Raw genomic sequence first — 72089 nt, forward strand, 5'->3', positions numbered from 1 at the left:
AATGGGACATATAGTGTTATGATTGTATTTATGTGAAATGTCCAGAATAGGTAAACTCATTGAGACAGAGAGTAGGTTAGTAATTGTTAAGGGATGATGGGAGGGGGGAATAGAGAGAGAACGCTAATGGGTACAGTTTATTTTTAAGGTGACTGAATGTTCCAGAATTAGATAGTGATGATGGTTTTAAAACTTTGTGAATACACTAAAAATCATTGAAGTTTACACCTTGAAGTGATGAATTCTATGGTGTGTGAATTATATATCAAGAACACAATAATAATTCATAGGCACCTGAGTAACACATTCACAGCAAGAAAGATCCCAACAATTTTCTATCACATCTGAGATTCTCACTATTAACTGGAGTTGAAAAAAATGTTAACATTAAACATTATTTGGAATGAGTAATTTTTTTAATTAAATATTTAGTTTTCTGAGATGGATAAACAATTTTGTGATTGGAACAGACTAAAGATCTAGGGCTTGAACAAATGTTCATTATTGGGGCACAAAAGTAAAAAGTTATGGGTCACCTATTATGGATAGCTTGAAAAAGTTGTCATCTTTTGACAGAGGAAGAGAGATTAATTAAAGAATATAGCATTCAGAAAAAAAAATTACTTGATTTTTTAATTTGTTTTAAAGTTTATCCATTTATTTTAAAAAAGAGAGAGAGAGTGGGCAAGGCAGACAGAGAGAGAGAGTGAATCCCAAGCAGTCTCTGCAGTGTCAGACCCTCAAGGGGCTTGAACTCAGAAACCATAAGATCATGACCTGAGCCAAAACCAAGTGTCGGAGGATTAACCGACTGAACCATCCAGGGACTCTCTGAAAAAAATATTTTAAAACGAATGAAAGAGAATACACTAGAAAGTAGTCTTCACCTTCACCAAAATATTGCCCAGACCTAGCACTGCTTAGGAACATTATCCTCACAATGTCATGCCTTATGTTTTAAGAAGTAATGATTTTAGGGGTACCTGTGCAGCTTAGTTGGTTAAGCATCCAACTTTGGCTCAGGTCATGATCTCATGGTTCATGAGTTCGAGCCCCACATCAAGGCTCTGTCCTGACAGCTTTGAACCTGGAGCCTGCTTCACATTCTGTGTCTCCCTCTCTCTCTGCCCCTTCCCCACTTGCACTCTGATCTCTCTGCCTCTCTCAAAAATAAATAAACATTAAAGAAAGGGGTTTTTTTGGTGGGGAGGCACCTGGGTGGCTCAGTCAGTTAAGCATACGACTTTGGCTCAGGTCATGATCTCACAGCTATGGGTTTGAATTTCGTGTCGGGCTCTGTGCTGATAGCTCAGAGCCTGGAGCCTATTTCATATTCTGTGTCTCCTCCTCTCTCTGCCCCTCCCATGCTCATGCTCTATCTCTCTCTGTCTCTCAATAATAAATAAACACTAAAAAACTTTTTTTAATAAAAAATTTTAAAAAAATTTAAAGAAGCAATGATTTAAAAATGTCTTTCTTACTATATTCTCTTTTGCATATTACAAACATCACACATCACATTTTGTTTGAGTCTCTGTAAGTTTATGTCCTCTACCCTTGTCTCAAATTCTGCAAACAGAACCTTAACCTCAGGTGTATTAAGACTGTGGAATAATTACACAGGTATAAAAGCTAAAATAAAGGAAATTTACCATAATGTCCAATTCATAAAAAATTGTTTTATACCTATGAGGCTCAGACTATGTTTATCAGGGAGGCTTGAAGGAAAAATTTCCCTGGGCTGTTCATTCATCACAAATTACACAAAATCATATCATACTTCTGTGACTAATATGCAGTAGTAATATTATATTAGAGTTATACTCTTACAGAGAAATGTCCATTTAGAGAAATAAACTTTTAAGTCATGTCTATATGAACATAAGGAGTGTGAAAAATTGTATCGTATCTGTGGGCTATCTTAATTAACATTCTCCAAGTAGTAATACCAAGTCAGTGTCCTTGGAATACTCACAAAGATGTAACACAGCAAGGAGAAATCACCATTTTTGCTTGTTTGTTTGTTTGTTTTCCCCAATAAGATGTTGTTATAATTATACAGTCACAGCCTAACAGACCAATTCAGTAGAACATTTAGTTATCCCAGAGGAGGATGCTGATTATTACAGGAGGGAGTATTTTACTTGGATTCAAACAAACTTAGTGCCAGTGTTTGTCATTAAAATTTAATATGGCACTATATGTGAGAAAGGCACTAACATATAGAAAGTTTCCACCTTCTTTCCTCCCTTCCTCCTTCTCCCTCCCCCTTTCCTTTTGTCTTTTTTCTATTCGATTACTGTCTAAACCCTCCTCATCATAAGAATACTTTGTTGAAAGTGTCATTGCCATTATCTGTGTCTTAAAGGAGGCATGGGCTACAATCTAAAGATTCAGTACTGGGGTGCCTGGGTGGCTCAGTCAGTGGAGCATCCGACTTTGGATGTGGTCATGATCTCATGGTTCTGGGTTTGAGCCCCACGTCGGGCTCTGTGCTGACAGCTCAGAGCCTGGAGCCTGCTTTGGATTCTGTGTGTGTGTCTCTCTCTCTGCCCCCTCCCTGCTCATTCTCTCTCTCTCTCTCTCTCTCTCTCTCTCTCTCTCTCTCACACACACACACACAAATAAACATTACTTTTTTTAATTTAAAGATTCAGTACTTCTTCAGTGCATCTTCAAGAGTCTAGAATAGAGCCATCTCTCTCTCTCTTTTAAATCACCATCTAACAGAACTTTCTACAATGATAGAAATGTTCTAAATCTACACTTTCTGTGAATTCCACTACTGAGCATCTGAAGTGAGACTAGTACAATTTAGAACTCAAATTTTTAATGTAATTTAATTTACATAAGGCTTCCATATTGGACACTGCTAGTTTGGAATTTTCTTTTAATCTTAATATTGAAATATCTATGGGGAGTGGAGCTAAGATGGCAGAACACCAGCATCTCATATACATGAAATACAGCCAGATCAACACTAAACCATCCTGCACACCTAGACTACTTATTTGAGGATTAACGTAACAATCTGCACAACCTGAACCACAGAACTCAGCAGGCAAAGGTGCCAGCAGACCCCGGAGAACAACCACATTCACTGGTGCTGGAACAAGGTTGTTAAGGGTGAAGCCTGGTGCCAGATGTGTATTGAGATTTTCCATAATCCCTGAAACGTTGTTGCTACATGATCATGTGAACATTTTCTGGGGTGGGCTGGCACCCAGCTGCAGTCTCTGGGCATTGGCAGCAGCACGGTGCCCAGAATATTCCTGGGTGCATCCAGCACCTGGCCATTGCTCGGCAAGACCCTCCTCCAGAAGGTCAGAGCAGGACAAAGCCACAGTCCCTCAGAAGTGAGGCATTGGGAAACACAGCCAAATCTGAGATAAAACTCAGGAGGGAGGTGCTGCCTGGCCACCTGACAGCTTGGTCATGGACAATGTAAAAGCAGAGACTGGATGGAAGCCAGGGAAAAGGGACAGATGCATGATTGCTGACATGGGAGAATAGAGTTCCTATGCTAGAGACTGGGTAGCTAGGTGATGCCATTTTCATCCCATTTTGCTGACATGGGAGAATAGAGTTCCTATGCTAGAGACTGGGTAGCTAGGTGTGCATGCACATACACACCTACAAGTGCCACAACAATCCACCCCAGTAAGTTAAGCAGCACCATCTAGTGGAGAATGGAGCCAATACACTAAGCCCCTCCCAACTGGTCCAACCTCGCTCTTCAGGAAAACCACAAATCTCTCTACCTGCTTAGTTTATGGACTATAAATTGCTTCATAGGTTGACTTCTAGGGGAAAACGATGTAATTTCAACCATATTTCAGTCTGTTTGCTGGTCCATCTATACAATTTTCTTCTCTTTTTCTTGAATACAGAAAGAGAAAAAATTTTTTTTATTTTTAATTTTTATTAAAAATATTTTTTCTTTAATTTTTTGAATATAATTTTTACCTTTTTGTAATTTTTTTCAAATTCTATTTTACTTCCATCATTTCATTTTATTTTACTTCATTGTATTCATTTTTTCAAATTTTCAAACGTTTTCCTGTTTTTTTTTTTTTTTTTTTTTTTGTCTCTTAATCTATCAAGCTCCTTTCAACAACCAGACCAAAACACACCTAGGATCTAGCATCATTTATTTGATTCTTCTGTGTGTGTGTTGTTTTTAATTTTTTAATTTCAATTTTTTTAACTTTATTAATTCCTTTTCTTCCTTCAAAATGATGACAATGAAGGAATTAACCCCCCAGAAAAGAGCAGAAAGAAATGACATCCAGGAACTTAATCAACACAGACACAAGCAATATGTCTGAACCAGAATTTAGAATCATGATAATAAGAATACTAGCTGGGGTCAAGCATAGATTAGAATCTCTCTCTGCGGAGATAAAAGTAGTAAAAGCTAGTCAGGATAAAATGAAACATGCTATAACCGAGCTACAATCCCAAATCGATGCCACACAGGAAGTATGGATGAGGCAGAGCAGTAAATCAGTGACACAGAGGACAAACTTATGGAGAATAATGAAGCAGAAAAAAGAGGGAGACTAAGGCAAAAGAACACAATTTAAGAATTAGAGAAATCAGTGACTCATTAAAATGAGCAACATCAGAATCATAGGTGAAGAGAAAAATGAAGAGAGAAGAGAGAGAAAAAGGGACAGAAGGGTTATGTCAGCAAATCATAGCAGAAAACGTTCATAACTTGGGGAAAGACACAGATATCAAAATCCAGGAAGCACAGAGGACTCCCATTAGATTCAACAAAAACTGACCATCAACAAGGCATATCATAGTCAAATTCATAAAATACTCAGGCAAGGAAATAATCATGAAAGCAGCAAGGGAAAAACAATCCTTAACCTACAAGGGAAGACAGATCAAGTTTGCAGCAAACCTATCCACAGAAACGTGGCAGACCAGAAAGGAGTGGCAGGACATATTCAATGTGCTGAATCAGAAACAATATGGAGCCAAGAATTCTGTATCCAGCAAGGCTGTCATTCAAAATAGAATAAGAGATTAAAATTCCCCAAACAAAAATTAAAGGAGTTTATGACCAAGAAATTTTAAGGGGGGACTCTCTGAGGGGAGAAAAGATGAAAAAAAAAATACCAAAAGCAACAAAGACTAGAAAGGACCAGAGAACACCAGAAACTCCAACTCTACAAGCAACATAATGGCAATAAATTCATATCTTTCAGTTCTCACTCTAAATGTCAATGGACTAAATGCTCCAATCAAAAGACATAAGGAAACAGAATGAATAAGAAAACAAGATCCATCTATATGCTGTTTACAAGAGACCCACTTTAGACCTAAAGACACCTTTAGATTGAAAGTATGTGGATGAAGAACCATCTATCATGCTAATTGTGGACAAAAGAAAGCTGGAGTAGCCATACATATATAGACAATCTAGACTTTAAAATAAAGACTGTAACAAGAGGTGAAGAATAAGGGGTCTATCCACCAAGAAGACCTAACAATTGTAAACATTTATGCTCAAAATGTGAAAGCACCCAAATATAGAAATCAATAACAAACATAAAGAAACTCATTGATAATAACATCATAATAGTAGGGGACTTCAGCACCCCACCTACAGCAATAGACAGATCATCTAAACAGAAAAACAAGAAGGAAACAATGGCTTTGAATGGCACATTGGACCAGATGGACTTAACAGATATATTCAGAACATTTCATCCTAAAGTAGAAGAATATACATTCTTCTCCAGTGCACATGGAACGTTCTCCAGAATAGATCACATACTGGGACACAAATCAGCCCTCAACAAGTACAAAAAGATCGAGATCATACTGTGCATATTTTCAGACCACAACACTGTGAAACTCAAAATCAACCATAACAAAAAATTTGGAAAGATAACAAATACTTGGAGACAAAAGAACATCCTACTAAAGAATGAAGGGGACTAACCAAGAAGTTAAAGACGAAATTGAAAAGTACATGTAAACCAATGCAAATGACAACACCACAGTCCAAAACCTCTGGGATGCAGAAAAGGCAGTCATAAGAGGGAAATATAAAACAATCCAGGCCTTCCTAAACAAGGAAGAAAAGTCCCAAATATACAAGCTAACATTACACCTTAAAGAGCGGGAAGAGACAGCAAACAAAACCCTAAACCAGGGTGCCTGGGTGGCTCAATCAGTTGAGCGTCTGACTTCGGCTCAGGTCACGATCTCACAGTTTGTGAGTTTGAGCCCCATGTCGGGCTCTGTGCTGACAGCTCGGAGCCTGGAGCCTGATTCAGACTCTGTGTTTCCCATTCTCTCTCTCTCTCTGCCCCTACCCTCTCATGCTCTTTCTCTGTCTCTCTGTCTCTCTCTCAAAGATAAATAAATATTAAAAAAAAAAAAACCAAACCAGCAGAAGACAGGAGATAATAAAGATTAGAGCAGAAATCAATGCTATCGAAACCAAACAAAAACAAAAACAAAAACAAAAACAAAAACAAAAACAAAACAAAAAACAAACAGTAGAACAGATCAATGAAACCAGAAGCTGGTTCTTTGAAAGAATGAACAAAATTGATAAATCACTAGCCAGTTTGATCAAAAAGAAAAAGGAAAGGACCCCAATAAATAAAATCAAGAAGGAAAGAAGAGACACCACAACCAATGCAGCAGAAATAAAAATAATAAGAGAATACTATGAGCAATTATATGCCAACAAAGTGGGCAATCTGGAAGAAATGGACAAATTCCTAGAAACCCATAAACTACCAAAACTGAAACAGAAAGAAATAGAAAATTTGAACAGACCCATAACCAGTAAAGAATCGAATAAGTAATCAAAAATCTCCTAGAAAACAAGACTCCAGGACCAGATGACTTTCCAGGGGAATTCTACCAAACATTTAAGGAAGAATTAACACCTATTCTCTTGAAGCTGTTATAAAAAATAGAAATGGAAGGAAAATTTCCAAACTCTTTCTATGAAGCCAGCATTACCTTGATTCCAAAACCAGACAAAGACCCCACTAAAAAGGAGAACTATAGACCAATTTCCCTGATGAACATGGACACAAAAATCCTCGACAAGATATTAGCCAACCAGATCCAACGATACATTAAAAAATTATTCACCATGACAACTGGGATTTATACCTGGGATGCAGGTCTGGTTCAATACCTACAAAATAATCATTGTGATTCATCACATCGATAAAAGAAAGGACAAGAACCACATGATCCTCTTAATAGACACAGAGAAAGCATTTGACAAAATACAGCATCCTTTCTTAATAAAAACCCTGAAGAAAGTAGGGATAGAAGGATCATACCTCAAGATCATAAAAGCCATATACGAAAGACCTAATGCTAATATCATCCTCAGTGGAGAAAAAATGAGAGTTTTCCCCCTAACGTCAGGAACAATACAGCAATGTCCACTCTCACTACTGTTATTCAACATAGTATTGGAAGTCTTAGCCTCAGCAATCAGACAACACAAAGAAATAAAAGGAATACAAATAGGCCAGGAGGAGATCAAACTTTCACTCTTTGCAGATGACATGATACTCTATATGGAAAACCCAAAAGATTCCACTAAAAACAACTGCTAGAACTGATCCATGAACTCAGCAAAGCCACAAGATATAAAATCAATGTACGGAAATCAGTTGCATTCCTATACACCAATAATGAAGCAACAGAAAGAGAAATCAAGGAATCGATCCCATTTAAAATCGCACAAAAACCCGTAAAATATCTAGGAATAAATCTAACCAAAGAGGTGAAAAAGATATACACTGAAAACTATAGAAAGCTTATGAAAGAAATTGAAGAAGACACAAAAAAAAATGGGAAAAGATTCCATGCTCCTGGATAGGAAGAACAAATATTGTTAAAATGTCAATACTAACTAAAGCAATCTACATATTCAATGCAATCCCTATCAAAATAACACCAGCATTCTTCACAAAGCTGGAACAAACAGTCCTAAAATTTGTATGGAACCAGAAAAGATACCAATAGCCAAAGCAATCTTGAAAAAGAAAACAAAAGCAGGAGGCAACACAATCCCGGACTTCAAGCTGTATTACAAAGCTGTAATCATCAAGACAGTATGGTACTGGCACAAGAACACTCAGATCAATGAAATAGAATGGAGAACCAAGAAATGGACCCAGAAACATATGGCCAATTGATCTTTGACAAAGCAGGAAAGAATAGCCAATGAAATAGAGTCTCTTCAGCAAGTGGTGCTGGGAATACTGGACAGCGACATGCAGAAAAATGAACCTGCACAACTTTCTTACACCATACACAAAAATAAACTCAAAATGGATGAAAGACCTCAATGTAAGACAGGAAGCCATCAAAATCCTCGAGGAGAAAGCAGGCAAAAACCTCTTTGATCTTGGCCACAGCAACATCTTACTCAACACATTTCCAGAGGCAAGGGAAACAAAAGCAAAAATGAACTACTGGGACCTCATGAAAATAAAAAGCTTCTGCACAGTGAAAAAAACAATCAGCAAAACTAAAAGGCAACCAACAGAATGGGAGAAGATATTTGCAAATGGCATATCAGATAAAGGGTTAGTATCCAAAATCTATAAACCACTTATCAAACTCAACACCCAAAAAAACAAATAATCCAGTGAAGAAATGGGCAAAAGACACGAATAGACACTTCTCCAAAGAAGACATCCAGATGGCTAACAGACACAAGAAAAGATGCTCAGCATCACTCATCATCAGGGAAATACAAATCAAAACCACCATGAGATACCACCTGACACCTGTCAGAATGGCTAACATTAACAACTCAGGCAACAACAGATGTCGACGAGGATGCGGAGAAAGAGGATCTCTTTTGCACTGCTGGTGGGAATGCACACTGGTGCAGCCACTCTGAAAAACAGTATGGAGTTTCCTCAAAAAATTAAAACTAGAACTACCCTACGACCCAGAAATTGCACTGCTAGGTATTTATCCAAGGGATACAGGTATGCTGTTTCAAAGGGACACACATACCCCAATGTTTATAGCAGCACTCTCAACAATAGCCAAAGTATGGAAAGAGCTCAAATATCTATCGATGGATGAATGGATAAAGAAGATGTGTTATATATATACAATGAAGTATTACTCGGCAATCAAAAAAAAATGAAATCTTTCCATTTGCAACTATCTGGATGGAGCTAGATGGTATTTTGCTAAGCAAAATTAGTCAGAGAAAGGTAAATATCATATGACTTCACTCATATGAGGACTTTAAGATACTAAACAGATGAACATAAGGGAAGGGAAGCAAAAATAATATAAAAACAGGGAGGGGGACCAAACATAACAGAGTCTTTAAATATGGAGAACAAACAGAGGATTACTGGAGGGGTTGTGGGAGGGGGGATGGGCTAAATGGGTAAGAGGCATTAATCTACTCCTGAAATCACTGTTGAAGTATATGCTAACTAACTTGGATGTAAATTAAAAAATACATTAAATGAAAGAATATTTAAATATCTGAATATATATCTATGAATACATATATATTTTATATATATTATAAATAAGTACATATGACATGTGATATATACTTAATATATTCAACACATATAAACACATATTTAATATGCGTTGTCATTCTTGGGACATGTAGACATGATACAAAAAGAACAGAGGTGTAATTATTTAGAATATAAAAGAAGGGGCGCTTGGGTGGCTCAGTCAGTTGAGCATCAGACTCTTGATTTTGGCTCAGGTCATGATCCTGGGGTGTGGGATTGAGCCCTGAGTTTGGTTCTGTGCTGAGTGTGGAGCCTGCTTAAGATTCTCTCCTCTCTCTCTCTCTCTCTCTCTCTCTCTCTCTCTCTCTCTCTCTCTTTCTTTCTCTCTCTCTCTCTCTCTCTCTCTCTCTCTCTCTCTCTCTCTCTCTCTCTTTCCCTCCCTATCACCTTCCCCCACCCTCACACCCTCCTTCTCTCATGTGCTAAAAAAAAAAAAAAGTGAACCCATGCAGGAGATAGAAGATGTAATTTATTAAGGACAAAATAAACTGCAAAAATTCTGTCTAGACAATTTTTTAGGTTTATTTATTTATTTTGAGAGAGAGAGAGAGAACGTGAACAGGGCAGGAGCAAAGACAGAGAGAAAGATAGTGAATCCCAAGCAGGCTCTGTGCTGACAGCACACAGAGCTGGACACTGGGCTCAAGCTGAGGCACCATAAGATCGTGAACTGTGCCGAGACCGAGAGTCCTATGTTTAACCGACTGAGCCACCTAGGCACCCATTGACTTTTGATTCTCTTTTGGTTTTGTAGTTTAAAAATCTCCAATTTCAGGGATGTTCAGATTATATGAGCTGCAGGTGGTTTTCATATTCTTGGTCCGTTGAAGCTGCAAGTTGAACCAAGTTGTTGGGGATAACCTCAGGAAGTTTGCTATGAAACACGACAGAATACATATAGGACCAATCCCAAAATCAGGGGGACCTAGATTGGGCAGGTTTTCTCGCTTCAGTTTGGCCAAACCTAAATCCTTTGGAGCTTAACTTGTAATGAAAATGCTCAGAATAACTCTAAGAAACTTGCAGATACAAAGATTGAGCAAGTACAGGCTTACCTTTTTTGTTAAGGTGTGCTGCAAAACAAAGGTGAGAACAAATTTAGAGACGTTCTCTAGCAACAGTGAAGAACTACAGGTGAATATCGATTGTCCACAGCAGGCTAAAGATTTTAATTATAAAGCTCCTTAAATCCTTAGACCATATCAGCCATGGACTTGGATAGATTTCAGCTCAGCTCTGAACCTCTCTCCCGCCCTGCTTGCCTTTAATCAAACTACTATGTTTCAAAATGGAACATATCATTTTATTAGTGACTGTTTTCTATCGTTTTGTAATATTCCTCCAAACATATGAAGCTACATTGAGAAAATTTTCTCTCAATCATTGCAATTAATATGAATTTTTCTTCAAAATCCACATAGCACTCCAAATAGCGATTGGTTTAATAAGCAGAATTTGGCACCCCAGAGCACTGTGAAGGCATGACCAATCTTATCTCCCCCCAAAGCATGGTTTCAACATATTCAGAAAATATAAACCTACTGGCTGTTAACATATCCTCTGGAATTAAAAAAAAAATCAATACCATAAATTATTTTACTCAATGTGCAATCATTATAACTGAGATTTTATCAGTCTAAAAGCTTTAGAAAAAGGGGAAATAAAGAAACATTTTCTGACAACTTTCTTGCCATGCCAAAGGCTTTAAATATGTTGCATATTTAATCCTCTCAACAAACTGTTAGGTAGATATTATGAACCCATTTCATGAATGAAAAAAAAAGGCTCAAAACAGTTTTAAAATGTGCTCTAACTCAAGCAGCTGGTTAATGCCTGAGTTAGAATAAGAATGCAAGTAAAGCTCTAGGAATTTATAGCAATTTCAACCAGAAGAGAGCAAATTCAATTGCTGGTGAATTTGTTTTTGGACAAGTATGTCCAAAGCTATCTGATTGGGTTAGTTTCCACACTTTACTTTTTAAGGGTGAATATATTATTATTTATTGCTATGTAACAAATAACTATCAAAACAGAGTGGTTTAGGGGCACCTGGGTGTCTCAGTCGGTTAAGCATCTGACTCTGTTTCAGCTCAGGTCATGATCTCACATTTTTTTGTGAGTTTGAGCCCCACATTGGGCTCTGCATGGACAGTGAGGAGCCTGCTTGGAATTCTCTATTTCTTTCTTTCTCTCAGCCCCTCCCCTGCTCACGCTGTCTCTGTCTTTCTCAAAATAAATAAACTTAAGAAATATAGTGTTTTAAAAAATAATAACCATTTATAATCTCTCAAAATTCTATTGATGAGGATTCTGCACAGTTGGGGGCTATGTCTTTAGGTCTAGTATGAGGCTCTAGTTAGATATTGAGTGTGGATGTAGTTATCAGAGCACTTGACTGGAGCTAGAGTGTCCATTTCCAATGGGGCTTTTTCAAATGTGGCTTGGAAAATTGGTGCTGGCTATTAGATTGGAACTATAGTTCCTGTCTACATGCACCTTTCTACAGGGCTACTTGAATATTCTCATGGCATGCTAGCTGACTGACTTCTCCTGGAGCATGTGGTTCAAGAGACCAAGGCAGAAGTTGTAATGTCATTTAGCTTCAAAATTCATATATCATGACTTCCACTTTATTCTATTGGTTTACCCAGAGCAAACCCTGATTCAACAAGGGAGAACAAGAATTCCAGGAGAAGTGGACCATTAGGCACCATATTGGAGTTACTGCAGTTCTTTTATATGAACCTTTTAATGGCAATCTTTCTAAAATGTGTTACTCATGTTCCTGCAATAGAAAATGGTATACTTCCAAAAAATCATCTTTCTTTTTTACGAGGTCAGGACATCATGAACATCAGTGCAGTACTGTGTTGTAGATCAATGGAAATTTCAGACATAATTAAGGTATGAAGGGACAAGTCGTCCTTCATGGAGCAGTCAAAAGAGATAGCTACTGAATTGACATTCCTTTGTTATATGACCTTAATAACAGAAGGGTATTTAAGTGTGCCCTTTCACTACATGCCCCCAAACTACATTTCTGTTTTTATTAATACGTTTTCTCCTCTTTTCCCCATGGTAATTTATGTACTTCAGTGTCACTTTATATGGCTATCAGTAGTTCCATATCTTGCACTTCAGTTGTTTCTATTTCTGTTTGCACTGTCAGCAATTACTTCTCTGTAGCCTTTATGTTCACTTCTTTCTCTTTTCCTGCCAATTAAACCATTTATTAGCTTTGGAAAATGCAGGAATTAAAATATCAAACTCTAATTCAGGGTTACATTTTCTTACCCGTTCCATCACATGATAGCCTTTATCAATCTTCCAGTCATCTGTTTTTTTCATGTGCATAAAACAATGAAAGTTGGGAATATACTATTAAACCATTATGTTGAAGAAGCATAACCTTCAAAGTTCAATAAGGAAACAGCTTAATTCTCCCACCTCCCTCCTCACTGACAGTACCTATTCAAATCTACTTTGTGGATTCAGTTTGTTACCATCCTTACATGAGTCATGGGCATGACTTGTCTGATCACTCACAGATCATCTTCGTCGTCATCATCATCATCATCATCATCAATAACATTCTCTGGTAATTCTGACTCATTAACTATAATGTTCATTTCACAATAATGATCGACTTTGAATTTATTCAAAGTAAAAGCCTCCCTTTTCCCTCAACTCAACATGGCTTTAGGTGGGAATTTTAATATAGGACAATAGGAGAAAATGATTCGTTCTTCCCTGTTTCCCTAGCCTGTATTTCTACCTTCCTTTCTAGCTTGTCATCAGAAATTTCTTATCCTTGGGGTCATGGAAAGAGAAATAGGGGCAGGAAGAGGCAGAAAATGTCTTCTTTGATTTTTACTCTTTTGAGCTGGTACCAATATTCTCTTAGCCTGGCGCTGTTTAAAGTTGATTCTTCCTCTTGTGGTACTTGGTGGGTTCTTGAGCTACCTTCCTTCCCTGGTAAGGCACACAGAAGAATAGCACCCCTCCCCCGAAGATATCCATGTCCTGATCCCCAAAACCTGTGAATATGTTGTTCTACATGGTAAAAGGGACTTTGAAGATGTGATTAAATTAATGATCTTGAGATAGGGAGATAATCCTGGATTATTCACATGAGTCCCATGTCATCATAAGGGTCCTTATAGGAGGAGGAGACAGTAGGGTCCAACCCAGAAGGCAATATGCCAATGGAAGAAACGGGACAGAGAGAGAGAGAGATTTGGCCTTGGAAATGAAGGAAGGAGCCACAACTCCACTCAGGTGGCCTCTAGGAGCTAAAAAAGGCAAAGAAACAGATTATTCTCTGGAAGTCTCCAGAAGGAATAGTTTGATCACACCTTGATTTTAGACTTCTGACCTGTATAACTGTAAGAGAATAACTTGGTATTGTTTTAAGATGCTAAATCTGTGGTAATTTGTTACAGCGACAATAAAAAAAGTAACATAGTTGAGGATCCCTGAACACCACTGCTCTGATGCAGATGAATGAATCTTCTCCAGAAGATTGTTTTAAGACTCCTACCTCAGCCTTGGAGCAGTTATTAATATGGCTATTAATCAGGCTATTTCTGCTGAGGCCTACTTACCTCTCTAGGTAGCCTTCTTGGCTGAGACACAGGACAATCCCAAGGTGCCTCTCCAGCATTATACCCCTCTGAAATACACCTTTATCCCATAGATGGAAGTACAGTGATTTCTTAGCTGTAATTTTCCACTTTATTTGTATAGCCTGATTGAGCCACCTTCTTGTCTTTCACCGTTTTCCAGTGTGACTCCCCAATACTCTATGGGCCTGTATCAGAACACCTCTACCAGATCTAAAATAGAAATAAAGAAATTCTTTCCCTCTTCACTGACAACTTCCATTGAAGAAAATTCTCTCTTCAAATTATAACTTCTCCCTCAGTCTCTTCAGTTTAAAAGAAAAGTTACAAAATGTGTTTTTAACATATGTAACCTAGCCCCTTACTATGGAATATCAAATTCCTTGCCACCTATGTTGTTGGTTATATAACTGAGACTGAGATGTAAAGAGCCTTATCTTAACATCCTGTTATGATGATTACATCGTCAATCTGGATCAGCCAATAAGAAAAGCAACACACAGACAGAACTCCCTCAAATTAAAAGGCAATCCTTGATCTCTAACTTTATCCAGAGATAATTATTCTTTCACAATTCTAAAACAAGCCAATGATTTAATTTCCCCAAAACATATTATATCAAAGATAGCAAGCTATAGTATATCTCTGGCCATCAGAGATAAATAAAAGGATAAACCTGGGAAGTAACAGCGGACAGTTAAACTGCAGAGAGGGAGCCATTTTTATTTTTTTTATTGTTTCCAATTTTAATGAGAGATAATTGACAGTAACATTGTATAAGCATAAGGTATACACACAATGACTTGATATATGTACATAATGCAAAATGGTTACCACCACAAAGTTATGTAACACATCCATCACCTCACATACCTTGTGTGTGTGTGTGTGTGTGTGTGTGTGTGTGTGTGTGTGTTGAGAACTTTTAAGATGTACTCTCGGGGCACCTGGGTGGCTCAGTCAGTTAAGCTTCCAACTTCAGCTCAGGTTTTGATCTCATGGTTCGTGAGTTCAAGCCCATGTTGGGCTCTGTGCTGACAGCTCAGCATGGAGCCTGCTTCAGATTCGATCTCCCTCTCTCTCTGCCCCTCTCCCACTTGTGCTCTCTCTGTATCTCTCTCTCTCTCAAAAATGAACAAATATTAAAAAAAAATAAAATGTACTTTCTTAGCAACTTACAAATAAACAATATAATATTGTTAACTAGTGTCACCATGCTGTACATTATACCCCCCAAACTTATTCATGTTATAAGTGGAAGTTTGTACCCTTTGACTACTTTCATCCATTTCCCCCACCTAACCTCTTGCCCCTGGCAACCACCAGTCTGTTCTTGATTTTATAAGTTTTTTTTTTAGGTTCTACATATAAATGAGATCATACAGTATTTGTTTATCTATCTCCAACTTATTTCACTTAACATAATGCCCTCAAGTTTAATCTATATTGTTGCAAATAGCAGGATTTCCTTCTTTTTTAAGGGCGAATAATATTCTATTGTATGTATTGAATACAATGTATCCAATGCATTGTATGCACATTTTCTTTATCTCATCCATCAGTGGACACTTAGGATCATACAAGGCTACTATGAACAACACATTAGACAACCTAGAAGTTGATAAATTCCTAGGAACATATAAACTATCAAAAATGAATCACTGGGGCACATGGGTGGCTCAGTTGGTTAAATGTCTGACTTCGACTCAGGTCATGATCTCATGGTTCGTGAGTTTGAGCCCCACATGGGGCTTTCTGCTGTCAGTGCAGAGTCTGCTTCTGATCTTCTGTCTCCCTCTCTCTCTGCCCCTCCCCTGCTCTTGTGTGTTCTCTCTCTCTCTCAAAAATAAATAAACATTTAAAAAAATAATCATGAATAAATATAAAATCTAAAAGACAAATTACAAAAAAGAACTGTGAATCAGCAATCAAAAATCTGCCAAAAAAACAAGTCTAAGAGAAATGGCTTTACTGATGAGTTCTACCAAACATTTAAAGATCTTTCTCAAACTTCAAAAAAATTGAAGAGGACAGTACACTTCTAAACTCATTTTATGAAGCCAGCATTACCCTGATACCAAAGCCAGATAAGGACACCACAAGAAAAGAAAACTACAGGCCAATATCTCTAATAAATATAGACTCAAAAATTCTGAACAAAATACTAGCAAACTGAATTCAACAGCACATTAAAAGGATCACATGCCATAATCAAATGGGATTCATCTCTGAGATGAAAGGATGGTTTAAGATATGCAAATAAATAAGTATGATACATCACATTAATAGAATAAAACATAAACATTATGTGATCATCTCAACTGATGCATAAAAACATTTGACAGAATTCAACATCCATTCAAGCTAAAAACTTTCCTAAAACTGGGTATAGAAGGAATGTAACTCAACATAAAGGCAATATATGACAAACCTACAGCTAATATCACACTCAATGGCAAAAGGTTGAAAGCTTTTCTTCTACAATGAGGAATGAGATAAGGATGCCCACTCTCTCCATTTCTGTTCAACATAGTACTAGAGGTCCTAGCCAGAACAACCAGGCAAAAAAGGAAATAAAAGACATCCAAGTCAGAAATAATATATTCAGTAATACATAATCAACATACAAATATTGGTTACATTTCTATACCTTAAAAATGAATTATCTGAAAATGAGAGGGGGAAAAATCCCATTTACAATAGCATCAAAAAAATAAAATTCTCAAGAATAAATTTACTCAAGGAGGAAAAAGATATGTATGCTGAAAACTATATACATTGATTAAAAAAATTGAAGAAGACACAAACAAATGGAAGACATCTTGTGTGCATGAATTGAAAGAATTATTACTGTTAAAATGCCCATCCTACTCAAAATAATCTACAGATTCAATGCAATTTTATCTAGACTCCAATGGCATTTTTTTTTACAAAAATAGAAAAAAAACCCTTAAAATTGATGTGGAATCACAAAATACCCCAAAAAACCAACTCAATCCTGATAAAGAACAGCAAAGCTGTAGGCATCACCTTCCTGATTTCAAACTATATTACAAAGCTAAAGTAATAAAAAATAGTATGAAACTGGCATAAAAACAGATACATAGACCAATGGAACAGAATAAAGAGTCCAGTAATACACCCACACATATATGGTCAACTTATATTTAACAAGGGAGCTAAAAATACTCAGTGTAGAAAAGATAGTCTCTTTAACAAATGGTGTTGGGAAAACTGGATGTTCAAATGCAAAAGAATGAAAATAGACCCTTATCTTATACCACACACACACACATACACACACACACACACTGAACTCAAAATGGACCGAAGACTTAAATGTAAGACCTGAAACCATAAAACTCCAGTAGGAAATATAGGGAAAAAGCTCCTTGACATTGGTTTTGGCAATGATTTTATGGATATGACACCCAAAGCACAAACAACAAAAGTAAAAATAAATTGCATTGAACCAAAAAGCTTCTCAACAAAATGAAAAGGCAACTTACAGAAGGGGAGAAAATATTTGCAAACCACATATCTGATAAGGGGTTAATATCCAAAATACATAAGGAACTCATAAATCTCAAAAAAAAAAATAACCCTAAGCAATCCAATTTAAAAATGGGCAAAGGTCTTGAACAAACAGACATTTTCCCAAAGAAGATATTTAAGTGACCAACAAGTACATGAAGAGGTACTCAACATTACTGATCATCAGAGAAATTCAAATCAAAACCACAATGAAATATCACCTCATACATGTTAGAATGTCTATTACCAAACAGACAAGAGATAACAAGTGTTGATGTGTAGAAAAGGGAAACCTTGTACACTGTTGGCAGGAATGCAAATTGGTGCAGCCACTATATAAAATAGTATAAACATTTCCCCAAAATTTGAAAATAGAATTACTATATGATCCAGAAATTCCATTTCTGGGTATTTATTGAAAGGAAATGAAATCACTATTTTGAAAATATATCTGCACCTCTCTGTTCATTTTCATATTAATTTTTAAAAATTCATCTCAGAGATGGGAAGTAGTTTGTCCAAGACCCTCAGCTAATACTTGACTAAGCAGGTTTTGGCTAACTCCAAGGTAATATATTTTTAATTATAGATAGATAGATGATAGATAGATGATGATGATGATGATGATGATGAAAGATATATAGATCGATAGATAGGCCTTGCTAATTTATATGATAAAAAATTGTTTTATTTTTTTCTGCTTATCAGTAAAAATATAATCTTAGTCCTAAAATTTTGATAAATAATTGGTAATTTTATATTTAAATCACCTTCCATGCATGTGCTCAAACCAAAATTCTGGGAATTATTCTTGATTTCTCTCTTAATTCTACCCACACATAAACCGTTAGCAAGTATCTTTAGCTCTGGCTCCCTAACATCTCCTACATCTTTCCATCTCCCACCTCCACCATTTCTAGCCTAGTCTAAAACACAATCACATTTCACCTAGACTATATCAATAGCCTCCTAACTTCTTTTTATATCCCCCTACAGTTTTTCTCTACAGATTTCATGGCTCAAAATAAACAAAAGCTATCACTCCTCAAGGATGGGTATACGTTTTTGTGAAGGATCAGATAGTAAATATTTTAGGCCATGTGGATCATACAGTCTTTGTTGCAAATACCTAACTCGGCCATGTAGCATGAAAGTAGCCACAGATAGGGGCGCCTGTGTGACTCAGTTGGTTGAGCGATGGACTTTGGCTCAGGTCACGATCTTACAGTTTGTGAGTTCGAGCCCCGTGTTGGGCTCTGTGCTGACAGCTCAGAGACTGCAGCCTGCTTCAGATTCTGTGTCTCCCGCTCTCTCTGCCCTCCCCTGCTCACAGTTTGTCTCTCTCTGTCTCTGAATTATAAACGTTAAAATTTTTTTATTTTTTTTATTTTTATTTTTTTTAACGTTTATTTATTTTTGAGACAGAGAGAGACAGAGCATGAACGGGGGAGGGTCAGAGAGAGAGGGAGACACAGAATCGGAAACAGGCTCCAGGCTCTGAGCGGTCAGCACAGAGCCTGACGCGGGGCTTGAACTCCCAGACCGTGAGATCATGACCTGAGCTGAAGTCGGACGCTTAACCGACTGAGCCACCCAGGCGCCCCCGTTAAAATTTAAAAAAAAAAAAATTTAAAAAGTAGCCACAGATAATACACGAAGGTAAACAAAAGTGTGTGGTGGCATTTCAATAAAACTTGTTTACAAAAATTAAGATGCTGCTGAATTTGACCCACCCCTTCCCTAACTGAAGACTAACCAAACGCTTCCCTTTGCCTTAGAATGAAGTACAAGTTCTTTGACCCATGAGACTTTACATGATCTCGCCACTGTCTTATCTTCCCAAACTTTCCCACCATTTGTCCTACTCTGTATTCTGTATACTCATCCTTTCCCTCACAATTGTTTGAACCTGAAAGTTTATTGTCAGCATATAACTTATACATCAACTCTTTATTCTGCCTGCAGTGCTCTTCTCCCAGACTTTTTGCACAGCTGGTGACTGATAATTTGGAACTCTTCTTCAACACAGCACCTTGTAAGGAAAGGCCTTCCCATGCCACAGAATCCAAGTGCTCTGGCTCTATGACAGGCAGTATAAATGACCCTGCTTTATTTCCTTTAAGACATTTGCATTTATCTGAAATGATTCTGTTGGCTTGTTGTCCAGAGTGCATATTCACCTCTATCCTACCTCCCCAAAATAGATTGTAAGCTTCAAGAGTAAGGGCCTATACCTTTCCTATTGCCTGTTCCATCCTCCACCCCTACAATGGTTCTAGGCATATAGCAGGTGCTTGCTAAATTATTCGTAACAGAAAATATGAAAGAAGTGTTTATGAGAGATTTTTATATGTATCTACTGGGTCTTCAGTTGAATGTAGAATAACTCATGAATGCCATAATTCAACACTTCAGCAAAATTCCCATAGATCATCTCCACTGACAATAATCCCAATAAGCATATTTAATTATAAACACAAAACTAGTCTGTTTTATACCCCCCAAAAACGTACATAAGTATGAAATTAAAGTTTAGCAATGTCATCACTCATCTTATAAAATCTTTCAATAGTTCCTAAATATTTTAGCTTAAAAATATTGTGCTCTTGTGATATTATAAACAAGCAAATGATGAGAAATTACATTAAATACACAAATATGATATAACCACTATTCTTGTTTTATTTCTTAAAGGTCGATGCATATGTTAACTTATTTTTACAGTTTAATGTATTCGTTTACACATCACACAGTTGTCCTTTATATTTACATTTAAGCTAATTTCAAAGTAGGGACTTTTCCATTGAAATGGCACTTGCATAATATAAACACATGATTTCCATTCACAGATTTTAATATATAATTATTAAAATAACAAGTAAATATTATCTGTCTGCTCATAAATTCTAACTTCAGAATAAACGAATACTCTTGAATCCATTTTAGTTCTGTGTTTTTACCAATAGGTGGCAATGAACAATCCTCCCTACATTTGCTTTATCATAATTGGAGACAACGTAAGTCCTGTCTCCTAACAATACAGGATTTTACTAAAGAGTAGTTACAGGAAAGAAATGTAATCTAAAAGGCAACCCATTCTTATTATCCACCACCTCCAATTTTTAAACTTTTCTTTAGATGTCGAGCTAAAATTATCAAGCAACATTTCTGTAGTAATCCCCGGTCTGTCTGGTGAGACCATGCGATGTAATTCTCTAACCATTCTATATGACAGTTCTGAAGCTAATAGAAAAATTATCTTTTCTGATGTAGCATTACAAATTTTATCAACCTTTTCTCCTGAGACACAGTATGGCTTCAGATGCTCCATGCTGTTTAACCTTTTTTTTCTTTTTGCTTATTTATTTATTTAGAAAGAGAGAGCAAGTGGGGTGGCGGGTAGGGCAGAGAGAGAGGGGGGAGAGAGAATCCCAAGCAGGCTCTGCACTGTCAGTGTAGAGCCCAAGTGCAGGGCTCGAACTCATAAACTGTGAGATCATGACCTGAGCCAAAATCAAGAGTCAGATGCTTAACTTACTGAGCCACCCAGGCACCCCAACTGCTTAACCTTCTTTGACATCTTCCAATTAGTTTGTGTCCATTTTAAAATACAGCATCCAAGTGGAATCGTAGTGTACAATGTAGGCAATGCAAAATTCAGTGGGACTATTATTCACCTTTCTTACGGATACTATATTTCTATTAATCCACCTCAAAACTTCATTGTCTTCCATCCAGTATGTCACACTAAGATTTTTTTACTAGGATCATATATTTTTAAAAAGATCCTCAGATCTTATTCACATCTTGCATTTTGAAACAAGTTCAAGCTTGTTTCATCTTTGGTGTCTTAATTTTTTATCTCAGCCAGTTGATATCAGTTTGAATATTGATTTGGTCTTCTGTTGTGTTTCACCATCTTTGCCAGACTTAATATCCACAATATAACAAATTTCTCTGTTTCTTTTTACCCAAATTATTGTTTTAATTTTTTAAGAATTCTTAGCTGAGTTAAAAACTTCTGAAGTTCCAGAGTCTCCACCAGACATTTTATTGCTTGATGTTTTTACATTGGAAATTGTGATCCACAACAGAAGACACCCACCTATATACTTAACTATGTGAATGGCATAAATCAAAATTTTGGTAATCAGGGATGTCAGTTCTGACTGAGGCATTTCTGAAATAGAGTGCACCTGAGTTGTATGTTAGGCTTTCATCGTGGACTTGACATATTACATGTAATTCTCACTATATACCACAAATATCATCAAAAGCTACTTTACCATCAACATAATCCTTAGATCATAATTTTGACCATTCTCCCCAGTCACACTCATTCATATCTATATCAACTTCATCGCTAAAATCACATGAGGAGCTAAAACTTTGTGAAAAGTCTTTCAAATGTAACTTTTCAACCATCACTTCAATGGCCCACAAAGAGTCAATATCTGTTTCAATCTTTATTTACTTATTTTAGCTCTACCTCTATTATAGTTCTTCTTCTTATTATTTGTAGCTTAAATCATGAAGGAGATACCTCACAGCAAAACAAACTCCTGTCAGATTTTGTGCCACATGTTTACAAAGGCATCATCGCCTAATTACAGCTGTGTTGGTCCACAAGCCACAGCTCAGAATTATTCAGTATGAGGCAGCAAAGGAGGCTTTGATGTAGAGCCCTTAACACAAGACAATGCAAATGACATTTACTAGGAATTTTTTCCCCCATTAATGAACAGTACTTCAGGGAGTGTAAAGGCAAGAGGCATGTAATTTCTGAACTATTTAAATTGCTAATTAGATCTGTACAAGAGGTGTATTCCTAATGCAGACAATTACAACGGCTCCTAAGTGTTTGCCTTACAGTTGCTAATTACCGCAGAAGCCAATTAATTACCACCTCACTCCCCCACAGCCGCCACGCAGTGGCCCTGCTGCTTGTATACAACTGCCACAGGCAGCCGGAAATCTATATACCAGCCACCGGTGGCCAGCGGGAAGTCCCAGAAGTGGGAGGCTAAGGGGCGGGGCTTTGGGGCCTCGCCCTTTGCCCTTTGCTGTGGTCACTTGCCATGCTGGGCATGCACGCCCCTGTTTGCGCGGTGTTCCAGGGAGGCGTCACAAGGGCCTGGCTCAGTCACTCAGGCTCAGTGCCTGCTTAACTGTCAGAGGAGTCAGAAGCTCAGGAGGCGCTCTCCAGCTTTTTTACTCCCATCTTGCAATCGTTTGGTGCACAACCAGCCCAATATGGGCAACCTGCTTTGTAAGTTTCATTTCCCACCCCGCCACGTCCATTGCCTGGCGGTGTTCGGCCCCTGCCTCCCCCCCCCCCCCCCCCCCCCGCCACTCCCGTGATGCTGTTCCACCACCTTGCCAGGACCACCCCGCTGCTCCTTCACTTGCCCTGGGCGCGGGCTATTCCACTGGGATCGTAGGCCTTTACCAGCTAGTTTATACATCCAGCCAAAGAGGCGGTACCCCATTCGGCAGGCCACATGTACCCCTCTGGGGATCCTTCCCTTGGTGAACTGGACTAACTCTCTGAAAAAACCTGTGCTGTCTGCTCATAATTCCATGATGTTTGGACACTCCAGAGCCAAAAGGATCCCTCCTATGGGGCGCAAATTCACTCTCCCACATTCACTATCTGAGAAGGTAGAGGAGGCTGTGGAGACGGTACCATCCAGGCACCTCCCACTTTCGTGCCCATCTGGGGTGGAGGAGAAGGTCCAGGAAGATCCCAGAAAAAAGATGGAGGATCTTGTAGAGACCAAAGGGCAGAATGGTGGGAACAGGGTCCCCCATAACGTTGGGGACATACCATTTAAATGTCCCCTGGAGACCGGTGGACTTCTCAGTTCCTTGCAGTGCAGCCCTGCACCTTTGGACCTCCATCCTAATCCTCCAGAAGACGGTTTGAGGGAGAACACCCAGAAGTCTCTGATGAACTGCTGCCCTGAAGGCCACATAGTCACTTCCTCACATGGCCCAGCCGGGAGTGTCGTGCCTGATACAGATGCAGCAGTGCTCTCCGACCCAACCCCGTGCTGCCCCTTACTGCAGGAGACATCAACAAAGGAAGTGTTGGGTGAAAACCATCAGCCTGTTGGGGACACATCATACCTATCCAGGAAGGAGATACAGGCTAATGAGCCTTCAGGCATCTCATCAAGGAGCTCTTTTTCCCCTGTATCTGCCAGCAGTAGGCCCTGCAAATGGAAAACATCCATGTCACATTCTTGGCTACTGCCACCGCCCCAGTTGTGGGGCCAGGGCCAGTTGCCCCAACTTCCTAAGTTTCCTTGCATAGCTATTGACAAAAACATGGACACCTTCAAGAATTCAAATGTCAGAGGAATAAGATCTTGGAAGACAAAAGAGAGATCAAAGGAGACTGCTCAGACGCTTAGCCTGCCACTTCTTTATCCCTACTTGCCTCAGAGACTGCTAACTCTCTGCTTTTGGGGAGTCACACTTTGCAAGTCCCTATTCCTACTGATGACTTGGCTGACCAATCTGCCAAGTCCCTGATTCCCTCTGTCCCTCCATCTTTAACACCAAACATTGGTCAGAAGACAGCACAGATAGTTTCTAAATCTTCTCCACAGAGGTTAGAGTGGGGGAGAGCCAAAGCATAAGAGACTCTTAAGAACAGAGAATAAATTGAGGGTTGATGGGGGATGGGAGGGTGAGGAGAGTGGGTGATGGGTATTGAGGAGGGCACCTTTTGGGATGAGCACTGGGTGTTGTATGGAAACCAATTTGACAATAAATTTCATATATTGAAAAAAATAATAAAAATGTTATTACAGCTTAAAAAAAAAAAACTTCTCCAACTGTTCCTGCTGGTTTTGTTCCTCATCTTAGTTCCAATCACATTTGTGGAATTCCTGTGAAGAAAGAAGGCCTGCTTCAGCCAGTCACTGCTGTAACATATCTCATTTCTGACATCACCACACTTCCTAACACCTCAACCCCCTCCTTACAGCCACCATCCTGCAACACAGAATCCCCAGTGCCTATGTGTGTAGATTCCCCCCCTCCTATCCTACCCGCCCCTCTTACAAATCCTTCCACACATAGCCCTGTTTCAATTGTCCAGCCCATCAGTTCTAAGACAGTTGCTTCTACCATAACAGCCAATGCATCTACATCTACCTTCAAGCTTATGTCAGGTCCTGGTGTCGTCAACATGGACACCACTCCCCTTTCAAAGGCTGTTATTTTCAGATTTCCCTAAGAATCTGGAATGGGATCTCCTTCATTTCCCCAGGGCCATTGCAGTTTGAAGCAGAGGTGCCCTGCAAAGTCTCCAGTTTTCACCAGCCCACCTAGAGATCAGAAGACAGCCCTTCTTGCCAGTGTTGCTGTTTCCACTAGCTTGTGCCTTATGGATTCTAGAGTCACCACCACTCCAGTAGGCAAGCCCTCTGCAAACTGCAACTCGGCCTGTAACAGTGAAACCATGGACACTACATCACCATCTCAAGCTTCCATCTTCTGTTCCTCCCCTGAGTCCAGGGACAACCATTTCCCACTTAACATGGTGTTTTCTGGTTCTGATAACACACCACCCTGTGGCAACACTGTGGTGGCCCATGACTCTATCCATTTACCTAAAAAGTCATCCATTGGACAGACCTGAGTTTTCAACCACTCTGACCCAGGAATCATCTCTCAGCCCACAACTGGGCATCATAATGGGCAGCAGCCTGACAATTCTCACCTGTTAGGAACACCAGTAGCCTCAACACCAGCTATGGACCCAACTGCTCTTGTAGCCCAGCTACCCAGAGACAACACAGTGAAGGCAGGTTTGCAGGTTCTGTATCCATTACCACTCTCAGTATCCAGCCGGCCTCTAGTGACAAGCCAGGAATTCCGCCCATTGGTGTATCTACCACAACAGGCTTTGGAGTTGCCACGGGGATGCCCAGCACCAGTGATGGTGGCTCACCATTAGCTGACAGTACTTCAGGCCAACATGTGTGTTCGGAACTGCAGCCCCTATGGGCAGTGGTGTGTACATCCCAGGCCCCATTCATTCACAGGCATCCGGAGCATTCAACCTTGGGGCAGGACTGAACGGGGTACCAAGAACCATTTCTGCTCCAACTTTAGGTCAGACAACCTGGAATCACTGTGGTGATGGCAGGGCTGCTGCTGTAGGAGGAACAAATATCGTCCCAGTATTTGGACAAAATGCTAGTTCCATCTTGAATCCAGGCACTTGGGGCCCACCCGCCAAAACCCAGGGAGTGGAGCAGTGGGGCAGGGTTGCACTGTTCCCACAGGTGGAGACTCCACAGTCCCCACTACCCATAAGTGCCCCGGGGGCTCATCCCGACAGAGAAAACTTTCCTCATGTAGAGGAGATGTCACCATGGAGAAGAGGACTAAGTCAAGAGACCAGGCAGCCTCCCCCTTAATCTGAGCAGCAAGGGGCCAACCATTAAAAACCCAGGTGATGGAGTGGTGGAAAAGGGCTACACCGTTCCCTCGGGTGGATACTCAGCTACTTCTCATACCTGTAAGCACACCCAGTACTCATGTTCACAAAGAACACTTGCCCCACATGACCAACCCACCAACATGGAGAAGAAACATATGTCAGCACACGAGCCAGCCTCCTCCTAAAATCTGATCGTCAGGGGGCCAGCAGTCAAAAACCCAGGTGATGGAGTAGTGGGAGAGGGTCATGCTGTTCACACAGGTGGAGACTCAGCTGCTCCTCCAACCTGTAAGCACACTTGGCACTCAACTACAGAAAGAAAACTTGCCCCACATGACCGAGACACCAGCATGGAGAAGAAACAAGTGTCAGGACACATGCGAGGCTCCCCCTTAAGTCTGAGCAGCAGGGGGCCGCCATCAAAAATCCAGGTGATGGAGTAGTGGGAGAGGGCCGCCCTGTACCCTTACGTGGTTCTCTAGTATTCCTGTTAGCCTCAAGGGCACCCAGAGTCAATCTGCACAAAGAAAATTGACCCATGTGACCGAGCCACCAGAACCAGGAAGGAACGTGGGTCAGGACACGTGCCAGCCTGCTTCTTAAATCTGATCATAAGGGGACCAGCCGTCCAAAACCCAGGTGATGGAGTAGTGGAGGAGGGCCACAGTGTTCCCACAGGTAGAAGCCCTAGTTTTCCTGTTAGCCCCAAGTGCTCCCAGAGCCAATCTGCACAAAGAAAACTTGCACCATGTGACCAAGCCACCAGCACGGAGACGAAATGTAGGTCAGGACACATGCCAGCCTTCTTCTTAAATCTGATGGGCAGGAGGCTAGCTGTCCAAAACCCAGGTGATGGAGTAGAGGGAGAGGGCCACGCTCTTCACTCAGGTAGAATCTCTAGTGTTCCTGTTAGCCGCAAGGGCACCCAGAGCCAATCTGCACAAAGAAAACTTGCCCCACGTGACTGAGCCACCAGCACGGAGACGAAACATGGATCAGGACACGTGCCAACCTGCTCCTTAAATCTGATTGGAGGGGGAGAGCCATCAAAGACACAGGTGATGGACTAGTGGGAGAGGGCCACACTCTTCGTGCAGGTAGAAGCTCTAGTGTTCCTGTTAACCCCAAGGGCACCCAGAGCCATCTGCACGAAGAAAACTTGCCCCACAAGACCGGGCAACCAGCACAGAGATGAAATATGGGTCAGGACACATGCCAGGCTCCCCCTTAAGTCTGAGCAGCAGGGGGCCAGCAATTAAAAATCCAGGTGATGGAGTAGTGGCAGAGGGCCACAGTGTTCCCACAGGTAGAAGCTCTAGTTTCCCTGTTAGCTCCAAGTGCTCCCAGAGACAATCTGCACAGAGAAAACTTGCACCACATGACCGAGCCACCAGCACAGAGATGAAGGTGGGTCAGGACATATGCCAGGCTCCCCCTTAAGTCTGAGGAGCAGGGGACCAGCGATCAAAAATCCAGGTGATGGAGTAGTGGGAGAGGTCCGCCCTGTACCCTCATGTGGAATCTCTAGTATTTCTGTTAGCCTCAAGGGCACCTAGAGCCAATCTGCACAAAGAAAATTGGCCCACGTGACTGAGACACGAGAACCAAGAAGAAACATGAGTCAGGACACATGCCAGCCTGCTGCTTAAATCTGATCAGCAGAGGGCAAGCAGTCCAAAACCCACGTGATTGAGTAGTGGGAGAGGGCCACAGTGTTCCCGCAGGTAGAAGCGCTAGTGTTCCTGTTAGCCCCAAGGGCACCTAGAACTAATCTGCACAAAGAAATCTTGCCTCATGTGACCGAGCCACCAGCACCAAAAAGAAACATGGGTCAGGACAGGTGTCAGCATCCTTCTTAAATCTGATGCGCAGGGGGCTAGCTGTCCAAAACCCAGGTGATGGAGTAGTGTGAGAAGGCCACACTCTTCACCCAGGTAGAAGTTCTAGGTAGCCCCAAGGGCACCCAGAGACAATCTGCATGAAGAAAACTTGTGCAACGTGACTGAGCCACCAGCACGGAGACGAAACGTGGTCAGGATACGAGCCAGACTGATTCTTAAATCTCATCGGCAGAGGGCCATCCGTCCAAAACCCAGGTGATGGAGTAGTGGGAGAGGGCCACAGTGTTCCCGCAGGTAGAAGCTCTAGTATTTCTGTTAGCTGCAAGGGCACCCAGAACCAATCTGCACAAAGAAAACTTTCCCCACGTGACCGAGTCACCAGCACTAAGAAGAAATGTAGGTAAGGACAGGTGTCAGCCTCCTTCTTAAATCTGATCAGCAGGGGGCAAGACGTCCAAAACACAGGTGATGGAGTAGTGAGAGAGAGCCACACTCTTCACGCAGGAGAAGACCTAGTGTTCTTGTTAGCCCCAAGGGCACCCAGAGACAATCTGCATGAAGAAAACTTGCCCAACGTGACCAAGCCACCAGCATGGAGAACAAACCAGTGTCAGGACACATGCCAGGCTCCCCCTTAAGTCTGAGCAGCAGGGGGCCAGCAATCAAAAATCCAGGTAATAGAGTAGTGGGAGAGGGCCACCCTGTTTCTTCAGGTGGAGTCTCCAGTATTCCTGTTTGCCTCAAGGGTACCCACAGCGAAACTGCACAAAGCAAACTTGGCCCACATGACCGAGCTACAAGAACCTAGAAGAAACATGAGTCAGGACACGTGCCAGCCTGCTTCTTAAATTGATTGTCAGGGAACCAGCCGTCCAAAACCCAGGTGATGGAGAAGTGGGAGAGGGCCACAGTGTTCCCGCAGGTAGAAGCTCTAGTTTTCCTGTTAGCCACAAGGGCTACCAGAGCCAATCTGCACAAAGAAAACTTGTCCCACGGGACCGAGCCACAAGCACAGAGATGAAATGTGGGTCAGGACAGGTACCATCCTGTGTCTTAAATCTGATGGGCAGGGGGCTAGCTGTCCAAAACCCAGGTGATGGAGTAGAGGGAGAGGGCCATGCTCTTCACCCAGGTAGAAGCTCTAGTTTCCCTGTTAGCCCCAAGGGCACTCAGAGACAATGTACATGAAGAAAACTTGTCCCATGTGACCGAGCCACAAGCACGGAGACAAAACGTGCGTCAAGACATGTGCCAACCTGCTTCTTAAATCTGATCAGCAGAGGGCCAGCTGACCAAAACCCAGGTAATGGAGTAGAGGGTGAGGGCCACGTTGTTCACACAGGTAGAAGCTCTAGTGTTCCTGTTTGCCGCAAGGGTACCTAGAGAAAATCTGCACAAAGAAAACTTGCCCCACATGACCGGGCCAATGGAACAAAGCAGAACCTTGGGTCAAGACTCAGGCCAGTCTGCTTCTTATATCTGATCGGCAGAGGGCCAGCCGTCCAAAACCCAGGTGATGGAGTAGTGGGAGAGGGCCACCCTCTTCATGCAGGTAGAAACGCTGGTGTTCCTGTTAGCCACAAGGGCACCCAGAACCAATGTGCACAAAGAAAACTTTCCCCAGGTACTGAGTCACCATCACTAAGAAGAAACGTGGGTCAGGACAGGTATCAGCCTCTTTCTTAAATCAGATCACCAGGGGGCGAGCCGTCCAAACCCCAGCTCATGGAGTAGTAGGAGAGGGCCATGCTCTTCATTCAGGGAGAAGCTCTAGTGTTCCTGTAGCCCCAAGTGAACCTAGAGCTAATCTGCACGAAGAAAACTTGCCCCACATGACCGAACCATCAGCATGGAGACGATAGGGGTGTCAGGATACATGCCAGGCTCCCCCTTAAGTCTGAGCAGCAGGGGGCCAGCCATCAAAAATCCAGGTGATGGAGTAGTTAGAGAGGGCTGCCCTGTGCCCTCACGTGGAGTCTTTAGTATTCCTGTTAGCCTCAAGGGCACCCAGAGCCAATCTGGACAAAGAAAACTTGGCCCATGTGACTGAGCCATGAGAACCGAGAAGAAACATGGGTCAGGACACATGCCAGCCTGCTTCTTAAATCTGATGGGCAGGGGGCCAGCTGCCCAAAACCCAGGTGATGGTGTAGAGGGTGAGGGCCATGCTCTTCCCCGCAGGTAGAAGTTCTAATGTTCCTGTTAGCCACAAGGGCACCCAGAGACAATCTGCACAAAGAAAACTTGCCCCACGTGACCGGGCCAACAGCACAAAGAAGAAACTTGGGTCAGGACATGGGCCAGCCTGCTTCTTAAATCTGATGGGCAGGGGGTGAGACTTCCAAAACCCAGGTGATGGAGTAGTGGAAGAGGGCAATGCTCCTGGTGCCGGTAGAAGTTCTAGTGTTCCTGTTAGCCCCAATGGCAACTGGAGACAATCTGCATGAAGAAAACTTGCCCCAGGAGACCAAGCCACCAGAAAGGAGATGAAACATGGGTCAGGACACGTGCCAGCCTGCTTCTTAAATCTGATCGGCAGAGGGCCAGCCTTCCAAAACCCAGGTGATGGAGTAGTGGGAGAGGGCCACGCTCTTTGTTCAAGGAGAAGCTCTAGTGTTCCTGCTAGCCCCAAGGGCACCCACAGCCAATCTGAATGAAGAAAACTTGGCCCACGTTACCGAGCCATCAGCATGGAGAAGATAAGAGTGTCAGGACACATGCCAAGCTCCCCCTTAAGTCTGAGCCACAGGGGGCCAGCCATCAAAAATCCAGGTGATGGAGTAGTGGGAGAGGGTCGCCCTGTGCCCTCACGTGGCATCTCTAGTATTCCTGTTAGACTCAATGGCACCCAGAGCAAATCTGCACAAACAAAATTTGGCCCACGTGACCGAGCCACAAGAACCGAGAAGAAACGTATGTCAGGACACGTACCAGCTTGCTTCTTAAATCTGAATGTCAGGGGAATAGCCCACCAAAACCCAGGTGATGGAGTAGTGGGAGAGGGCCACAGTGTTCCTGCAGGTAGAAGCTCTAGTTTTCCTGTCAGCCCCAAGGGCACCCAGAGACAGTCTGCACAAAGAAAACTTTCCCTACGTGACCGAGCCACCAGCACAAAGAAGAAACTTGGTTCAAAACATGTGCCAGCCTGCTTCTTAAATCTGATGCGCAGGGGGCGAGATGTACAAAACCCAGGTGATGGAGTAGTGGGAGAGAGCCACATTCTTCACGCAGGTAAAACCTCTAGTGTTCTTGTTAGCCCCAAGGGCACCGAGAGCTAATCTGCACAAAGAACACTTGCCACACCTGACCAAAACATCAGCATGGAGAAGAAACAAATGTCAGGACACATGCCAGCCCACCCCCCCAGTCTGAAAAGCAGGGGGCCAGCCATCAAAAATCCAGGTGATGGAGTAGTGGGAGAGGGCCATAGTGTTCCCGCAGGTAGAAGCTCTAGTGTTCCTGTTAGCTACAAGGGCACCCAGAACCAATCTGCACAAAGAAAACTTTCCCCACGTGACCGAGTCACCAGCACTAAGAAGAAATGTAGGTAAGGACAGGTGTCAGCCTCCTTCTTAAATATGATCAGCAGGGAGCAAGACGTCCAAAACACAGGTGATGGAGTAGTGAGAGAGAGCCATGCTCTTCACTAGGTAGAAGCTCTAGTGTTCTTGTTAGCCCCAAGGGCACCCAGAGACAATTTCCATGAAGAAAACTCACCCCATGTGTCCGAGCCACCACCAAGGAGACGAAACATGGGTCAGGACACGTGCCACCCTGCTGCTTAAATCTGATCGTTAGGTGACCAGTCGTCTAAAACCGAGGTGATGGAGTAGTAGGAGAGTGACATGCTCTTCACACAGGTAGAAGCTCTTGTGTTCCTGTTAGCCCCAAGGGCACCCAGAGTCAATCTATACAAAGAAAACTTGGCCAACGTGACCGAGGCACGAGAACCAAGAAGAAACGTGGGTCAGGACACGTGCCAGCCTGCTTCTTAAATCTGAATGTCAGGGGAATAGCCCACCAAAACCCAGGTGATGGAGTAGTGGGAGAGGGCCACAGTGTTCCTGCAGGTAGAAGCTCTAGTTTCCTGTTAGCCCCAAGGGGTCCCAGAGCCAATCTGCACACAGAAAACTTGTCCCATGTGACCGAGCCACCAGCACGGAGACAAAATGTGGGTCAGAACAAGTGCCAGCCTGCTTCTTAAATATGATAGGCAGGGGGCTAGCTGTTAAAAATCCAGGTGATGGAGTAGAGGGAGAGGGCCATGCTCATTGCACAGGTCGAAGCTCTAGTGTTCCTGAGGGCACTAGAGGGCCAGAGGCACCCAGGGCCAATGTATACGAAGAAAACTTATCCCACATGACTGAGCCATCAGCACGGAGACAAAACGTGGGTAAGGACACATGCCAGCCTGCTTCTTAAATCTGACTGGCAGAGGGCCAGCCGTCCAAAACCCAGGTGATGGAGTAGAGGGTGAGGGCCACACTGTTCGCGCAGGTAGAAGCTCTAGTGTTCCTGTTAGCCACAAGGGCACTCAGAGACAATGTACATGAAGAAAACTTGTCCCATGTGATCTGGCCAATAGCACAAAGAAACTTGGGTCAGGACACGGGCCAGCCTGCTTCTTAAATCTGATTGGCAGAGGGCCAGCCATCCAAAACCCAGGTGATGGAGTAGTGGGAGAGGCCACGTTCTTCAAGAAGATAGAAGTGCCAGTGTTCCTGTTAGCCGCAAGGGCACCCAGAACCAATCTGCACAAAGAAAACTTTTCCCACGTGACTGATTCACCAGCATCAAGAAGAAAAGTGGGTCAGGACAGGTGTCAGCCTCCTTCTTAAATCTGATCGGCAGAGGGCGAGCCATCCAAAACCCAGCTGATGGAGTAGTGGGAGAGTGCCATGCTCTTCATTCAGGGAGAAGCTCTAGTGTTCCTGTTAGCCCTAAGGGAACCCAGAGCCAATCTGCAGGAAGAAAACTTGCCCCACATGTCCCAGCCATCAGCATGGAGAAGATAGAAGTGTCAGGACACATGCGAGGCTCCCCCTTAAGTCTGAGCAGCAGGGCGCCAACCATCAAAAGTCCAGGTGATGGAGTAGTGGGAATGGGTCGCCCGATGCCCTTATGTGGAGTCTCTAGTATTCCTGTTAGCCTCGAGGGCACCCAGAGCCAATCTGGACAAAGAAAACTTGGCCCAGGTGACTGAGCCATGAGAACCAAGAAGAAACGTGGGTCAGGACACGGGCCAGCCTGCTTCTTATATCTGATCGGCAGGTGAGCCTTCCAAAACCCAGGTGATGGAACAGTGGGAGAGGACAATGCTCTTCGTGCAGGTAGAAGTTCTAGTATTCCTGTTAGCCCCAAGGGCACCCAGACACAATCTGCAGGAAGAAAACTTGCCCCATGAGACCAAGTCACCAGCACGGAGATGAAACGCGAGTCAGGACACATGCCAGCCTCCTTCTTACATCTGATTGTCAGGGGACCAGCTGTCCAAAACCCAGGTGATGGAGTCAGAGAGGGCCACAGTCTTCCCATTGGTAGAAGCTCTAGTTTTCCTGTTAGCTTCAAGGGCACCCAGAACCAATCTGCACAAAGTAAACTTGCCCCATGTGACCGAGTCACCAGCACCAAGAAGAAACGTGGGTCAGGACAGGTGTCACCCTCCTTCTTAAATCTGATCGGTAGGGGACAAGATGTCCAACACCCTGCTGATAGAGTAGTGGGAGAGTGCCATGCTCTTTGTTCAGGGAGAAGCTCTAGTGTTCCTGTTAGCCCCAAGGGCACCCACAGCCAATCTGCAGGAAGAAAACTTGCCCCACGTGACCGAACCACCAGCATGGAGAAGAAACAAGTGTCAGGACAAATGCCAGGCTCCCCCCTAAGTCTGAGCAGCAGCGGACCAGCCATCAAAAATCCAGGTGATGGAATAGCGGGAGAGGGCCACCCTGTGCCCTCATGTGAAGTCGCTAGTATTCCTGTTAACCTCAAGGGCACCCAGAGCCAAACTGCACAAGGAAAACTTGGCCTACATGACCGAGCCACAAGAACCAAGAAGAAACATGGGTCAGGACACGTGCCACCCTGCTTCTTAAATCTGATGGGCAGGGGGCCAGCTGCCCAAAACCCAGGTGATGGAGTAGAGGGAGAGGGCAATACTTCTCTCGTAGGTAGAAGCTCTAGTGTTCCTGTTAGCCCCAAGGGCACCCAGAGCCAATGTGCACAAAGAAAACTTGCCCCACGTGACTGGGCCAACAGCATGAAGAAGAAACTTGGTTCAGGACACATGCTAGCCTTCTTCTTAAATCTGATGGGCAGGGGGCGAGCCTTCCAAAACCCAGGTGATGGAATAGTGGGAGAGGGCCACGCTCTTCATTTAGGGAGAAGCTCTAGTGTTCCTGCTAGCCCCAAGGGCACCCACAGCTAATCTGCATGAAGAAAACTTGCCGTAGGAGACCGAGCCACCAGCACAGAGACGAAACCTGGGTCAGAACACGTGCCAGCCTCCTTCTTACATCTGATCGGTAGGTGGCTAACTGTCCAAAACCCAGGTGATGGAGTAGTGGGAGAGGGCCACAGTCTTCCCATAGGTAGAAGCTCTAGTTTTCCTGTTAGCTGCAAGGGCACCCAGAACCAATCTGCACAAAGTAAACTTGCCCCATGTAACTGAGCCACCAGTATGGAGAGGAAACGTGGGTCAGGACATGTACCAGCCTGCTTCTTAAATCCAATCATCAGGGCGCTACTTGTCCAAAACCAAGCTGATGAAGTAGAGGGAGAGGGCCACGCTTCTCTCGTAGGTAGAAGCTCTAGTGTTCCTGTTAACCCCAAGGGCACCCACAGCCAATATGCACAAACAAAACTTGCCCCACGTGACCGAGCCATCAGCATGGAGACGATAGGGGTGTCAGGACACGTGCCAGGCTCCCTCTTAAGTCTGAGCAGCTGGAGGCCTGCCATCAAAAATCCAGGTGATGGAGTAGTTAGAGAGGGCCGCCCTGTGCCCTCACGTGGAGTCACTAGTATTCCTGTTAGCTTCAAGTGCACCCAGAGCCAATCTGGACAAAGAAAACTTGGCCCAGGTGACCAAACCACCAGAACCAAGAAGAAACGTGGGTAAGGACACGTGCCAGCCTGCTTCTTAAATCTGATCGTCAGGGGACCAGCCGTCTAAAACCCAGGTGATGGAGTAGTGGGAGAGGGCCACAGTCTTCCTGCAGGTAGAAGCTCTAGTATTCCTGTTAGCCCCAAGGGCACCCAGAGACAATCTGCATGATGAAAACTTGCCCCACATCATGGAGCCACAAGCACCGAGACAAAACCTGGGTCAGGACAGGTGCCAGCCTCCTTCTTAAATTTGATCAGCAGGGGCTCGCTGTCAAAAACCCAGGTGATGGAGTAGTGGGAGAGGGCCACAGTCTTCCCGCAGGTAGAAATTCTAGTGTTCCTGTTAGCCACAAGGGCACCCAGAACCCATCTGCACATAGAAAACTTGCCTCACATGACCGAGCCACAAGCACCAAGAAGAAACGTGGGTCAGCACATGTGTCAGCCTGCTTCTTAAATCTGATCAGCAGGGGGCAAGCCGGCCAAAACCCAGGTGATGGAGTAGTGGGAGAGGGCCACAGTGTTCCCACAGGTGGAAGCCATCTTGTTATTGTTAGACAGAAGTGCACCCGGAAGCCATGTACACAAGAACTAATTGCTTTCCGTGGAAGAGCCACTACCAAGGAGAAGACACGTGTATCAAGAGGCATGCGTGTTTACCCCCTACATACTCCCCTCGGACATGCCTGGCCACACTGCCTCTGCTGCAGTGGCAAGTGGCAGCACCAGCTCTATGCTTGGACTCACTTGTAGTTCCACCGTCCTTCCATGCAAATGCGGTCCTCCCGCCCAGCATACAGATGGTATGCACAGAGGGGACAACGTCATTCCCATGAATGTAGAACCTAGTAGTTCTTCACATCAGAATAATTGCAGCCGAGACAATGTGAACGCAGAAAGTGCCATTGTGGATGCAGACAGTATCACGTCTATGATGGCATGCCTCTATATTGGCACCCCCCATAATAACACTGGGAGCTCACTTACCCCTAACACAGGTGGTGCTCTGGGGAATAGCTCCATGCCTGCTATGACTGGATACACTTATGGTCCCTCAGCCACACAGAGCACATGTGCCCCCCCCCCCACCATAAGCACAGCGCTGGTGTTGCAATGGGGCATAGCACCAGGAAATTTTAAACAGAACTTGGACTTGTCCTAGTCAGGTGGTACTCTGACTTTGGAGGATCAAACACTGTATGTGTCCTGGTCAACTGGGCCTGTGCTCTGGGCATGACTGAAGCACCTTCAAAACATGCCTAGGATCTCACCTACAAATTCCTTTCTTTTGTCATGAATAAGGACCTAATATTCCTCTGCAAATTGGATATAACCAGAAATTGACTTCTTTGCATCAGAAAGGGGCCCAACCCCTTTAAGTGAAAGTTACCCTGATCTCTTCGTACAGAAAGTGTGTACATTGTGTGCATACACGTATTGATGTGTATTTCTCTGCATGTGTATGTATTGGAGGGCAAGGGGCACATGAGCCCCATTTAGAACTACACCAGAAAGACACCAGATTCAAGAAGTTCTAGTGGAGAATGGAAGAAAGCTACATAAATCATCAACCGTGCCATCCCTGGTGTGACTGTGAACTTGGCTGACCCAAGCTCTGGGCCAGTTGGTCTCTGGTCTTGGAACAGGCAGGATACCACTGCTGCCTGTAGGGGCTTCCTTTACCCCTACCTATTTGCCTCGATGGGCTTTTATCCTTTCCACATTGTGTACTAACGTGCATAAAAACTTTGTTATTAATCTGCCTTTGCTCATGTGTCTTTTTGACTCAGCAGTAGAGAAAGAATTAACCTGTGTGAGTGGTGATGGGCTGAGCCAGACTTAACTATGCTGAATTTTCCGCATTGCAGTGACTGGGATGTAGAAGTGGCCACATGCTCTACCTGCACACACTGACTCCTGCAATCTGCATTTTGAATGTAAGGGATGACAATCCAGGAGGAAGTAAGGTCCAAAGGAGGGAGAGATGAGGTGGCTCACCCTTGCTTCTTCCCTCTGTGTTTCACTCTTCTCTCACCCCACTCTGACCTTACTAGACGCTAGATAACCTCTGATGTGTCAAAGGAAACCACTCAATGATTTTTTTTAGAAATGTTTAAATGTTTTCTTGTGTGTCTTCTTATTTAATTTAGACTTAGGCCATTCTTACACATTCCCATATCGCCCAGAGAGGATAGATTTGAGCCTGGAGGAACAAAGGGAGAAAGGGCACATACCCACTCTGTAATTGTTGGAAATTTCAGTTTCTTTGAATGTATTGTGCTGCTTAAATGCAGTAGAAGAAATGCTCTTCAGTAAGTGGCCCAGCTCTGATCTAAATCACTGAAATATCAAATCACACAAGTTACAACTGTGCCCAGTTCTGGCTGACACTAGACTTTTTTGCTGGATCTCCACTAGACTTAAAAAGGCAAAATTCATGACTCTGTGGAGCCTACATTGTAGGTGGATGGGAGCAAAAATACAAACATGGAAATTATCTGGTAGGTTAGCCAGTAACTAATGTTATGGAGTATAAAGTAGCATAGGGAGCATTGAGATTTAGGCAGAATCACAGCTTTCAGTTTAAACAGTGGACAGGATAAGCCTCACAAGGAAGGTGGGATTTGAACAGGCTAGGGAGGTAAGAGAGAAGGACAGAGAAGATGTGGGTTGAATTCCCTGCACCATTTACTGGTTCCACAATGAAAAACGGTAGAGCCATCCTTCAAGTGTCTCAGTGAACTCAATGCTTTTACATGGCCTATTTACCTTGCAAGATTTTTGGAAGGCTAAACTAAAATAAGGTAAGGAAGTAATTTAAATTATTATTGTTGTTTTGTTCTATAAATAAGGATAGATACATGATAGATAGATAGATAGATAGATAGATAGATAGATAGATATGTACACATATAATACATGGATGGAAATGGGAGATATAATATATCTACACTTAATGAGTTCCTTAGGCAATAATGCTTCAGTTGCCTTCACCAGGAAATTCGAACAGGAGATCCCATTTTAACATGAGCATAAAAGTGCCTACTTTTATGAAGTAAACACGTGGAAAAATATGATAACTGAGTCTAAAAATGCACAGCATTGAGCCTACTGCAACATTTATGAGATTAGCCTTGTAAAAACAAAGAACGCCAGCACATAGAGGCTGCTGGATCCCTTCAGGCACTCTCTGCCTGATTCATTTACTCTGAGTTGTTTATTACAGTTCCAGAGGATCAAAGCTCCTTCTTTATGCTCTGTGACTGCAGAGAATCATCTGCCCTTTGTAGAGAACTGACTCTCAGAAGCAGTGTTGAAATCCAGTTTGCTTCTAATAGTCCTGCACCCTCTCTCATCCATGCCTGGTAATATTACCAGGGACAACTTGTAAACATTTATACTTCCCAATTTCTTAAAAGCCTTCAAACTAAAAGTAATATCCTAATAAGACAAACAGCTAATATGTAATAAATGTAAAGATTTTGAATTTTATGTTTTGTTTTTTTAAAATATTTTAGAGAGAGAGCACAAGTTGGGAGGGGCAAAGAGCCAGGGACACAGAGGATCTGAAGCAGGCTCTGAGCTGACAGCTGAGAGCCTGATGCGGAGCTTGAACTCAAACCATGAGATCATGACCTAAGCTGCAGTTGGATGCTCACCCAACTGAACCACCCAGGTGCCACTTGAATTTCATGTTTTGATGCATTTACACAGTAGAAGCAATTTATTTTTTTTAAATCTGTTTTAATGTCTATTTCTGAGAGAGAGAGAGAGAGAGAGAGAGAGAAAGAGAGAGAGAGAGAAGCAGAGAGAGGGGGGACACAGAACCTGAAGCAGGCTCCAGGCTCTGAGCCATCAGCATAGAGCCTGATATGGGTCTCAAACCTACGAACCACAAGATCATGACCTTAGTTGAAGTTGGACGCTTAAGCGACTTAGCCACCCAGGCACCCCATAGTAGCAATTTCTAAATAAACAGAAATATTTTGTTTTTATGAAAATAATACATAAGCACAATAACAACTTGAATCATATTGAAATGCAGCCCTTTTCTCCTGAGTTCCCCTCTCCAGAGATAGGTTTTTGCTACTTTGATGTCATCCCCTTAATTCTAAACATTATGCTTATCTTGCTGTATCATGACATACTCACTTTAGACAATATTTTTACTGCTCTAACATCATGGAGGAAGATAAAACTCCACTATCACTGTTTTCCCTCCCTCTTCCTTTCCAATATGTCATATTCAATTAATTTTCCTGCTTCTCTCTGGTAACTGCATGTAATTTTGCTGGCTTTCTTGGTGAGGAAAGTAGAAGCAGAAGGCTAAAAGCACTGGTTCTGGAGATGGACCCCTGGAGTTAGAATCCTTGTTCTTCAGTTTTTATTAGCTCTGTATCCCTGTGAAATTTACACATCCTACCTGTACCCATTGTTTTCTCATCCATAAACCAGAAAAAAGGATACCTCTCTACCTTATGGGATTGTTTGTGATAATGCAAATAATAATGCATTTGTAGCCTTTAGTGTCTAACACACAGAAGAACTCAACAAACTTTAGCTATTATTCTTTATATCTTGTGTTATTAATTTTCACCCTAACCTCATGATTTTCTCTATGCACGAGGCTGTGCCCTGTAGCCCCTCTACCTTTCCTTTCCCCTTGTACGAATCACCTTTTGTGAATACGTGCTTGCTTTTGTTTGTCTGTATTGTTAGCATTGACATGTTGCCATACAGTTGTAGCAAAGTGCTCTGTGTTTTATCCACAGGTTGGCTCTAAGGGTTGAAAACCAACAAACTGTATTGATGAAGTATTGCTTAGTTCTGGGAAAAGTAGTGTGAGAGGATTGTATTTTCTGCTCTGTCAGTATAGCGCTCTGTCTTGTCTTTAACATCAGTTGTTCAAAATCATGCTACATTTTAGTTTGGTTTATACTTCTCATGTTTTTTAAATTATTTTTCCTAAAATTTGAACTATTTCTCTCTTTTAATCCTTGCACTATTTGCACATTAAAAAATATTTTATTTTCAAACTTGATATTATTTTCTTTACTTGGCTGGGTCCCTTCCTTCTTTTTCTAGAACCCTTGTACCTCCTCTCCTCAGTTTGGAAGCTATAACACCAAAGGATATGATCCCAGAAGAAAGGGGGCCAAAGGGACTACTCCGACTGCCTTAGGCTAGGCCAGAAATGCTCACTAATCACTAATTATGAGAAATGCATCATTCTGGCCCGATCATCTTAATTTTGTAGCTTTGTAGGAGAAACAGCAGTATGGGTTTTAGATAGCGCTCCAGGTAGTCCACATTTCATACTGTACCACACTGGACTAGGCCTTCAGTGAGAGCTCACCAAAGATCCCATATGTTTTACAAGATTAGAAATTTTGTATAGCATTTTGGGCTAAAACTCTTAGTGATAAGCAGGACGTTTTCCCTGCATCTGTTTCTCAAGAACTAAAAGGTAGCTTGTGAAAATTTTCAGTCGTTCAGACTCCTGGATACATGTCTTTCTTGCCCTAAATGCATTCATTTTAGAGACCTTGAAACTACCTGTGATGAGCCTGTTCAGGCCCTTCCTGAGCCAATCACTGCTAGGATCCCGGGGTGATGCGATATAACCAGGCTTCCTGGCAACAGTTCATACTTAAGCTGGAAATGTTCTTTTCAACAGCCCCAAAGACAAAGCATTTCTCTCAGATACCCCTTCCAGGTAGGAGAACTGAGCTCACATAATCAAACAGGGGCTAAGAATCAGAGCCATGACGTGGATCTTTGGATTTTTGTCCGAGGCTGCCGGTGGGAGGAGGGCAACCAAACAAAGCAAGACAAAACAACTCCTGAAAGCTAGTGTCTCTCATGCAAATAGTGCCTTTGTTTTAATTTTTTTTTGTAATCTTTATTTATTTTTGAGAGAGAGAGAGACAGAGTGTGAGCAGGGGAGGAACAGAGAGAGAAGGAGACACAGAATCCAAAGCAGGCTCCAGGCTCTGAGCTGTCAGCACAGAGCCTGACGCGGGGTTCCAACCCACGAAATGCAAGATCATGACCTGAGCTGAGATCGGATGCTTAACTGACTGAGCCACCCAGGTGCCCCAACAGTGCCTTTGTTTTAAATCCATGCAAAGCTGGACATCAGAGACTTTCTTAGAAGTAGATTTTCATAGCATGGAGGACAAATGAAAGTTGATGGGCAAACAGATGAGGGTGGGAGGCCTTAAGGTAAAGGGTTTAAAACAGAAGCTCAAGTTTCTAATTTTTCACTGGACTAAACCCAGGCTGTCAGAGAGAAATTTGGAAACACTGGTGAAACACCCAAACTAGCCACATGGACAATCATTCACAACAATTTTTCTTGATAGAAATATCTTGTGTGTCCCTTGAAAAGGCTTATATTGATTTCACCAAATACATATCTCAAAGTTATGACTGAAAGTTGAGAAAAGTGTATGCTTGGACTTTGCATTTATCGTTGCTCGCAAATACATTTGTGGTGCTTACACCGTGACTATAGTGCTATGGTAAGAACTTGGCAAATATTAACTCACTTATCTTCATAATAGCAGTAGGTATTACTCATAATAGCCATTTCTGGGGGGAAAGCAGAGAGGTTAAATAGCTTGTCCAGTGTCACACAGTAAGTGGATGACAAAACCCAAGATTTGAAACAAGGCCATTTAGACTTTTACCACTTCGCTGTGTTACCTTATTAAAAACTGTGTTTAAGGAAAGGACTAAGTTGTCAAGAATGAACTAAAAGCAGAGGGGAGAAATGAGAAAATGAATGACAGCAGAAACTGAGAAGGGGCTAAGTTCAGAAATTTCTGGTGATGAGGCCTAGAAATAATAAGATGCTTGTTGGGATGTTAATTAAGATAGCACCTGAATCCACTGAGAAATGAGTTTGTTTAAAGTTCGGAAAGACTGGTTGAATTAAGAGTAATAATAATAATAATAATAATAAAGTAGAAAGAAAAATAATAATGTGACTTAAGTGAGAAGGAATCTTTCCCCTCTATTAGGAGAAGTGGGGGATTGTGAGGGAGTATAGAGATCTTTCTAGCAGGTGTCTAGGCATTTTTACCAGGATGAACGTGGACAAAAATGCTGACCACTGGGGGGCGCCTGGGTGGCTCAATTGGTCACGTGTCCAACTTCAGCTCAAGTCATGGTCTCACAGTTTGTGGGTTTGAGCCCTGCCACAGGCAATGTGCTGACAGCTCAGAGCCTGGAGCCTGCTTCTGATTCTGTGTCTCCCTCTCTTCTCTCCCCTGCTCGCACTCTGTCTCTCTGTCTCTCAAAAATAAATAAAATGTTAACAAATACATATTAAAACAATGGTGACCATTGTACTGGTTTCAATGATCCCTTAAACCAAGCTTCAGTTTCCAAGAAGGATATACATTTACAGCATCCCTACTGTATGTTAGACATGTTACTAAGTGTATTTCCAGTTACACATTTTTTTAAGCTTATTTATTTTGAGAGTGGGGTGGGGCAAACAGGGAGAGAGAGAATCCCAAGCAGACCCTGTGCTGTCAGCACAGAGCCCAATGTGGGGCTTGAACCTATGAACTACCAGTCACACATTTTATCTGGAGTAACAGTTCCTGTGAGGTATGGGTTCCTTATGGCTGCCATAACAATTCACCACAAACTTGGTGGCTTAAAACACATTACTTCTCTTACTGTTCTCGAAGTCGGAGGTCCAAAACCATTTTCGCTAAGCTGAAATCAGGAGTTGGCAAGGCTGTGCTCCCTCTAGAAGCTCCATGCCCTTACCTTTTCCAGCTTCTGGTGGCTGCTACCATTCCTTGCCTTTTGACCACATTAATCTAATTCCTGTTTCTTCAACACATTCTCTTTAATTGTAGTAAAATCTCCTTCTGCCTTTCTCTTAGGACACTTGGGGTTATTTTAGGGCCCATCAGATAATCTGAAATAATATCTCCATCTTAAGATCCTTAACAATCCCATCTATAAGATCCCTTTTGCCCTTTAAGGTGACATTCTCGGGTTCTGGGGATTAGGACATGGACATTTTACGGCAAGGGTATTATTTTTCTCAGATGCAGGAAAAAAGTTTAGAGAAGTAATTTGTCCCAAGGTCTTATGTTTCAGAGTGGCAATTTAAATTCTGGCATGCTCGGGCACCTGGGTGGCTCAGTCGGTTAAGCCACTGACTTTGGCTCAGGTTGTGATCTTGCAATTAGCGGGTTCGAGCCCCGTGTCGAGCTCTTTGCTGACAGCTCAGAGCCTGGAGTCTGCTTTGGATTTGTGTCTCCCTTGTCTCCCTCTTTCTCTGCCCCTCCCTCACTCATAGTCTCTCTCTCTCTCTCTCTCTCTCTCGCTCGCTCTCAAAAATAAACATATAAATAAATAAATAAATAAATAAATAAATAAATAAATAAATAAATAAATCTGGCATGCTGACTTTAGGACACACTCCAAACCAATATTACCCTGTGTTTTTAGCCACTGTGTATCCTTGGTTAAGAGTCACACTGCATTGATAAAAGGCTAGGTACAGTCTCCTTCTTCTCACTTTGTTCTCCTGGTGTATTTATGATCATTTCCCAGAATAAAAGAGCTCAGAAAACTGCTATTCAGGCTTCCTAAGAGAATAATTTACTGTTTGGTTTGCACTTGGTAATGGAGGGTTTTTTATTTATTTTTTAATGTTTATTTTTGAGACAGAGAGAGAGAGAGATGGAGCATGAACAGGGGAGGGTCAGAGAGAGAGGGAGACACAGAATCCGAGGTAGGCTCCAGGCTCTGAGCTGTCAGCACAGAGCCTGATGCGGGGTTTGAACTCATGGATGGTGAGATCATGACCTGAGCCAAAGTCGGAACCCCAACCGACTGAGCCACCCAGGCACCCCATGACAATGGAGTTTTTTTTTAAATGAATATGCCACCAAGTAGTGTAATCGCTACTTAATATATACTCAAATAACAAAACAACAATAACAAATACTATAGATACAAAACAAAAAGACTGAAGCCATCCTAGAGGACAGAGAAAGAGCTAGTACCAGATGCCAGATGCCCAACCTGAATGCATCCTATCCAGTCCTGATTAAGCACCTGTTCAAAGGGATTGTGACTGATCACCTAGCACTTGAGACTTTATACCCCAACTTCAAGATGGAAATTAGCTGAGGGATCACAGATGCTTGTACTCATCACTAACCCATAATTGGCTATCCCCATCCTTTGTGGGAGAGAACTTGGCACTTAGAAAACCCTTCTCTGCTTGAGAAAGAGCAGAGCAGCCTTTGCTCCTCCGGCCGTGACCTACTGTGCTTTGCAAAGGTGATTTGGCAAGTGCAGCTGCAAACCAGTCTCCAATATCACACACCTATGGAAAATTCCAGTCAGGTTTTAGACCCAGTCACAGTACATTTTTCTGAGGATCAGTAATGATTTGCTGAGGATCAGTAATGCTCTCCGTATGCTGGCTGACAAGGGCATAATCTCTGTGCTTACTATACTCCATTTGTCAGCTGCACTCTGACACAGTTGTCCACGGGATTCCTTAGGAATATTTGAGGTATTTTGGCACGATTTCAGGACCTGCTCCTGCCTGTAGCCTCTCATTTCTTAATCAACATTTTCCCATTGAGACTATGAATAAATCAACCTCTGTAGGTTATCAGAGGCTTTCTTTCCTCTCTGCTGCATTTGAATCTCTATGCCCTATAAGGTCCCCATACCTGGGCATCTATTTCCCATCATCCTTATTTTCAGGAGTCAGGGCTATAAGGGTAATTGGCAAGTTCATTAGCTTTTTCATTTCTTCCCCTCTTGATTGTTTAAGAGTGATTTGCTAAAGACCATGGGTTTCGATGTTTTGCAAGGCTCAGTGGTGCAGAGACAATAGTGGAATTCTGCCCCGGGGAGAGACAGCCATTCTGTTAATTATTCTTTTCTTATAGAACAGAAAATAAATTCATCTAACACACAGTTACTTGATGTTTCTCTAAGTGCATTGCACAGGACCTCGATGAGACTGGAAATACTCTGCATTTTCTGTTGGAAAGTTCTTTGCATTCCATAAAATGAAGTCTGTACCATAAGAAATTGAGTTTAACCTCTCAGCTATTGATTGATCCATGAAGTTTGACTCCTCGAGATTTCCCCATCTTTATACTGTTGTGGAGGAAGGAATGGCTGGCCAAATTCTTGATCAGATGCTCATATTATATTTCCTAATTAGTCACTTGTCTTTTAACTCTGTTTAGATTATCTTTGGCTATGTAGAATTTTTTTTAGCTTTTACAAAGTCAAATCTGCGGTCTTTTTCTTTATGGTCTCTCACTTTTGTGTTCTGCTTAGGTAAAGACTTCATCGTAACAAGAATAGTACTCCTCATCCTACCTTACATTCTTGTACATATTTTCTTATAATAAACTACCATCAAATGCATGCTATACAGGCAGTCCTTGCTCTGCACAGGACACCTATGCATGAATTTCAGCTACCATGATTTAGTTAAAGAATCCCAGTCCTGGAACAACACCATATATTAACAGTTAGAAAGTTTGCAAAAGTACAAACTTCACAGCCAGTCCTTCAGAACTCAAATCACTATGCAGATCACAGATGTGTGTCATGATCAGTGGTCACTTCTGTCTCAATCTGTCAGTGCTGGGTCACCGTGCATGGCATTCAGTTCACACAGAGACAGCAAAACATATCATTGGGCTGCTTCCTTGTTGTCCTAGTGAATGTCCATATCACTGTTCACAAAACTGGATAATCACAAGCAGGGGCGAGGGGCAACAAGAAAAGTAAATTACATCAGCCAAAAGGTTTACATTCAAGGAACTCTCAGCTATATTTCCCCACAATGAAAGCACAAAGGGTAAAATGTCAGAAGCTGATAACAAACTCAGAAAGGAGTGTGAGAATTTGCAAAAGCATGGAAGAGATTCCTGCTCTTTATGGTAAGCTATGCAACAAGAGGAGGGCAATCACTGTGCAGACTAGTCTGGAGAAGTCTTTTCTCCTTTAAAATAGACTTTATTTTTTAGAGCAGTTTTAGGTTCACAGCAAAATTGAGCAGAAGGTAGGGAGTTCATGTATACCTTCCACCCCTGCATAGACACAGCCTCCCTATGATCAACTTCTCACACCGGAGTGGCATATTTGTTACAATCGATGAACCTACATTGAAACATTATGACTCGAAGATTACAGTCACCTTAGGGTTCGTTCTTAGCGTCCAGTATTCTATGGGTTTGGACAAATATATAATGACATATATCTACCTCTGTAGTATCATATAGAGTAGTTTCACTGCCCTAAAAATTCCCTTTGCTCTGCATATTCGTTCCTTCCTTGACCCTAATCCTTGGAATGCTATTGATCTTTTATCATCTCTGTATTTTTTGCCTATTCCAGTGTGTCATAGAGTTGGAATCATACATGGCGTCTTTCAGATGGGTCTCTTTCACCTAGCAATATGCATTTAAGTTTCTTTCATGTTTTTTCATGGCTTGATAGCTCATTTTATTTTAACACTGAACAGTATTCCGGTGTCTGAATGTACCACAGATATTCATCCATTCACCCACTGTGCTGACAATTAAAACTGCTATATACATCCTGAGGCAGGTTTTTATGCGGACTTAACTTTTCAACTCCTTTGGGTAAAGACCAAGGAGAGCAAATTGCTAGGTCGTATGGCAAGGGTGTGTTGAGTTTTTTGTTTTCTTTTCAATTTTCTTGTTTGAGTATAGTTGACACACAATGTTATGTTGGTTTCAAGTATACAACATACTGGTTCAACAGCTCTACAGGTTATGCTGTGTTCACCATAAGTGTGGCTACCATTTGTCACCATGCAACAGTATTACAATATCATTGACTATATTCCCTATTTTGTGCCTTTCATTTCCTTAACTTGATGCATCTCATAACTAGAAGCCTGTATGTCCTACTCCCCATCACCTATTTTGTCCATCTACCCACCATCTTTTCCTCTGGCAACCACCAGTTGTTCTCTGTATTTATGGATCTGATTCTGTTTTCTGCTTGTTTATTCATTTTATTTAATAGCATGTTATTATTATTATTTTAATGTTTATGTATTTTTGAGAGAGAGACAGAGAGAGACAGAGCATGAGCAGGGGAGGGGCAGAGAAAGACGGAGACACAGAATCCAAAGCAGGCTCCAGGCTATGGGCTGACAGCTCAGAGCCTCATGCAGGGCTTGAACTTGCAAACTGTGAGATCATGACCTGAGCTGAAGTCGTATACTTAACCGACTGAGCCACCTAGGTGCCCCATGTTTAGTTTTTATATAAAACTACCAAACTATTTTCCAAAGTGGCTGTACCATTTTGCACTCACTCACAAACTCACGCTCAGAGTTTGTGTTGCTCCACATACTTGTTGGTAGCCATCATTTGGTGTTGTCTGTGTTCTGGAGTCTGGCCTTTCTCACAGGTGTGGAAGGTGTGGAGCAACCTTGCTATAATCATTTATTGGTTTCAGCAGTTTTCCGATATTTTTCTCATTTTTTTTTTACGTGGATGGTCATGCCATCTGCAAAAACAAAGAATTTTATTTTCTCCTTTTCAATCTAGATACATTTTTATTTCCTTTTCTTATCTCATTGCATTAACTAAAATTTCCAGTATAATGCTGAAAGGGAGTGTTGAGAGGAAACCTCCTTGCCTTGTTCCTAATCTTGGCAGAAAAGATTTTAGTTTCTCACCATTCAATATGATGTTAAGGTAATGCTGGCCTCATAGAATGAGTTAGGAAGTATTCCCTCTGCTTTTATTCTCTGATAGATATTGTGGAGAATTGGTATAATTTCTTCCTTAAATGGTAGAGTTAATCAGTGAACACATCTGGGCCTCATGTTCTCTTTTTTTTTTTTGAAAGTTATTAGTTGTTGATTCAATTTTAAAAATAAATATAGGTTTATATAGATTGTCTATTTCTCATTGTGTGAGTTTTCAGATTGTGTAATTCAAGGAATTAGTCTGTTTCATCTAGGTTCTCAATTGTGCGGGAACAGAGTTGCTCATAGTGTTCCTTTATTATCCTTTTAAGGTTCATGGGATATGTATTGATATTTTTTCCTCCATTTCTTTATTTTTTTTTAATGTTCCTTTATTTTTCAGAGAGATAGAGCACGAGCAGGAGAGGAGCAGAGAGAGAGGGAGACACAGAAGCTAAAGTAGGTTCCAAGCTCTAAGCAGTCAGTACAGAGCTGGACATGGAGCTTGAACTCACAAACTGTGAGATCATGACCAGATCTGAAGTTGGAAACTTCACCAGCTGAACCACCCAGGCGCCCTTCCATTCCTCCATTTCTGATACTAATGATGTGTCTTCTCTCTCATTAACTGGAGGTTTTTTAAATTTTATTTATCTTTTCAAAGAATCAGATTTTGGTTTTATCAATTTGTCAATATCCTCTTTTCAGTTTCTTTTCTTTTTGCTCTAATCTTTACTGGTTCTTTTCTTCTGCTTACTTTGAATTGTATTTGATCTTGTTTTCCTAGTTTCCTAGGGTAGAAGCTTAGGTGATTGATTTTGAGATCTTTCTTATTTTCTAATCATGCATTCAATGCTATAAATTTCCCCCATACACTGTTTTTGCTGCATCTCACAAGTCTTGATGTGTTCTCATTTTCATGTCGTTCAAAATATTTAAAACTTTCCCTTGAGTTTTTTTTTTTTTTTTTTTTTTTTTGGCCCATGTATTATTTAGAAGTTTGTTGTTTAATCTCTAAGTATTTGGGGATTTTCTAGCTATCTGTTGGTCTTGATTCCTAGTTTAGTTTCAGTGTGGTCTAGGAACAGATATTATTGTGGTAGGGTCCCCTCCCTAAGGAATGTGGAAGAAAAAGAAAAAAAAACACCTCAAGATAAAGGAAGGCAACCTGGCTATATGTACACATGACATCCCTCATGACTCTGTGACATGAGACCACCTAGTCAGACCTCATGTTTGTGCATTACCATATATGGGAGACAAAGAAGTAGAAAAAAATGTATAAAAAAACTATGCCACTTGGCCTTTAGGACTCAGTTCTTTGGGTATGAACCCAATTGAGCCAGTGCCAGCATGAATAAAGTTGCTTCCTGAAAAGAAAAACCTCGGTGTCCCTTTCTGTGTGAGAATCCTGCTACACTACGATTTCTGTTGTTTTAAATTTGTCATGGTGTGTTTTAGGGCCCAGAATGTGGCCTGTCTTGGTGTATTTTCCACATGAGCTCGAGACATGTGTGTTCTTCTATTGTTAAATGAAGTAATCTGTAGATGTTACATCCATTTGGTTGATGGTGTTGTTCAGCTATGTTCTTACTGATTTTCTGCCTGCTGGACCTGTCCATTTATGATGAATGGATGAGGAAATCTCCAGTTATAATAGTAGATTCATCTCTTTCACCCAAAGAAAGAGATGTTTGTTTTGATTAGTTTTAGCATGGTATATTTTTTTTTAAATTTTTTTTTAACGTTTATTTATTTTTGAGACAGAGAGAGACAGAGCATGAACAGGGGAGGAGCAGAGAGAGAGGGAGACACAGAATCTGAAACAGGCTCCAGGCTCTGAGCTGTCAGCACAGAGCCCGACGCGGGGCTTGAACTCACGGACTGTGAGATCATGACCTGAGCCGAAGTCGGACGCCTAACCGACCAAGCCACCCAGGCACCCCAGCATGGTATATTTTTATCCATCCATTTACTTTTAATCTATATGTGTCTTTATATGTAAAGTAGACTTCTTATGGCTGGATCTTGTTTTTTGATCCCCTCTGACAATCTCCCTCTTTTAATTGGTATATTTAGACCATGGGCATTTAAAGTGATTACTGATGGGGCACCTGGGTGACTCAAGTGGTTAAAGGACCAACTTGGGCTCAGGTCATGATCTCATGCTTTGTGGCTTTGAGCCCCATGTTGGGCTCTGCGCTGCAGCTGAGAGTCTGGAGCCTGCTTTGGATTCTGTTTCCCTCTCTCTCTGCCCCTCCCCTACTCACTCTGTCTCTCTTTCAAAAATAAATAAACATTAAATTAAAAAAAATAATTTAAGGTGCTTATTAATATAGCTGGATTAATGACTACCGTATTTCTTACTGTTTTGTATTTGTTGCCCTTGTTCTCTATACCTATTTTTGTCTGCCACTCTTTTTCTGCCATTAGTGGTGTTAATTAAGCATTTTATATGATTCCAGACCTAATGCACTGGATGAAATTAACTGCAGAAAATAAGCCTTTAGTGATGTGATGTTATAGTGTGGGAGAGAAGATTTCTAGAGTCCTACAATTAGATTTCAGTCTAGTAGTGAGCCTGTGCCCCTCAGCTATGAGATTCACAAGTGTCTCTCTGTTTTACCCCCACCTGTTGGCATGGACAGAATGGCTAAATAGGGCTGGAGTTAGGTACTTCCCTTTCTCCAGGTCAGGTAGACTTTGACAAAACTCCAAGAAGTTAGGCCTCTGGCAAAACAGCTTGTCTTGAGGATAGGCCTTAAGAATGATGGAATGCTCTGGTATATTTCAAAATTGTGCCTTTTCCCCTCCCCCTGCCAGAACCCCTAAGGGGATTTTTCTCTGATCTTCAAAATGACAATCTGGTAGAGCTCCAAGACAGAAACACACAAAAGTATGGGAGCTTCCCTGGAGTTTTTAACTCAGCCTTTTTTTTTTTTTTTTTTTTTTACAGTGAGCCTCTAGCAATTCACCAGTTAGAGTTCAGGGTTTCCTACCTCTGTACTGGTTTCTATATAGATTTTTGGTCTTGGAATTTCTACTCCATTAAGTTGTCATTCTCCATATCTGCTTATTTGCTTCTCCAATTTTGTGGACAGTGATTGGCCTTGTGATCTCACTCTTATAATGAACCTAAGAAGAACTGTTGATTTTTTAGTTTGTTCAGCTTTTTACCTATTAGGATGGAGTTGACTTCTAAGCTCCTTACATGCTGGACTGGAAACTGGAAGTATCATGAGGTTTTTACAATGAAATAAACTATGTTAATTCCAAGTATGTATAATGTTTTAATTACAGTATATTCACTAAATATAAGGTTTACTATTTTTTAACTTTATCTGTACCTTTATAACCAACAGGAAGAGAGTTTCTGGGGTTTTTTTTAAATTTTTAACTGTGTATTTATTTTTGAGTGAGTGAGAGAGAGAGAGAGAGAGAGAGAGAGAGAGAGAATGAGTAGTGGAGGAGCAGAGAGAAAGGGAAACACAGAATCCAAAGCAGACTCCAGGCTCAGAGCTATCAGCACAGAGCCTGATGCCGGGCTTGAACCCAGGAACTGAGAGATCATGACCTGAGCTGAAGTCAGACACTTAACCGACTGGGCCACCCAGGCACCCCAGGAAGAGAATTTCTCATGTTTTGTCAGAAAATGTTTAAGGTAATGGAACAATCATATTTTTCTCATTGATCATTAAGATCACTTCAAACAGATGCACTTACATGATCATTTCAGTGGTTCCACAAATAAGGACAGCCTATACTTTATTTCTCCTATATTTTATTTCCCATGTATACATGGGTTCCTCTTCTGATTCAATGCTATATTGATGTATTGTTGCAGCTTGTGAGATTTTTAAAACTACTGAAACTATGGAGTATATTTTGTTATTGGATATGGACATTGCTTTCCTCATTCAAACTATTACTTTACTTTTACAAATCTGCTTTATGGTGACAAATCATACTTGGTCATAATGACATATTTTTTCAATATGTTGCTGGAATCCATTTGCTAATAGTAATTATTTTTTTAAGGCCAATTTGTTTATTTTGAAACAGAGAGAGAGAGTACACACAAGCAGGGGAAGGGCAGAGAAAGAGGGAGAGAAAGAATCCCATGCAGGTTACACACTCCCTGAGCAGAGCCTGAAGTGGGGCTCAATCTCACAAACCATGAGATTGCAATCTGAGCTGAGATCAAGAGTCAGATGCCCGACCAGCTGAGCCACCCATGCACCCTAATATTAATTAGAACTTAAGAGCTTAAAAGAAATGCACTCTAGCAACCTCTGTTTGCTTTTTTTTGATATATTTTCCATGTCTGATGTCTGTATTAGGGGTCTCTAGCTTTTTAAAAGAATTGGAAAGCAACCAATGTTTCTCTAAGTTGTAGATATTTAATTATGATTTTTAATTTCATAAAACTATTTGTATTTTCTGCTCAACATGTAAGTCAATATTGACTACATATAATTTATTCACTACTCATCCACCTTGTCTAGATTTTCAAGTGTGTTGGTATAGAGTTAACGTGGTATTTTTTTGTAATTAAAAAAACCTCTGCTTTATGGCTAAGCACATCTGTCATATTTTTCAAATATTGCTTACTTTAATGGTCTTTTTAAAGAACAAGATTTTGGTTTTATTTGTCAAGGTTACAGCTTTTCTTCCCTATTTTGGCTTTTCTGTTTATTAATTTTGTTCTTTTACTCTTTGGATTTACCTTGTTGTTCTATATCCACTGTCCAATTCCTTCAGGAGCCATTTTCAACAACATAACCAACTATGCCAGCTGTGTCATAGCTACTTCATCATATGCCATTAAAACTTAATCTCATACACTGGGTGAAGCCTCGGCAGCATTATTTTGCTTTCAAAATTGTTCTATGGCTTTAGACCCTTTTCCTGAATTAGCACTATCATCAGGGAAAATTCTAGTGGGCCTTCATGCTGCTTATAAGGCTTCCTTTTCTTCTAGTTTCATAATAAGAGAAAAAATATTTCTTTTTTTGGTGTTGATCAAAAACTTAGCAAGACTCCTTTGCAGTCTATTCCAAACCCAGAAAAATAAGCAAGTCTTCATACACAGGCTTAGTGAAATGTCATAATTTAAACTATATATAACCTTGAACAATGGTCCTTTGAAACACTCCATAGTCCTTCTTTCTAGGTGTCCAGAGTTTTTCATTCCTACAACATCTTTTATGCATGGTCAGTTTGTGTCATAAAGTCTTCCTCCCATTTCTGGCTATACAGTCGACCCTTGAAAATCATAGGTTTGAACTGCGCAGGTCTACTTATATGTGGATATTTTATAGTACAACATTATAAGTGTATTTTCTCTTTCTTACTATTTTCTTAACATTTTCTTTTCTCTAGCCTACTTTATTGTAAGAATACTGTATATAATACATATAACCTAAAAAAATATGTGTTAATTGACTGTTATGTTATCAGTAAGGCTTCCAGTCAACAGTAGGCTAGTAACAGTTAAGTTTTGGGGGAGTCAAAAGTTATATGCAGATTTTTGACTGCACAAGGCATTGGTGTCCCCTAACTGCTATATTGTTCAAGGGTCACCTGCATATTCAAAGGAAACATAATCATTATTTGAAGAGTTATCTGCACTCCCACGTTCATTGCAACATTATTCACAATAGCCAAGGTATGAAAACAACCTAGGTGTCCATGGATAGATGAAAAGATAAAGAAAAGGCAATATATAGATATATAATGGAATATTGTTCAACCTGAGAAGAGCAGGAAATCCTATCATTTTCAACAACATGGATGCAACTGGAGGGTGTTATGTTAAGCGAAATAAGCCAGATAAAGACAAATGCTACGTGGTATCACTTATATATGGACTCCAAAATATTAAATAAAGTCTTTCTTGCCCAGACATTTTTCTTTAACAATTTCAAGTACCCTATATCATGTGTCACATCATTTTCTTATTGTTTGCACAAGGTTACAATCCCAGGGAGCCTAACGTATTTACTAGTATATCTAGATTACAGTTCACTATTTTTTTTTCTTTGTAATTTATTCCTTCCACTTCTGGCACCAGAACCTCATTTTTCCTTTGGTGAAGTCCCTGTGATTCAAGTAGGTTGCATGTCCTTTTCCTACCCCTATAACTTGGACCTGATAAGTCAAAGTATTTCATACATACTCCATATATCTTATATGCTTAGCTCTCCATTTTATATAATTTTTCCTCCAAATTTTAGTCTGGTTATTTTTTTAATTGAGCTTATTAATCCTTTCTTATGTTTGACTAATGTAATATTAAATCAATCAACTGAGTACTTAATTTCAGCTGTTACTTTTTTAATTCTAGAATTTTCCTTTGGTTGCTTTTCAAAGATAATTTTGCTAAAATTGTATATGCTGTCCATGGATTTTCTTGAATACAGGAATCATAGTTTTTAAATAATACCTTCATGGGATGCCTGAAGCTAACTGAGCCAGTTGACCATCCAATTTCAGCTCAGGTTATGATCTCACAGTTCATGAGCTTGAGCCCCACATCGGGCTCTGTGCTGACAGCTCAGAGCCTGGAGCCTGTTTTGGATTCTGTATCTCCCTCTGTCTCTTTCCCTCCTCTGCTCACACTTGTCTCTCTTTCTCTCAATAAATAAATAAATATTAAAAAGTTTTTTGAAAATAATAACTTCATTGAGATACAATTTACTTTCCATACAATTTAAAATGTACAATTTAAATTGTGTTGTGTATCTATTGCCACAGTCAATTTTACCACATTTTTATTCCCTTCCTCCTCCAAAATAAAATGAAACCTATTAGTAGTCACTCACTCCCCATTTTCCCAAATTCCAGACAACCACTAATATACTGTCTCTACAGATTTACCTCTTCTGTACATTCCATACACATGGAATCATACAATATGTAGATTTTTGTAACTAGCTTCTTTTATAGCATGTTTTCAAGGTTCATTCACATTGTAGCATATATCAGCACTTCATTTCTTTTTATGGCTGAATAATATTCCATAGTATGAATATATCATATCTTATTTATCCATTCATCAATTAATGGACATTTGCATTATTTCCACTTTTTGGCTATTAGGAATACTCCTGCTATGGCTATATTTGGGTGCAAAGTTTTGTGTGCAAGTCTAACAAAATTTTTAAATTAATAGGCTTTTTTTTTTTTTACTTATTTTTGGTTTACAGAAAAATTTAGCAGAAAGTACAGAGGCCTCACAAAACCCCTCACCTCTCTGCCTAGTTTAACCTTTATTAACACCTTACATTAGTATAAAACATTTGTTACAGTTAATGAATCAGTATTAATACATTATTGTTAACTAAAGTCCATAGTTTACTTTAGAGTTCACTTGTTTTGTACATTACACAGTTTCAGACAAATGTGTAATGACACGTATCCACCCTTACAGTAGATTTACTGCTCTAGAGGACCCCCTCTGCTCCACTTATTGATCTCTTTCTCCCTCCCCCCACCTTTGGCAACCACTGATCTTTTTACTATCTCTATAGTTTTACCTTTCTTGAACTTCATATTGTTGGAATCATTCAAGATGTAGCCTTTGAAGATGGCAATTTTCACTTAGCAATATGCACTGAAGCTTCTTCAATCTCTTTTCATGGCTTGATAGCTTTTCTTTTTATTGCTGAATACTATTCCTTTGTATGGATATACCACTGTTTATCCATTCACCTACTTAAAAAAAAACATCTTGGTTGATTCCAAGCTTTGGTAATTATGAAAAAAAGCTGCTATAAACATCCATATGCGTATTTTTATATGGACATTACTTTACAACTTCTTTGGGTAAATTCCAAGAAGCACAATTACTAGATCATATGGTGAGATCATTTAGTTTGGTAAAAACAAAAAACAAAACAAAACAAAAAAAAACCCAAAACTGCTAAACATATTGCAAAGCAGCAGTAACATTTTGTATTCCCACCAGCCATGAACGTGAATACCTGTTGTTCTGCACCTTCACCAAGTCCTGCCACCACATGTTCTGCCAATACCGCTTTTCTCAGGCAAGTGTGCCTAAGGACCAGCACAGGCAGGTCCCTTCCCCAGAAGACCAGTAGAAACCCACATACATTACCACAACTCCAGGCCAGAGAGTTCTGCAAGGCTTCAGTTCTAGTGGAAGTAGCATCTGGTCTCATGTAACAAGCAGACAAGAGCACACCTAGTAAAACCTTGCCACACTGGCCAAGGACCAAACACTGTCCACTGCAGGCAAGACCTTCTAAAGACAACTGGCCCAAAGGATACAGCAGCCAAAACATAGCAGTAGAGCTCATGCGGCACACATAAGAGACACTCCCTGAAGCACTAGGCCCTGGACACTATATGACCTCTTCTTCATAAAACCATTACTCCCAGGAGCAGGAAATAAAACAAGCTTTTCTAAAACACAGAAGAAGACAGCAACTTGGACAAAATGCCAGGACAAAATGTCAGGAATTCATCCCAAAAGAAAGAACAAGGTAAGGTCATGGCCAGAGATCTAACCAAAACAGGTATAACTAATATGCCTGATGGAGAATTTAAAGCAACAATCATAAGGATACTTGCTGGGCTTGAGAAAAGCAGGGAAGACTTCAGGGAGGCCCTTACTGCAGAAATAAAAGAGTTAAAGAACAATCAGAAATGAAAAATGCAATAACTGAGATTCAAAACTAAGTGAATGTAATGCCCACAAGGATAGGAGAAGCAAAGGAATGAATAAGAAATATAGTAGATAAAATAATGGAAAATAATGAAGCTGAAAAAAAGAGAGAGAGAAGAATTATGGATCACAAGAATAGACTTAGAGATCTCCATCACATTTGACTCCATCTAACGTAATATTTGTTTCATAGAAGTCCCAGAAGAAGAAGAGAGAAAAGGGAGCAGAAAATTTATTAGAGGAAATCATAGCTGAAAACTTCTGTGATCTGGGGAAGGAAACAGATATCAGATCCAGGAGGCACAGAGCAATTCCATCAAAATCAGCAAAAGCAGGCAACACCAAGAAATATTATAATTAAATTTGCAAAATATAACAATAAAGAAAAAAATTCTAAAAGTAGCAAGACAAAAGAAGTCCTTAACTTACAAAGGGAGGCTCATCAGGCTGGCTTCAGATCTCTCTCAACAGAAACTTGGCAAGCCACAAGGGAGTGGCATAATATATTCAATATGCTAAGGGAGAAATATGCAGTTAAGAATACTCTATCCAGAAAGGCTATAATTCAGAATAGAAGGAGAGATAAAGAATTTCCCAGGCAAACAAAAACTAAAGGAGTTTGTGACCACTAAAGCAACTCTGCAAGAAATATTAAAGGGGACTCTCTGAGTGGAGAGGAAAGACCAAAAGTGACAAAACTAGAAAGGAACAGAGAAAATCTCCAGAAACAATGATAAGGCAAATAATAAAGTGGCACTGAATACATATCTATCAATAATTACTCTGAATGTAAATGGACTGAATGCTCCAATCAAAAGACATAGGGTATCAGAAGGGATGAATAAATAAGACCCATCTATATGCTGCTGATAACAGACTCATTTTAGACCTAAAGACACCTGCAAATTCAAAGTGAGAGGATAGAGAACAATCTATCATGCTAATGACCATCAAAAGAAATCCAGGGTAGCAAAACTTGTATCAGTCATACTAGATTTTAAACCAAAGGGTGTAATAAGAGATAAAGAAGAGCACTGTATCATAATAAAGGGGTCTATCCACCAAGAATATCTAACAATTCTAAGTAAATATTTATGTCCAACATGGGAACACTCAAATATATAAAACAAATAATAACAAACATAAAGGAATTCATTGTTAATAATAAAATAATAAAAGGGAACTATAACTCCCCACTTGTATCAATGGACAGATCATCTAAGCAGAAAATCAACAAGGAAACAATGGCTTTGAATGACACACCGGACCAGATGGACTTAACAGATACATTAGAAATATTTCATTCTAAAGCAGCAGTATACACACTCTTTTCAGGGGCACACGAGTCATTCTCCAGAATAGATGACATACTAATTACATCACAAATCAGGCCTCAACAAGTACACAAAGATTGAGATTATACCATGCATATTTTCTGATCACAATGCTATGAAACTTGAAGTCAACTAAAGAAAATTTGGAAACACCACAAATACATGGAGGTTAAACAACATACTACTAAACAATGAATGGGTCAACCAGAAAATCAAAGAAGAAATTTAGAAATACATGGAAACAAATGAAAATGAAAACATGACAGTCCAAAACCTTTGGGATGCAGCAAAAGTAGTCATAAAGGGGAAGTATATAGCAATAGAGGCCTACCTCAAGAAGCAAGAAAAATCTCAAATAAACAACCTAAACACCTAACCTTACACTTGAAGGAACTAGAAAAAGAACAACAAATGAAGCCTCATGCCAACAGAATAAAGGAAATAATAAAGATTAGAGCAGAAATAAATGATACAGAAACTAAAATAATAATAATGATAATAATAATAATAATAATAATAGAACAGATCAATGAAACCGAGAGCTGCTTCTTAGAAAAAAATAATAAAATTTACAGACTCATTACCAGACTTATCAAAAAGAAAAGAGAAAGCACCCAAATAAATAAAATCACAAATGGGAGAGGGGAAATAACAACACCACAGAAATACAAACAATTATTAGATAATATCATGAAAAAGTATATGCCAGCAAAATGGACAGACTGGAAAAAATGGCTAAATTTCTAGAAACATATAAACTACAAAAACTGAAACAGAAAGAAATAGAAAACTTGAACATACTGATACCCAGCAAAGAGATTGAATCAGTTATCCAAAATCTCCCAAGAAACAAAAGTTCAAGGTCATATGGCTTCATGGGGGAATTCTACCAAACATTTAAAGAAGAGTTAATATATATTCTTTTTAAACTTTTCCGAAAAGTAAAAGAAAGAAAACTTCCAAATTCATTCTACAAGGCCAGTATCACTCTGTTAACAAAACCAGACAAAGCACTAAAAAAGAGAACTACAGGCCAATATACTTGATGAACATGGATAAAAAAAATTCTCAATAAAATACTAACAAACTGAATCCAACAATCCATTGAAAGAGTCATTCACCATGATCAAGTGGGGTATATTCTTGGACTGCAAGAGTGGTTCAATATTTACAAGTCAATCAATGTGATATATCACATTAATAAAAGAAAGGATAAGAACTATATGATTCTTTCAACAGATGCAGAAAAAGCACTTGACAAAGTACAACACCTATCCATGATTAAAAAAAAAAAAACTTAACAAAATAAGGAATAAGGTTAGAGGGAAAAAAACTTAATAAAGGCCATAAGTGAAAAACCCACAGATAATAATATTAATGGAGAAAAAACTGAGAGCTTTTCCCTAATGGTCAGGAATGTGACAAGAGGTCCCCTCTTACCACTGTTATTTAACATAATACTGGAAGTCCTAGCCACAGCAATCAGACAACAAAAAGAAATAAAAGTCATCCAAACTGGCAAAGAAAAATTTAAACTTTCACTATTTTCAGATGACACAATACTCTATATGGAAAGCCCAAAAGAATCCACCAAAAATTGCTAGAACAGATACACGAATTCAGTAAAGTTGTAGAATACAAAATCAATGTACATAATCTGTTGCATTTCTATAGACCAATAATGAAGCAGCAGAAAGAGAAATCAAGGAATCAGCCCCATTTACAATTACACCAAAACCCATAAGATACTTAGAAATATATCTAACCAAAGACATAAAAGATCTATACTCTGAAAACTATATGACACTGATAGAAGAAATTGAAGATGACACAAAGAAATGGAAAAATATTTCATGCCCATGGTTTGGAAGAACAAACATTGTTAAAATGTCTATATTACCCAAAGCTATCTATACATTTAATGCAATCCCTATCAAAATACTACCACCATTTTTCACAGAGCTAGAGCAAACAATCCTAAAATTTGTATGGAACCACAAAAGACTAGCCAAAGCAATCTTGAAAAAGAAAAGCAAATCTGGAGGCATCACAATCCCAGACTTCGAGCTATATTACAAAACTGTAGTGACCAAGATAGTATGGTACTGGCACAAAAACAGACACATAGATCAGTGGAACAGAATAGAAAACCCAGAAATGAACCCACAACTATATGGTCAGTTAATCTTTTACAAAGCAGGAAAGACTATCCAATGGAGAAAAGACAGTCTTCTCAACAAATGGTGTTGGGAAAACTACACAGCAACATGAAAAAGAATGAAACTGGATGACTTTCTTACACCATAGAGAAAATAAATTCGAACAGATTGAAGACATGAAAAGGTGCTCAACATCATTTATCATCAGGGAAATACAAATAAAAACTTCAGTGAGATAACACCTGACACCAGTCAGAATGGCTAAAACACAGGAAACAACAGGTGTTGGTGAGGATATGGAGAAAGGGGAACCTCTTACACTGTTGGTGTGGGAATGCAAACTGGTGTAGCCACTCTGGAGAACAGTATAGAGGTTCCTCAGAAAGTTAAAAATAAAACTACCCTGGGGCACCTGAGTGGCTCCGTGGGTTGGTCATCTGACTTTGGCTCAGGTCATGATCCTACAGCTCATGAGTTGGAGCCCTGCGTCGGGGTCTGTGAGGACAGCTCGGAGCCTGGAGCCTGCTTCCAGTTCTGTGTCTCCCTCTCTCTCTGCCCCTCCCCTGTTCATGCTCTGTCTCTCAATAATAAATAAACATTAACAAAATTAAAAAAAAATAGAACTACCCTACCATCCAGCAATTGCACTACCAGATATTTACCCAAAGGATACAAAGTTACTAACACGAAGGGATACATATACCCCAGTGTTTATAGCAGTAGCATTATCAGCAATAGCCAAATTACAGAAAGAGCCCAATTGTCCATCAACTGATGAATGGATAAAGAATGTGTAGTATTTATGTGTATATATATATATATATATATATGTATATAATTAATGGAATATTACTCAGCCATAAAAATGAAATCTTACATTTGCAATGTAAGTATTATGTCAAGCAAAATAAGTCAGTTCAGAGAAAGACAAATACCATATGATTTCACTCATATATGAAGTTTAAGAAAATAAAAGAACACAACAGGGGGGAAAAAAAGAGAAGCAAACTGAGAAACAGAATCTTAACTACAGAGAACAAACTGATAGTTACTGGAAGGGAGGTGGATGGGGGGATGGGTTAAATAGGTGATGTGTATTAAGGAGGCCACTTGTAATGAGCACAGAGTGTTGTATGGAAGTGATGAATCACTACATTCTACACCTGAAACCAATACTATACTGTTTGTTAACTAACTGGAATTTAAATAAAAACTTAAAAAATATCAAATATATCCAGTATACCCAATATCTCATCTTGCTGTGTCTGTTGTTTTTTTCCTTAGTTTTTGATCATTTATTTTTTTTTCCTGGTATGGCAAGTTATTTTATTTTATTTTTTTTGAATATGAGGCTTAATTTTATTTATTGTTTATTTGTTCATTTATTTATTATTTTTTTAATGTTTATTTATTTTTGAGACACAGAGAGAGACAGAGCATGACCATGAAAGAGGCAGAGAGAGAGAGACAGACAGACAGACAGAATCTGAAACAGGCTCCAGGCTCTGAGCTGTCAGCACAGAGCCCAATGTGGGGCTCAAACCCAGGAACCTTGAGATCATGACCTGAGCCGAAGTTGGACACTCAACCGACTGAGCCACCCAGGCACCCCAGTTTGGCCTCATTTAAAGCTAGACTTCTGTCTTTGTGAAGGCTGATCTAGTTACAGTATGGCCCTTGGGATTACCACTTTTTTTAAAGCCTGATATCCCCCTGCTCCAAGTACCTTTTACTTGTTGAGCTTTAAACTTCATTGTTTCCCCAGCCCTATGAGATTACCTGAGATATGCTCTGCTTGTCAGTTTCTTAGATGTTGCTTTTTCCTGGAACTCTTGTCACTTGGCTTCTGTGCTTACTGTCTTTTGAAGTCATTGGCTTCTCAGGCCAAGGACTGAATTATTTTTGAAAAAATTCAAAAGTTTTGAATCAGCAAATGCCCCAGGAGAAAAGCTGTGCCAAATTTCAAGCTTGTGCCTATGTTTTCCCTTCTGTTCAGAATTTGGCCCATATATCTTTGCTTTTTCCTAACATCCTGGTGCCTACAAACAGATGTTCTCTTTCTCTATCCAGTTTTTCTAAAATTTCTCAGCCCTCACTAGATCTTATTTTTATTATTGAACTATCAACTCAATTTTTCAAATTTATGAGTTTTATGTTTAAAGTTATTTTTTATTTTCTCTGTTAATTAAATTTCTATAGGGACCTGTTTACCTGATTGTTCAATCTAGTTCCTGTGTTATCAGTGGCATGTTGGTAAGATGTCATCATGGAGGCTAAGTACATTGGGGAAAATTACAGATGAGTGATTTGTTCTTTTTTTATTTTTCTTCTATTTACTCTGGCAACCTAAGTTGTTTGTTTGTTTGTTTTTGACCTAATTGCCCAAATAAGAAATCCACACAGCAAAGAAAGACCTGACTTTAATAAATGTCTACATATCAGGAGGAGCTAGATATGTGACAAGTTTCTCTGTGTGAGGGTTTTGCAGCATTTCTCAAGGCCTTTAAGTTGGCCTCTGCCAACACTGCTCAGGTTGTGGAGATTTTCTAGATTCTGTAGGGCAAGAGTCCCTACTTTTATTTTTTTATTTTTTATTTTTTATTTTTTCAACGTTTTTTATTTATTTTTGGGACAGAGAGAGACAGAGCATGAACGGGGGAGGGGCAGAGAGAGAGGGAGACACAGAATCGGAAACAGGCTCCAGGCTCCGAGCCATCAGCCCAGAGCCTGACGCGGGGCTCGAACTCACGGACCGCGAGATCGTGACCTGGCTGAAGTCGGACGCTTAACCGACTGTGCCACCCAGGCGCCCCAAGAATCCCTACTTTTAAACCAGAGGAGTTCTTTTCTCTTTTTTGGAGCTGATTTGTGGGCTGGTGGCCCTTATTTCTTCTATCTCCCCATCTAATCATATTTGTTCATAAATTCCACAAAGCTCTCAAAGTACCTTATCCCTCCCTCTCTCTCTCTTTTTCTTTTTACCAACACTGTTAAATATTAATAATATATTTTCATATTCCTTTCTTAATTACAATGGAAAATTGGAAGAGCAAATCACTAAGTATGAGCCCCATTGACCTATGACTCACATACATCCCTCCCCTGGGCCTAAGCTTATGATATCCATTTGGTTTTCTTATAAGATCTTCTTATAAGATGCATTTCTAAGTTCATAGTGATTTAGCTAATTCCTGAGTTGTGTGACAATTAGAAAGTAGTCATTAGTACTTTAGAGGTACAGCTTAGACCTAGGAACCAGAACCAAGGACTGGAAAATCTATTAACCAGTAAGTTTTATTTGTGCTTTTATGTCTGACAAGTGCTAAGGGTGAAAGAAAAGTGAGGGAAAAGCAGATTAATTTAATTTAGTATCACAGATCCTTGCACTGAAAAAGAAAATGGCATTGTTTTTGGTTCAATTCATTAAAATCTGCTTTTGTAAACAATAATAAGACAAATGGAAAGCCAACACTAATTGATGGGAACTGTGGGTAATCAATTACCAGATCAGTGGACACAGATTACACTTGCTAGGGAGTTTATTAAAAAAGAATTCCAGAAAATCAGTGCGTTCTTCTGAGAAGGCTTCTGATAAGAGGTAGGGTCCTGGCTGAGTCTTAAACAGTTATGTAAGAAGAAGAACAAAGGGCTGTCAAGGCAGAGAACTAGCAGTGTCAGGAATGAGCATAGATGGTGTATGAAATAAGGAGCAAACCCGATGACCACAGCAGTGGAGTGTTGGGGAATAGTGGCAGCAAGGCTGGCTGATATTGGTTAAGTAAAATAGAATTAGACCAAAGAGGAAGTAGGTGGAAAGACAGAGGCTTTGGTATGTCCCTGAAGGTGTAGATCAGTGTAATAATATTTAGAAAGCAGTGGTGCTTTGACATGGTATGTTTGGTTTTAAATAATTAGGGGCACACAATAAAAGACACAAACTATTGATGTACTTGATATGTGCCAAGTTACCAGACTTAAGAGAGTACATGCTATTTCCTAGTATATGGTGTATGGTGATAGAGGTCAGTATAGGGATTACTTCTGAGGGATACAGGGTGGGAGGAGGTGACAGAGGACATATCAGGGCACTAGAAGTGTTTTATACTACCTTGACCTGGTGTCAAATGCATGGTATAAAGATGTAAAAATTCATTTATGATCAGTGCAATTGATGTTTATTGTTTCTACTTATACCTTTAAAAACTCCATTAGGATAGTGAGGGTGTCAGTTGAGTGAGGAGAACTTTACCCTAGTCAAGGAATAGCCAAGGTATTAATGCAGTAATAACTTATAATGTACTCACCATGGAATAGAATGTCACTATTGGAAATAAAGGGCCATGCAGGTAAGAAAAAAAGATCAACTTTGGATGGTTAGATGAGCTGGATAAATTAGACGACTCTATTTGAAGAACTTCGGCAGTGTTTGGATACCTTCGAACAAAGGAAGGAAATACAATTTTATCAAGAATATGCTACGTGTCAATCCCTAAGCTACGTTTATACATGTCACCTTATTTAATAGTGTCTTATGACCATAAGACAGTGAACATAAGAGGTAGCTGGTTTTGACACTAGAGGTTAAGTTAGGTTAACTAGCTCATATTCGTGAGAAGTTTGAAGTCAGAGGAAAGGAATATGGCAGAAATGAGTGGTAAATGCCCAGTGCCATGAAACATACTTCAGAACTCTTAGTAACTACGTGAGAGATGAAGACACCAGAATTCTTGAGTTTTTTAAGGGGCATAATGACACAAATAAAAGCAGAAGGCTAAAAACCGATTCTTGCAAAGTGACAAATGTTAGGCCATTAAACAGTGAAGTATTATGAGAAATTATATGCTTGTCCCAACCCTGAAATACCCTAAGTTCTCTATCAGCATTTCTCAAACTGGCCTTCCACAAAATATAGTTCCATTAAGCTGACTGGGAGTTTGCTCTGAAAAAAGGGTTCAGTTGTCAAGTAACTTTGACTAAGACGGAATTAAACAAGTTAATTAAATTAATTCTTTCCTTCAAAACTTCTCAGAGTCTATAGTGCAACAATGTGTAAGTTGAATATCATGAGGGGATATGGTACACTTTTTTTTTTCCCCAGATGCTGTTGCCTCAGAACTACATTAATATCATTTAAAACCAGTGTTCTGCAGGACAGAGATTGTGAAATGCTTTTCTTGGGTCGCCTGGGTGGCTCAGTTGGTTAAACATCCAACTTGGGAGATTGGCTCAGGTCATGATCTCACGATTCATGAGATCAAGCTCCGTGTCAGGCTGTGTGCTGACAGCACCAAGCCTGCTTGAGATTCTTTCTCTCCTTCCCTCTCTCTCTGCTTCTCCCTCACTTGTTCTCTCTTTCTCTCTCTTCTCTCAAAGTAAATACATGTTAAAATAAAAATAAGATTTTAAAAGAGAAGAAATGCTTCTCTCCCCATGTAAAAATCACATGCCGTTCTCAAAAGCCATTCTTCCCTCTGCCTTTGCTCACATTGTCCTGCCACATGAAACACCCCACATAAGGTCCACATGCCAAAATCCTACCTATCTCTTAAAGTTCAAGATATTAAGAAAGACTTTTATTACTAAAAAGGCAGAGAAAGAAATCCATTGATCTACAGTCCCTAAGAAAAGAGAAAACCTAAAACCATGCCATAGTGACCTTAATTATGTGTGAAGGTATTGTGTTACTTTGTACTGTGAATGTCAGTGTGCTGCAATATATATGGATATGAGTGTTTGACCTTTGACAGAACCAGATTAATTATTAAACAAGCCATTGTGTTTGGCTTAGCTCTCAACTCCAGGGAATATTAAGGTTGGAATAGTCCCACATGTTAGTCAGGCTATCCACATCATATCCCAGATGAGGAAACTGAGACCATCATAGATTGGATAATTTATATTGACAAAAGGAAATAAGATATTGGCAGATTTATCTTCTAGATTAAGAATTCTGAGAATTCTGAGAATTCCACTGACACTGGAAAAACGTGTTGTTTATTCATCCTTTACTATTGTGCCTACTAAGAGAGGTGGTAGTCAGGAGTTATTCCAAGGAAAACAACTCCTTTAGACACTCCCAATTTATATACAAAAGGAAATCCATAATTCATATTATTTAAATTAATTGAATGCAATTTATCAGCTACATTGGGAAATGGCGAAGCTAGGTTTCTATAGGATTAGCATGCCAGTTTGTTCCAAGGGCTCCCCTTCATTCATGTTCAAGTGAGTTGATGGTTACTGAGCGCCCAACCCAACTAAAGTTGGACTAAATCTCTATCTGTTGCATCTCTATTCTTTGGTGACCTTGGCCAGAATTATTTCTCTTACATTTTGACAAATACAAATATTTAAAAAGGACTAAGTTTTTGCAAATTCTTTTGCCTGGATATGTGGGTAAGGAGGATTAGTGGATTAGAGCACTTCTATATTTAAGCATGGTCAGACTGAAGAAGAAACGTCTTATGCCTGCAGTGAAAGTAAACTAACTAAAATTATATTTAAAAAATTACCTCTCAAATGTTCTGAAATGATGATAGGAAAAGATAGGATTCAGTAGGCAGAGAGGGAAAGGTTAGGACCTGAGGTCCCTGTGTGTGGGGAAAAACACATATTTTGGAACAATGCTGGGAGTGTCTGAGGACAGCAAAAGTCCCTCCAGCGTAAGGTTCCTCTTAAGAATGTGATAGACACCACCTATTCTTCTTCAGGTTTCCCTCAGGAATTTGACAAAAGACCTAACTAAAAATAAAATGTATTTTATTATAAGAAGTGATATGGCCACGGGCGCCTGGGTGGCTCAGTCATTTAGATGTCTGACTTCAGCTCGGGTCACGATCTCATGGTTTGTGGGTTCAAGCCCCGTTTTGGGCTCTGTGCTGACAGCTCACAGCCTGGAGCCTGCTTCGGATTCCGTGTTTCCCTCTCTCTGCCCCTCCCATACTCATGCTCTGTCTCTCTCTGTCTCTCAAAAATAAATAAATGTAAAAAATAAAGAAGTGAGAGGGCCATAGGCCACCCCTCATACAATGCAAGTGAGACAATCAGGATGGACAACCCAGCACCTAAAGCTATCAAGCCAATAATGGTAGGACCTGAGAGGGAAACAGTAGAGAGGGGAGGGGAGGGCTGATGAAAACTTTATAAAACAAGGACCCTTGCCTATAGCCCCAGATAGTCACCTTCAAATGCCCCCTCTCTGTAAAGAGAGCCTTCATACTATTCTTCCTTTCTGATGTTCTACTCTAGTCAACTCTTGCCTGCTGCTCATTTTGTGCCCACCTCTTCATTCTTCAAAACAGTGAGACAATGAACTCCTCCTTTTGAGGTAAAGAATCCTGCAACAAAATGATCACAAAGTAAATGGGTATGCCAGGAAGTGAGGAAAACAACCAGAAATATTTTCTAAGAACTGTGGATAGCAGTGAAAAGGACAAGGAAAGTGGAGACCACAGGAGTACTGAAGATCTTTTTGCTTGGCCATAATAATGGAGTCAGAAAGAGAATAAAATAAGACTGACAGATCCAATGGGAAAGAGAAAGCAAGGATACGAAAACAAAAAGGAAAGTAGAAAAATGAGACAATGTAGGTAGAGGGAAGGAAAGAAGAGGAGAGGGGGGAAGGTAGGCCAGATGACACTCAAGAATTAACATGACACACTTTTAAGATCCACCAACAATGGCCATGGTCATTACCCTCAATTAGTTTGCAGTGTGTGTTTCAAAGACATGTATAAATAGAAATTTTCATTAAAATGAGATAAGTGCCAAGATAAAGGTATTTACAGAACAGTATGGTAGAATAAAGTGGGGCATTCAGATTAAATCTTGCCTATAGAATCAAGAAAGTCTTCACAGAGGAGATCTTCAAAGCAGATGACTCAGGGCAGGGGTTGGGGGAAGAAAAAAATGGTACAATTAAAGATAGGAAGAGAGAGGTAAAGAATAGAGAAAGGAGTTTAAAGAAGAAAAGTGGGAAGCACAGAGAAAATACCACAGGATTGTCCTGAGTTTACTGAATGATTGCGGAACATTCATATTTTGAGCATTGCAAAATTTGTGGTTAAAGACAATAGCTATCTTTCTTATGATATGCCAGTATGTCACATGTATTATTAAATATTTACTATTCTATATTTCAAATAGAAATGTTGAATAACTGCTGGCCAGAGTCAGGGCAAGGATTTGAATGAATCCATTCTGGTATCTAAACCCACACTTTATTTAGCAAGCTCTAGAGAATAAAAAACAAAACAGAACAGAACAAAACAAAACAAAAACCCAAAAATGAAAGAGGCCGACCATTAAAAAAAGAGAGAATAAAGAGAAGAAAAATTAAAAAAAATAAAGGTAAGCAGAGTTATACATTTAAATAGGTTAATTAAGGGGTGGGTGCCTTGATGGCTCAGTCGGTTAAGTGTTCGACTCTAGGTTTCAGCTCAGGTCATGATCTCATGGTTTGTGGGTTCAAGCCTCCTGTTGGGCTCTGTGCTGACAGTGCAGAGTTTGCTTGGGATTCTGTCTCTCCCTCTCTCTCTCTCTGCCTCTCCCCCACTTGGACTGTCTCTGTCTCTCTCAAAATAAATAAACTTAACAAAAATAAAATAGGTTAATTAATGCTAGCTGGAGATAAGGCATCCACATCAGAGTTCCACCAGCATTGCAAGACTCTCAATCCACATCCTTCCAATGCACAACAAATTCCATCCAAGGCAAATGGTTTTGGAGGACAACTTTTGTGGCTCAGCTCTGCTTCCTTCCAAATTTTCTTCCTCTTATCCCAAAGCAGAATTATGGAAAAAATAAGAGTTAATCAGCTGAAAATTGATTTTGTTTGTTATCTAAGGACCCTATCATTCCACAGAGGTGTCAGTTTGCTTGATTATACATTTTTAAGACCATACTAAAGGACCGAGAACAAGATGCTATTTCCATTATTAAATGCTTACGAGAGTCATTGTACTTACACCTCACCTAATTCTTATAGTAGTATTATACACATTGGTACTAACTTCCTGACTTTGCAGATGAGGAAGCTAAGGCTGGGAGAAGTTTCAACACTTACTCAAGGTCACACAGTTGATAAGTGGTAGAATAGCTTTAAATATCCAGAACCATATGACATTCGGTAGCCCAACACTTTGGAGTTTCCAGGAGCTGAAAGTCCAGGAAGACATAGTACATGGGACAAGCTTTCAAAGAGCTACAATTCCAAGTTTAAACTACAATTATTTTCAGGTATTTTAAATAAGAGAGGTCAGTAAGATCAAAGAGTTTTGAAATAAATTGAAATAATTGGAAAAATTTTGTAAGAGCTACATCTTGACCTCCAGTTTAGAGAAAACACTAGCAACTGTTTTGCCAAATGAGATAAGTAAAGCTATCTTAGGCAACTTCCAGAAAAAAAAAAACAACATAAATCAGAGTGTCATCCAGAGTGTTTAGGAACAAAGGTCTTCTCTGGCCATCCATCCAAATTTCTAAGGTCCCTTCCAAATGCATGCATCTAGGATTCTGAAATTAAAGCTCCAAATCATGACCGAAAATTCCTGTGGCTATTGTCCTTCGCCCTCAGGAACATTCCAGGAGCAATGCATTGTCTTATTATTTATTATATGGAGTCCTGGCCCCTAGGTTTCAGAGATTTCATGGATTTTCTAAACATGACATTATATGCAATGAGATAAAGAAGCATAATTTGATCCTTTCTGTAACACTGAACCACAAAACCTGAGGCTACTAATGCAGAAACTCGAACACCATAATTGTTCTGCCATGCAAACTCATTCCAAATTATTGATGGATACCTGGAGACCAAAAATATTGTCTTACAGGTTTTTAAATTTGTAGAGCAGGACGTATGGTTAATTAAAACCATTTAGTCCAATATTCTTATTTTAGAAAGTGAAAAACTTCTAATGTGAAGGGTGATGGTGCTGGTGGTGTAATTCTCTTGATTCTTAGGCCTCTTTCCCTTAAACGTAAAGGGATTTATATTACTGCTTAGTCAAGGAACTCTCTGTAGGATATTGGCTTTCATCTGTGAAGGAAAGATGATTAGTACCTGGGTTAGTACATGTCAGTGACAAGGAGATATCCCCCCAGGACCTGAAAAAGAGAGATAATTAAGAGTGAAACTATGGGACCAAAACATTTTTTAAAACAGAGTCGAGAAAGACAAAGTCACCTAAGTGTGAAAGAATGACTCTCAGGGCTATACATTTTGCCTGTAATCTGATTAATCAGTGGAGATATTTTAGTAATATATATGAAAAAAAAAGATGTCATTAAAAAATTAAGAATTAGTCCCCTATAAAAAGTAGAAAAAGTAGGGTACCAGAGGTAAAATTTGGCAGTGCACATCAAAGTGCTAGCCAAGTGAGAGTTAGTCAGTGGATTCGAAATTTCTCCTGTCTTTGGCCACATCATTTTGACTATCATAGTATAAAAGATGTGTTGGCAATCCTGAATAATACACTCTTTGGGAACAATACTAAAAGTGTAAGATTATTCTGTGATTATCTGGTTTAATAAGGATAATGGATCTAGACCACATCTCTGTAGAATAGACACTTCTGCTATTAACCATCCTGATACGAAATTAATCCTATGATAGAGAATTAAGACTTAAGGAATTCAGCCTGAGGTTATGACTGGGGACACCATTTGTTCCCTCTGGAGCTTGGAGTGAATTTGGCTTGAACCTCAAGACTTTGGAAGGTTCTATTGCAGATCTGGTATGGAGTGGTAAACTGTCCCTTGACAAACATTGATAGGCTGGGATCCAGGCCAATCATTGTCTGATAAGAGGCCCTGGGGTGATCTAAAGTTACGCGATAGTTTGGAATCTCTTCCATTATCCCTGAACTTCAGGAAAGCCACATTCAAATGGATTAATCTGGTCTCAGCTGCACTGAGGTGGAACCAAGGCACGGAGCCAAGCAGGGCAGGGGAGAACAACATCCCCTCCCTGGTGGCCATGACCTGAAGTTACAAGTGTTGTCACTGGAGAGAGCTAGCCAACCCCAGTGGAGAGATCTCGCAAGTTTTTCTCTGACCCATGGCTGTGGTGTAGTGGCAATGCTAAGCAGCTGGGTGAAAGGAAGTCAGCAGAATTGTTCCTTGGCACATGTAAGGAGGTATTGGAGACTGTCATGGAAAGAAGTGGGGGACATTTGAATGGGCTCATTTCTGTGATTGGGAGGTAGGATGGAGGGGCCATATATTTATAAAAAGGATGTGAAATTCACTTTAAATCACAGACCACACTCTTGCTTACACAAACATATTCTAGCCACACAGAACCTCTTCAGGTTTGGTTCCTGGCCTAGAATGATTATATTTTCCTTTTCTCATGGCTTGCTGCTTTACATCCTTTTTGCCCTCACCGGGTGCTATCTCCTCACTGAAAATTTCACTGAGCCCATGAGCACATGCCCAAATGGACACTGCCTTCCATCTTATCACCCAATTTGTTTTGCTTTAATTCTTTGAAAATACATATTTTCACTGTTGATTTTGCTTCTACTTTGTCTTCCTGAAAGATCATGTCCATTTAGGTTCTATAGATTACTCTGGGGCCCAGCACAGAGCCTGTCACCTAATATCTATATGCAAGAAAAATATTCATTGAGTGAATGAATGACTAGGTTACAGTTTATATGAGTGTGATATCATTAAACATCAGATTTACTATTTTATTTTTTTAATTTTTTTTGTAATGTTTATTTTTTAGAGAGAGACAGAGCATGAGCAGGTGAGGGGCAGAGAGAGAGGGAGACACAGTATCCAAAGCAGGCTCCAGGCTCTGAGCTGTCAGTACAGAGCCCAACACGGGGCTCGAACCCACCAAACGTGAGATCATGACCTGAGCCAAAGTCAGAGGCTTAACCAACTAAGCCACCCAGGCGCCCCAAGATTTGCTATTTTCTGATTTCATGCTCATCTTTTTACTTTGCTTTTGTAAATTTTATTGAGGTATAATATACATACAGAAAATTTCATGAATCCTGATTACTTTTGACATCCAGATCAGCTCAGCCTAAAGGGA

At 40.5% G+C, this 72089-nt stretch overlaps 1 protein-coding gene across 1 annotated transcript; it reads left to right on the plus strand.

Annotated features, from left to right (window-relative positions):
* Nucleotides 1–23299: 23299 nt before the first annotated feature.
* On the plus strand, nt 23300–26617 carry LOC131483836 (putative UPF0607 protein FLJ37424). The gene is made up of 3 exons (XM_058682241.1): nt 23300–23924; nt 25390–25536; nt 26490–26617. The coding sequence occupies exons 1-3, from the start codon at nt 23300–23302 to the stop codon at nt 26615–26617; spliced, it is 900 nt and encodes a 299-aa protein (XP_058538224.1).
* Nucleotides 26618–72089: the final 45472 nt, after the last annotated feature.

The sequence above is a fragment of the Neofelis nebulosa genome, chromosome 1 (genome assembly GCF_028018385.1).
Source record: "Neofelis nebulosa isolate mNeoNeb1 chromosome 1, mNeoNeb1.pri, whole genome shotgun sequence".
In the NCBI taxonomy this organism is placed as follows: domain Eukaryota; kingdom Metazoa; phylum Chordata; class Mammalia; order Carnivora; family Felidae; genus Neofelis; species Neofelis nebulosa.

Bases quoted from the DNA above. Each gene is read 5' to 3' on its own strand.
- LOC131483836 (XM_058682241.1), top strand. From the start codon at position 23,300: ATGTTTGGACACTCCAGAGCCAAAAGGATCCCTCCTATGGGGCGCAAA. The intron at 23,925-25,389 runs GTAGGCCCTGCA...ACTCTGACCCAG, and splicing joins TTCCCCTGTATCTGCCAGCA to GAATCATCTCTCAGCCCACA. The intron at 25,537-26,489 runs GTTTGCAGGTTC...ACTCAACTACAG, and splicing joins AGACAACACAGTGAAGGCAG to AAAGAAAACTTGCCCCACAT.